The sequence below is a fragment of the Gossypium hirsutum genome, chromosome D12 (genome assembly GCF_007990345.1).
Source record: "Gossypium hirsutum isolate 1008001.06 chromosome D12, Gossypium_hirsutum_v2.1, whole genome shotgun sequence".
NCBI lineage: Eukaryota > Viridiplantae > Streptophyta > Magnoliopsida > Malvales > Malvaceae > Gossypium > Gossypium hirsutum.
Genome location: NC_053448.1, coordinates 13,397,080 through 13,469,168, shown reverse-complemented (window position 1 = coordinate 13,469,168; position 72,089 = coordinate 13,397,080). Strand labels below are relative to the sequence as shown.

General features: G+C 31.8%; 2 protein-coding genes across 2 annotated transcripts; both read left to right on the top strand.

The window, feature by feature from the left end:
• Positions 1 to 18,729: 18,729 nt before the first annotated feature.
• On the top strand, positions 18,730 to 22,536 carry LOC107945305 (serine/threonine-protein kinase SRK2I). The gene is made up of 9 exons (XM_016879263.2): positions 18,730 to 19,291; positions 19,641 to 19,715; positions 19,816 to 19,917; positions 20,003 to 20,056; positions 20,150 to 20,242; positions 20,519 to 20,611; positions 21,384 to 21,488; positions 21,575 to 21,673; positions 21,873 to 22,536. The coding sequence occupies exons 1-9, from the start codon at positions 19,115 to 19,117 to the stop codon at positions 22,158 to 22,160; spliced, it is 1,086 nt and encodes a 361-aa protein (XP_016734752.2). The 5' UTR covers positions 18,730 to 19,114; the 3' UTR covers positions 22,161 to 22,536.
• Positions 22,537 to 43,951: 21,415 nt separating this feature from the next.
• LOC107945306 (pentatricopeptide repeat-containing protein At4g37170) lies at positions 43,952 to 46,762 on the top strand. Its single transcript, XM_016879264.2, has one exon. It carries the CDS (start codon positions 44,054 to 44,056, stop codon positions 46,106 to 46,108), a length of 2,055 nt encoding a protein of 684 aa, XP_016734753.2. The 5' UTR covers positions 43,952 to 44,053; the 3' UTR covers positions 46,109 to 46,762.
• Positions 46,763 to 72,089: the final 25,327 nt, after the last annotated feature.

The window sequence follows — 72,089 nt, the reverse complement described above, 5'->3', positions numbered from 1 at the left end:
GATTCAGATTTTAAATAAGTTTTTAAAATGCGAATACGAACGACCATAGCGCTAATCAAGCGACCAATGCTTACCCTACACCCTTAGTTATTTCAATTACGAAGTGACACGAGGAAGACTCTGTTCTTTTCGATTTTCTGCTGTCCAAAACATAAAATCACAACCTTCAATCGGTAATCGAATGCCAAAACTATAATAACTTAAGCCACTTACCAAACGGGGAAAAATGCAGCGATCAAACAGAATCTCGAACAAGGAGACACGTCTTGGTCAAAACAATAAAAGGAAGAAAAAAAGGATATGCTAACACAAAAGGAGAGAAAAATGACAGAGGAGAATTCAGTAGGGAGAATGGAAGGGAAAACGTGTAGTTTTTATTTTCGAAAAAATAAAAAGAAAAGACTGACAGAATATCCGATAACCACCCTTAATCCCTTATTTTTCTCCTAAAAATAGTCCACCACACTCCCACTATCTCTCAAACTCCCCAAAAATCGTCCACCACATTCCCTCAACAACCGAATTCAAACTCACTCAAACACTTCAGTATTTTATTTCCCTTCAAACTCCCACACGTCACAGATAACAAAAAAATAACTCTCTTGCATGCACAAGGATTCAAACTCAAGACCACCAGCATATTAGCACTCTACCTAACCATCAGACCAACAGGTCCGTTCTATTATATTTTTACAACCAAACAAATACAAGCCTACTGAACAAGAGTGGGGCTTTACTCAGAAAAATTCCAAAATTTCACCAAAGATATGGCTTGAACTTAGGACCTCATACACACACCTAGAACACTTAACCATTGAAGCAGACAGATATTTGTGTTATATTTTTATAAAAATAAAAATATACATTTTTGGGGCATTACAAATTTAGTCATTATCACTATCAACCAGTCTAAATCAAACCAAATCAACTCATTTCATCAAATCAACACTTTATCACACATAACATATCTTATTCTCATTCAATTTAAAGTCAATTCCATCATTATTTCTATTTAATCCTCTATCACACTTTTTATACCGAGTTGTAAACAATTAAAATTCAATTAAACATAATTACAACTATAATTCTAAATGCATAACAATTTAACACAAACATATTGTTTGAACTTACCTCGTCAAGATAGCAAACAAATAACTCTCTAAGGACTATATTCAATTTGGTCCAATTTCTGATAGTGCAAGGTGTCAAATGTTGAAGGTTTCAAAAATGGCTTCCAAAGTTTCTTTCCTATTTTTTGGTTTCAGTTAAGTAAAGAAGATGATGACCACTTACTCTTTTTTCCTTTTATGTTTTAATGTTTAATTTACTATCAATAATAAAAGTTTTAACATATTTTTCACTAATAAAATGTATCAAACGTCCACAACATTTTAGAAGTAAATAATTTCCATTTAAACCCTTGAGGTAATACTATTTAGCCCATTTAACTAATAAAAATCAATAGTGATTAGCTTTTACATTTTTTACAATTTAGTCTTTTTTTCCTTAATTAAACATCAAATCATCAAAATTTTCAGACCAAACTTCAATTCACTAATACAACAACTCAAGAGCATAATTTATGAAAACGAGGTCCCGATACCTCATTTTCCAAAACCACTTGACTTTCAATATGCACCACTTGTACCTTGACTAACTAATCAATTAATAAAATCTATTAAATCACAATTCACTATTATACTATATTTAACTCATAAATATTAATCAAATATATCTACGAACTCAATCGTTGGAATTGTGGTTTCAAAACCACTATTTTTGACACCATTGAAAAACAATTTGTTATAGGTCCGACTTGGATCTAACAACCTTGCGAAGGATCGATCAAGGACACAAATACTTGTCGAATCAATGTCATAACATGTCAAATAAAATTCAACATGCTAACACAAATTTACCTAACTAGGAGTATCCACTAACCATTTTGGGCTAGGTGTGATTAATCACCTATTGAGTCTTTTCAAATTATCATTAACCTAGTTAAAAATTATAGGAAACTCCAAATTGAACAAACCCGATCTTCTACCAGATTTGGGCTTCAAAGTACAATCACGTAAAGAGAATGATTAACAAACCTAAAATGCCTATCCTAAGGACAATACTGATGTGTGCTCCTAATCGTGAATTTGATTACAAGACGTTGAGTTGCCCGATCATCTAATACTGTATCGTTTCAAAATAGACTTTAAGGTGAAAATGGGATTAATGGTTATTGATTCAATGGAAAGGATGGAAATGGTGTTGGATGGATAACTTGCATGAAATGGAGACTTAGAAATGAACCAACGATATGAAAAATCATGACCCGATTTCTATAAAGTGAAATAACAAACAAGACTTTGAAGAAGAAGAAGTAAATTGTGACCTGCTATTTAGCAAAAAAGGAACCAGCAGTATCTTAGAATGCCACACTTCCTAACAAAGAAAGAAAGTAAGTGATAAGTTCAAAAGAAAAAGGTTTGACGCCACAAGGAGCACCTTGATAAGTCCAAGTAATTTCTTTCAAGAACAATGAGATAGAATTCTCGCAATAACCCAAAAAATATTCATTCATCATAGTCTAACCAAAACATTGTCCTCTTACAAACTATTTATAGGCAATATTGTGACTATTCCAATGCCTATGTGAGACCTTTCATCTTTAGCAATTAAGTAAGATTATTACAAGCATTAATTTTGTTTTAAACTCATGTACGGAAGCCAATAGTCATGTCTCTTCACTTGATTCTGGTGTAGATGAAAATGCATGTCTCTTCACTTTATTGATGACTTATTGAACCCTTAATGTGCTATTTGGTGTCCCTTCATCTCTCTTAAATTAAATGTCAAAAGACTTGTGCATTCATCTCTTTAATTGGCTCCTTAACTAGCTTTGAGTGCTTTTAAACTAAACAGACTTGAAGAGCCACTCTTGGATTCAAACAAAAATTATGATGCTTGATTTCTCTCAATAATGATTCAGAATAACAAGCTCCAGGTTTAAACACACGATTTTGATCACTTGTTCCAAAATGCAGTAAAAGTTTCTTTTTTACCAATAATTCACACATGCTAAACAAAGAGGATTTAAGCATACACACATTCAAACAACCAAACCACTAAAATTTCATCCGAACAAGCATGCACTTACATGAAGATTTCGCGCAAAGATTTAAAAAACTCACATATCCATCACAATCAAACAAATTAAGCTTTTTACGTGAAAATTCTTGATCACACATGATCACATTTTGTATATATCGATTTAATCCAACGACATCAACAGACTTACCAATACAATACACATCACAAGAAAAACATTTTAAAATACTATTCAAGATAAAATCAAAAACTTCATTCAACGAATAACAACAAAATAGGTTGTTGTAAAGAGTTCTTTTAAGATAAAAAACATTGGCAGATTTTTCAATGAAATTCAAAGAATACCAATTTGATTGAATCTCAAGAGGTTCCTTACCTTGATTACCTTCCGACACTTGATCTTATAGATTAATTTCATTTTCAATCTTACCTTTCTCGATTAATTGAAATCGTCTCTTATCAGGATGGTATTGAAGTTGGAATTTTTTAAATGAATCTTTAGAGACCTGAAAAGAAGAAAATTACAAGGCAAACTCGCATGTGGGTTAGTTAGGACATTCCTCACTTTTGCTTGATCACTTTTTTCTTTTTCAATTCTACTTTCTTTTTTTCTCTTTTTCACTCTTTTTCAATTTTCTTTTCAAGCTCACATTCTCTTTTTATCTCTTCTTCTTTTTCATTCTCTTTTTCTCACAACTTCTTTTCTCACACACTCACTTTTTATTTCCTTTTCTTTTTCTCTCATTTCTTTTTTTTTCTTCTCTCAATCTCCTTTACTTTTCTTTCTTTTTCTTTCATAAAAAATTCTTCTCTCTTTTCTTAATTTCTTTTTTTTCTCAATTTTCTTCTTCAATTTCTTTTAGTTTTCTCTCATTTTCTCTCATTATCAACACTTGTTTTTCTTTTCTCACAATTTCCTTTTGTCTCATACTTTCTTTACAAAATGAGGTTGAAATAAAAGAATCAAAATAAATAGACTTTCTTTGGTCACAAGTGGAATGTTTTACACATATAACACGATCTCCTCTTCATGTTTGACACTCCATGGATGAATACTTTGGTACACTTGAAGAGCTACTCAAACCTTTGCATTTGTTACCTCGCAAAGCTTCAATCTCGCAATTCTCATTATTTCGACTTGAATTCCTTGGAAAATAGGAATCAAGACATGACTCACCTAAATGAATCTTTTCGTTCTTTTTGCTTAAAGGGCTCTTTCGATGATCTTCCTTCCACACGATCGATTCTTTTATGCAATTGTTCAAATTCAGATTGCATGATTCTACACATTTCTTTCATCAAATCTTGAAGTTCTGAGTCTAAAAGCTCTTCTTGAAACATGATTTATTGAAAATATTGGAAAATAAAAGAATTTAAAATAGAAGATGAATACCTTACCAATACAAACCTCACAAATTTCTCTCACAAAGAAAAATTATTTTTATTCACTCCACTCGTGTTTGCACTCAATTTGACTTTTTCTCGCTCTTTTAATCTCACCACTCATGCCTTTTTCCTCTCAAGTTCTTATCATATTTCTGGATCGAACTAGTTAGGACTTGAACAAGGACCACTTGCAACAGTCGATTAGCAACAAACGATTGATATGTGGTAGGATAGGTTCAAAAAGGAAAGGAAATGTAACAATTTTTTTAATTGAAAGATTTTAGTAGTGTAACAACTTGTCAGAAAATATGAGATATACTCCAGGATATGAATCAAATGTTTTTCAACTTACAAAAATTTCACGAAATTTCACTTCGAATTTTTTTTTAAAATTTCTTTTAATAGTTTGAATTTCTTTCTTTTTTCACTATTTTGAAACTTCTAATACGATACTTGGATTAGATTTCTGTAGCTCTAATATCAAATCATGCGTACTCGTAATAGTGAATTCGATTACAAGACATTGAGTTGCCTGATCGTCTAATGTTGTATCGTTTCGAAATAGACTTTAAGGTGAAAATGGGATTAATGGTTATTAATTCAATGGAAAGGATGGAAATGGTGTTGGATAGATAACTTGCATGAAATGGAGACTTAGAAATGAACCAACGATATGAAAGATTGTGACCCGATTTCTATAAAGTGAAATAACAAACAAGTCTTTGAAGAAAAAGAAGTAAATGATGACCCACTATTTAGCAAAATAGGAACCATCAGTATGTTAGAACTCCACATTACAGAACAAAGGAAGAAAGGAAGTGATAAGTTCAAAAGAAAAAGGTTTGACGCCACAAGGAGTACCTTGATAAGTTCAAGTAAGTTCTTTCAAGAACAATGAGATAGAATTCTCGCAATAACTCAAAAATATTCATTCATCATAGTCTAACCAAAACAATGTCCTCTTATAAACTATTTATAGGAAGTATTGTGACTATTTCAATGCCTATGTGAGACCTTTCATCTTCAGTAATTAAGATTATTACAAGAATTAATTTTGTTTTAAACTCATGTAAGGAAGCCAATAGTCATGTCTCTACACTTGATTCTGGTGTAGATGAAAAGACATGTCTCTTCACTTTATTGATGACTTAATGAACCCTTAATGTGTTGTTTGGTGTCCCTTAATCTCCCTTAAATCGAATGTCAAAAGACTTGTGCATTCATCTATTTAATTGGCTCCTTAACTAGCTTTGAGTGCTTTAAAATTGAATAGATTTGAAGAGCCACTCTTGGACCATTTGAACAGCCACCATGATGATCATTGAAGGATTGAAAAACATCCAAACTTGAAGAGTCAATTATGTTAGAGTATACCCAAAGATCAATCATGAGATGGTTGTAATAACATACTTGATTTATCATGTTTATTAATATAAGGCGTTACCATTATTATTTTAGTTTCTTTTTTATGTGTATAAATAAACTATTTTATGGTAATGTTCTGAGAATAATATGATTATTCTTAAAAGGTCCTTAGTCAAGTATTATTGTTGGCTAGGACAACAATAATGCATTAAGACTAACATGTAGTTGATTGATGATAAAGAGTTGTCATTGATATGGTGTGTCATAAATCAATGAATGAATATGTATGTTAGAGAACAACATATTGGACTGACCCGTTATGAGTATGTTTCTTGGATTATTATGTAATTGTCACAATATTACTCATAGTGATTAATATGTATATGATTCTCAGACTTGAGATCATCATTATCCCAACATCGTGAGTTGTATATTTTGATACAGTCAAACGTACACCGTAACTGGTTGTTCTATAAAGGCTGATGTTGGATATACCACGATCTATGTAGAGGGATATGTTTGATCGGTATAGGATAAGTCCCTCCTACATAATGGGAGTAATATCTTAGGCCACTTGATTGAGTGAGACTAGAAATGCATGGCCATGCTCAAATAAGCTGATATGAGATGTCATACTTATTTGTATATCATAGTCTACTCAAGATATCAAGGAAAATGGGATGGATTATGCAAGTGTGACTATTCCATGACTTGTATCCAACCCAGAGATAAAGGACTTAAGGATTAATGTATAAAAGGTTAATCGCTAAAGGTTATGTCGAATCATGATTTCTTGTAACTTAGGTAGCAATGATGCATTGCTAGATGTCACTCATTGTTTGTAACATTAGAATCATTCTAGTATTACTGCTAACGTTACAAGAACCTACAGGGTCACTGTAGTAGCCCGATTTTAGGTCTAATTGGAACAGTGGTTTCAGAACCACAAATCCGATGAGAAAAAAAAATTATTTTAAAATTATGACATGGGTTGCATTATGATAGAAAGATTGCATGAAAATACTGATATGAAAATTTTATCGATTTAGTGATTAATTAAGGAAAGAACCTATTTGTATAAAATGTAGAATTTGAATTCTAAAAGCTAGAAGGGTTAACTAGCTATGAAATTGTAATATCCCGAAAATTTCTACAGTGAGAAAGTAAGATAATATCCCTGATATGGAAAAATAAGGAAATAAAGTGATAAAAAGGGTAATTGATTTATGTCAACATTGGGAAGTATATTATGACATATTAATTCAAGAAAGGATTAAATTGCAAAAGTGAGAAAAGTTTTGTTACCCAATAGTAAATACTTAAAAGTTTAGGGGTTAAAGTGTAAATATAAAAAAGTTGAAGGACCAATAGTGTAAATATTTTAAGGGTAGAATAATCTAGAAACTAAGGAAAATGGATGAATTGGGACCAAATTGAATAGATGAAGAATTATGAAGGACTAAATTATAATTTTACCAAATTAAGTGATGACTCAAGGATGGAATTTTAAAAGATCTAAAGGGAAAAATGGTCTATTAGAAGAAAGAGAAATCTAGAAAATAATGATGATGTTGGAGATATTTTAGATTAAATAAATAAATTAATATTAGTTTATTAATATTTTAATTAGATTTTTAAATGATATTTTATTATTTTATTATTAATTTATTTAGTATATATATATGGAAGAAAAAATGAAGAATCGTCTTCTTCCCCATGCAACTAACGTATGAAGAGAAAAGAAAGAGAGAAACTTTCTTTTCTTTACAATTTGGTCCTTTTACCAAAAATTCACCATTTTCACTTAGAAATCAAAAGAATTTCCATATCCATCAAGAGAGTAAGATAATAAGGAGACTATGGGCAGCTAGAATATCAAGTTAGATTCAAGAAATAGAAGCTGAAGGAGGGAGAAAATCAAGTTAAAGATTGAAATCAATGGCATAAGGTAAGAACATCAAGATTTTTATATACTTTTGAGTTTGATATTATAGAAAAAGTAGAAAATTAATGTTAAGGAAGAGTTTCATTATATAAGGTTCTATATTATTGTTATGTTATTAAAGGGAAATAAGAGAAAGTGATGGAAAATATTGAAGAGAAAGGAAAGGAAAGTGTTATAAATTTAGTTATCAACATTTTACACTAAAACAGTTTTGAGGCAGCAGCAGTAGTCTGACTTTGAAAATCTACCAAAAATCTTATAAATTTAATTATAGGTGAAAAAAATATGAAATTAAATATTATTGAGTCTAGTTTCTCATACAAGAAACGGTGTAAGCAATGGAATTGTAGATTATAAGATATAATAGATTTTGTGAGACAATGTCAGAATGATTTCGGGTTCCCCTGTACTGACTTTGGAAAATCATCAAAAATTGGAGAAAAATAATTAGAGGCTTAAATTTATATGTTTAAATCCTTAATAATTTTATTTTCAATATAAATAAACGGTAACATCATTCTAATTCTGTACGAGGAGAAAAATAATTTTTAGTAAAGAAGGGTCGAAACTGTCAGACAGTAGAACAGGGATGACTTTAAAGAATAAACTGTACTTATTCGCCAAACCAAAAATTCTGAAAATTTTATGGTAAGAAGATATGTGAGTCTAGTTTCAGATAAAATTAACGTATCTTAATTTTGATTTCTGTAGCTCAATATATAAATAATTTAGTGACTACGACTCAAGTGGACAGCTTTGAATGAATATATAAGTAAATGGTGAAATTATAGATAATGTTACCTATAAGCATGTTATATACATTAAGGATGTGGAATGGAGAGGAGGAGGAGGAAAATATATGATTATTCAACTAGCATGAGTTTTCATTAAAAATGACCAATTTACATGTTTTAGGTTCAGGGACTAAATTGAACAAATGTGAAACTTTAAGGGTAAATTTGTAAAAAAGTCAAAAAGTGACCAAATTACATGAAATGGATTGTTTTATTATTTAAATTAGTACATTGAATGAAATATTAATTTAGATCATGATTGGGTGGAAATTCGAGAAAAATAGAAATTTTTCAAAATATCCCTGAATTTTGGTATTTTTGCAATTTAGCTGGTTAAATTCATATGAACTATATTTTGTATAATTTTAATTGAAGTGAATGCTATTTGGTAATGAATATTATATATGTGTGTGTGTTTTATTATTGGAATTGAATTATTATTGGTAATATGTATAATTATTAGATGTTTTGAAATAATTATCGGAAGCTCGATTGGATTGGAAGCTTGTTGGAGATATATCACATTATCCATTGGTTCTATCTGTAATTTTGGATGATTTGATTCTGGTTATAATGGCATGTACAAGTTAAATTGGTTAACATTAGCTCATTAATGTTTTGATTTTGATGGGTTATAAATATGAATGCTAGATAAAAATGAAATGTCTGAAAATTAATTAGTAAACTCTGGTAATGCCTCGTACCCTATTTCGGTGTCGAATATGGGTAAGGGGTGTTACAGTCACACCCTATGGTTGAAATGAACGAAATAAAACATAGTTGGTATTGTGTTTGGTTGTCACATGAATTAAATTAATTGGGTAATCAAATATCGAACATATTATATGTACATGGTTGTTGTACACATAATGAGAACATAGTTCTATTAATATATGAATTTGGTTCGTATATAAATTCAAATAAATATGGTTTATCGAAATCATTATTATAATTAATGTAATTATAATTTTTGGTTTAAAACATTTTTATATTTATTTAATTTCAATTATGATTATTATGTTCAAATAAACATTTAATGAATTATGATTCATCATATATATGTACCAATTATAAGAGGGTTAAAGTGTGTGTTTTAAAAAAACCCTAATAAATTAAAAATCTCGTTTTTCTTTGCTTAAAAAGTCTAGCAGCCGTCAAGCAAAGTCCTCTCTAAAAATAGTTTTGGGGATTTCTTCTGTTCATTGTCAACTGGGTGGATTACGTAGAGGCCAGAGTCATCAAAGGTTGCGGCTTCGTTCGATAGTAGATCAGAATACTCATTGTCGAAATGTCGCTGTCTACTCAGTTTAAAGATTCGATAATTTCGAAACCTTTATTTCACCCCGATTCGTTCCTCGCACATGGATCCATGGTTTGGATCGTCGGATGTATTAATTTTTGCTGCGCCGTGGGGGTGCCAGCGTTCCAACAAATTAGCCATTTGAATAGTCAACCATAATGATCTTTGAAGGCTTGAAAAACGTCCAAACTTGAAGAGTCAATTAACCATATGAATAGTCATCTACAAGATAGATAATTAAGCATTAAAGACACTTATAAAAATTAGCACACTATAAACACTCGGACACAAATTTATTAATGAACATGAAACTCAAACTCATACTTTATTAACACCTTAGTCATAATGACAATTATCATACTATGCATTAAAAGTAACAGCCAAATTAAACACACTTCACACACTTACTAACTCATACTTTAAACTAAATGAACAAACAAGATGCTTAAAGACTTAATTAACATGTAAACTAAATGAACAAATGAGTTACTTAATACATGACTTAATTTAATGATGCAAGTTTTAACTAACATGAGAGTTACATAAAGCATGTCATAATTTATGATACAAACTTAACTAACATGAGAGTTACATAATGCATAACTTTATTTAATGCAAAACACATAATGTATGTCATAATTAAAAGATGCAAACACTTAATGATCAAGACATAATTAAAAATTGTAGAATTAATTAAACTAAACTAACAGCCACATGCAAAACTTTGTATGGACTTGGAACGTTATTTTGGGTCCAATAAGGGTTGGACATCTCATGTTCAGCCCAAACTTGTTGAATCAGGCCCATCATCGCCTCTTTAAGCTTTTGGATCTAGTACACGTTATAGGCCCGATGGGAATTTCAATTGGATCTTCTCTTAAAACGGATAGCTTGGAGTTTGTTCCACTTGATGAGCTCGAGTGCACCTCAATCGTTTCTATGCATGTATCAAATACCATTTTAGTCTTATGAAGCTTAAATTGGGTTTCAAGTTAATCATTTACTATTATAAAATTAATCTAACATATGACTCTATTATTTACAAATTATTAGTCAAATTACCTAAGTCTAAGGTGTGTCATTTTTTTAAATGCAATGTTAAATCTCTAGAATTTTAGACTAAATTATTTAACATCAATCCAATTAATCAAATTAACAAGTCAACCAACTCATCTATTTTCATAGTGTTCAGATCTTACTTCGTTTATGGTAGAAACATTTATAGCAATCTTTTTTACAATAATCTTAACACCTTTTGTATTAGTTTCACCTCAGAATATTGTTTACCAATAGTAAAAACTCATTAGTGATTTAAGAAATTCTAGCATAAAAAATCAAACATGGTAAGGTTTTCAAACCTTGTTGCGAGCATTTATAGTTTTGACAATTTCACTCTCGATGTACATTCACGAGTTGTTTCGAAAATGTCCCATGCTTTTTTGTAGAAACTCATTTAGAAATTCACTTGAACTTTTTTTCATCTACACCATTAAATATAGTATTAAAGGCTTTAGAATTGTTACAAGTAACCCTTTCTTCCTTAGTAGTTCAAGTTATTTTTGTTTTACTTCTCAAGTTCCATCACATTTCTAATGTAAGGTGGCTCTCATCTAGTTAAAATAGGTCTTCATGCCATTTATTAGCTTGATGAATGTTTTCATTTGAGGTTTTCAACATATATAATTTGATTCATCAAGTAGTAGTTTTTGTACTTTTGAGCTTCATTCTTTCATTAAGACAATGGTTATCAACTAGACACTAGGGTCGCGCAAAGTACAATAGGTGGTAAGCTTTGATACCAATTGAAAAATCCAAAATCATGTAGTGAGGTGTGGCAAGTGAAATGGGCACACCTTTTTTCATATAGTTTGACACACGCACAAATATAAAATGAGAGATCAAGACACAGAGTTTTGTTAACACAATTCAAACTTATCTTATATTAACAAACTTTACCCAAAGAATAATTACACTATTAAATATCACGTTACAAGAAACAGTTTAACATAGATTTTTTATAACAAAATATGTTCACTCCCTAACTTTGATACCTCAAACCCTACCAAATAAGCCGCTTATAAATAACCTACATAGTCTTAGTAAATTTGTAATACCCCATACTCGACCCGATCATCGAATCCAAGCTACAAGGTGCTACACTCCATATCCTGATTTTAACTAACACATTCCACCTAACAGATTAGTTAATGCCAATATCAATTAAAACGCAGTTAAATAATTAACTTCGCCAACTATATGAATTTAATACAAGTATATTTAAAATATATTATTTTACAAAAGTAGCATTAATATGCAAATAATTTTATTTAGTCATAGAAATGTATCCTATTGGAACGACGAAAATGTACAAGTGTACACAGTCATGACAAGTAATAAAGTGATAAGTATCGAGTATCGTCTCCACAGGGACTGTTAAGCGAATCTTTGTGAAAAATTAGAACTTAAGCAAATTGGTGATGGACAAATAATATGGGTTGAAAATATGATGCAATAAAGTGATTTAACTAACTAATCTAATAAACTAAAAATTATCTAAAAAATGAACACAGAAAATTAGGCGAGTCTTAGTAGTTTACCACAATGGCATATAAGTGTTAGAACAATCATCCTTCATAGCTTAGAATTATTCAATTTATTAAAAGATGTTACGGAAATTATGTGGCTAAATTGATCATTTATTAACCCTAATTACACTTAGTAAAATATTTAACTTGATTAAGTAATAAACCTATCTCACATATTTCTATGTTTAATAGATTTAAAATTTCATAAGCAAAACAATTTACAAGGTTATGTAAGGTAATAATAGTTTTGGTATTATTATAAATTTAATCCCTACATGATTAAATATTACACCATACAAGTAGTTTGTCAATTAATTAAAACTTTGTTCAGATTAATTATTAATTCATACATTCCTTCACATTAATCATGCAACAGAAACTTAATCTTGATTTTACTTGTATGAATAAATGGATCAAAAAGCACAAAACATATCTAAACAGAATTAAATAAAACAAACTAAGAAAATCGAATCATTCCAACACAAATAAATTTAAGTAATCATGATATTATTGAAAATAAAATGCTTAATTGAAATCATGTTTATGAACTGAACAAAATGAAAGATTTAAAAAGGAAGAGAAAACTCTAGTCGATTCTAGAAATTCCTAAAGCATAAACTATAAGCTCCTTCTTTCGTTCTTTTAGATTGTCGTCACAACCAAGCAAATTACTCCCAACAAAGCAGACTAAGTCTACTTCCAAGGCTCTTTTTCAAGAGGAGGAAATAGGGAATGGAGAGAAAAGGTGCAAGCAAGTGGAAATAAGAGAGAATGAATAGTAAATGAGATGATGAATGATTATGAAAGGCAATTGAGGGCTCTATTTATACTAGTAGGTGAAGGCTCAAAATAGCAATTAGGAGCCTTAAATCTCTCCCTCAAGTGGCTGGCCATGCTAAGGGGAAGGGAGGTTGGGATAGCTTTGCTATTTTTGGCTTGTGGCTAAAAATTGATAGTATGAAAAAGGGAAACGTTGGAACAACATTGAGAGAAAGGTTAGGGACTATTTTGCAATTATTAAAATCAGCTTCAAATATCTTATTTGGGTAGAAAATTGGATCAGCTTGAGCTGCTCTCTCTCTTATGGATCAGTCCCCTTCAATTTAATTATTTCGGGTCTTTTTCTCTACATCAGCCTAAAAATTAATTCAACCCAATTTTAATTGGATCAAATAAACTTTTTAATGAGTCCAAGAAGCTTGATTTGGGGCATCAATGGCTATTAAATAATCAGCCATCCTCATATGGCAGCTGCTCTAAAAGATGCTTTAGCAATCTAATCTTCTCAAGGTGCCTTTAAGACTAGTTTTTCTTCCATTGCGTAAAACTGTTGAAAATTGGCAAAATTTTGTTAAGTTTAGCATAAAAATACTTAAAAATATAAATTTGTTTCTAGTTTTTCCAATTTATATATTTTGTAATAAAATTAAAAAATATGTTAAAAAGAGGCTGAAATTGGCAAAAATTGTTAGCCAACAAGTGCTAAAAAGGTCTGTAATTTTTTGAGTTTCCACCTACAACCTTATATAATTACAACTCATGTCTGACCTTGAGCCTCCGCCTCTGGGTAACCCCGCTATATGCGTATTACTATAAGAAGCAAAACTACATGAGCACGACGGATTCTAGCATGGTCTCTCCTTGAACTCTCGAATTTCCCTTATTACCTGCAAAACAATATAACACTTATGTAAATTCTAATGAACTTAGTAAGTTTCCATACCTTATCACACATCGCTAGCATGCTTGTCTTTCGTAGCTCAGAATTCACATTTGACTTGTCTATATCAGGATGGTTCACCAATTTTGTTAGCGTAGTATTCACGTCGCATGACATGGCTCTCTTGTACTTGGCACATTATCTTCAATGATATCATTGCTTATTTACTTGCGCATCCTGAAGAACAATTTAACTTTCTTGACTATATCTGATCCACTATTGGTGACTTGATAACCGAAGATTTCATGTCCGGCTAAACAAAGCTTAGCATACATAAAGCTTCTACTGATGATATTTCATAGATGTAATATCGGTATATAGTTTTAATAATGTTCGACCTCTTGGCGGATTATCCCTGTGGATTCTATCTTCACTAGTTGACTTTCCAGACCCTTATGCCTTTAATTCCTTGAGAGAAAGTCCTTGCGAATTCTTACTTGTGGACTTATGAAAGAAAACCCATAGATGATTCCTGTAGTGCATATTGCACCAATAAATACAGATAATCAAATAATATAGATATTGGCAAATAGTTCCTGTTGTGGACTATTATTAGTAACTTGTCTTAATGAACTCAAATACATGGTATAACCCTTGTGGATTTATGTTCAGGCCTAAGTATGCGGATTCATACTTTGCGAAACATATCAGCGGATTCATAAGGGAAAACCCCCACTATTAATTAATAAAGAAATCTACTCATCTCGATCAAGTAGAAATATCTAACGAACTGTCTTATCCTACCTCTATCTTGCAATAACAGATAACTCATTCATAGTGATCTTTTCTTAGAAATAGATAACATCTAGGCGAATTCCTAAGAGCTAATCTCCTATTTGCGGAATCATAACATCTAGGCGAATTTCTAAGAGCTAATCCCCTGTTTGCGGAATCATACATATGAAATAGTCCTGACGGACTGTCATATCTTTTATATACGAACTCATATAGACAAATAGCTCATACTTTTAGTTTCACACATAATAATAGATTACAAGAGAACAACCCAATCTTGGTAGACTTATCAAGTGGATCCCCATATTTACGAAGACATAGATGTGAACATATATATATACATATTCACATAATCGATTCTATCTTGCGAACTTGTACTGAATTATGCCATTTAGGCAAGTCTTGGCAGATTCATGAACACAATATGTTTCGCAAACCTCCCTGTATCTTGCCATGGCCATGGTTTTGTATTCATTCATACGGCTTAAAGCCTCTGACTCTATAAAGTCCTTTGCCACCCATAAGAGCTCTAATATGTCCCATAAAGAGCTTTTATACGTCCTAGAAAGGGTTTTCATATGTCTCATAAAAGGCTCTTATGCATCCCATTAAGGGCTCTCATACGTCCCATAAAGGGCTTTCATATATTGGTGTCCACCTTTCTCCGTACAGTCTGCCCAAACCTCCGCAAAGCCAAAAATCATTAATATTCATTTTATGTATAGTCTGCCTGAACCTCCACAAATTCTCCTTGTTAATTTGAACACATAAGTGTTCCCCCGTAAGGTCGAGGTCATTTTCCAATCTCGGTTTGCATTTACATGCCCTACCGGAGACAAATCACATATCATATTCCCTTCTTCATCTTCCATCTTCCATCTCAATCACACTTCGACAACCCTTTACAACTCTACATAATTCATACACATGCATTCAACAAATACTATTCATGCATGACACATATTACGCCAAAAATTTCAACAATTCAACGTGGTTAAACTTACGACCAATTATGCATTTTCATATCTACACAACATGCATCACGATATAACATCATTCAACCATAGAATAGCTCATCATTTATAACATTCAGTCAAACCTAGTTAGCACACGATACTGAAGGTAAACGAACAACCATTTAAGTTCTGAGTTCTAGAACTCACCTGGAAGTTTACACCAAAACCATCTACTTAGCTTTTTCTTTGCTACCCGAGCCTCCATCTTACAAAACATAACAACCATTTCAAAATTTCCAACGAAGAAAATTCATCATAATTAGAACCATAACTTGTTTGCATGTAGAGGTCATTTATAAGATGATATGTAAACTTTACCTACAACAAAACAAAATCGATGGATAACTGAAATCCTTAACTTTCTTTCCTTTTCTTAAATCCATGAACATAAAAAAGTTAGGAAGATTACTAGCTTGATAAATTATCAGTTTCTTATGCACAAACTTTAACTTCTTTCCTCTATGTAGACCACTCCTTAATCTTTCCTTTTTCTAGAATAGACCAGAGAAAAAGATGAAGGAAGATAAAAAAAATGAAGGAATAGCCAGGAGAGCAACGTATCTTCCTTATATAATATTTCTGCTCTTCATTCACTGATCTCAAATTCAACAGTCAAGTGTACACGTCCATAGTCATCATGTCTTCCACTAAGAAACTTTCTAGTTCAAATGTAACCAAACTATGGTTGAAATCTATCCTTTCCACAACCAATCCACCAATTCCTCTTATTCCCACTAAAACCCACTCAATTTGTAAGCTTTTCAATTTAATACCCAAATTACCATTCCAACTTGAACTTAGCATTTCGGGGTGTGACAAAATTGATCACCATATGCGTAACAAATAAGTAGGAAATGCTTCAAATTAACTCCTTCCTTGTTGATATTCCAACTTTTTCATTACCAACAAAGTAAGCTGATATATTTTCTTCAAATAATTTAGTTGAAATAGCCATACTTTATCAACCGAAGAAGTCTCGTTGGAATAGGACTCTTAGTGACGAGTTCCATTGCCTTGATCGATTATAAGTTTTCGATATATAACTTTCTTTTATATTTGTTTAAGGATAATTATCTTCTGAAGACGACATATAATTTTTCATAATTTTATCACTTAAAAAGATAATATTAAAACACCATACCAAAATTATCAACTTTTCGTAATAGTGCACATGTTGCCTTCATGGTATGAAAAAGAGATGTGCCAACACTTGAAACCACATTGCAAGGCACATCCAAGTTGTGCATCGACATACTATATTTAAAATAAAAACATAACAATACTATTATTTTACTATCCATTAAGATTTTTTTTTATTTCTAGCAGGTGCCGTTATCATTTAAATATGATTCAATATTTTCTTGTTAAAGAATCATTATTTTAATATTTTATTATTTTAAAAGTATGTCTAGCTTACCAATGTCAACAAGCTCCATTTTACATTAATATAAATAATTATTAATTGATAAGCAATAATATTTCAAAAAAAGAAAAAGGAAAAATATTCACAACTGTTATTAAATATCAAATAATAATTTAAGGCAAAAAGAAAATCAAATAAAAATGAAAGTGGGATATATCAACTAATAATAATAATGGAAACTTGTGCGCACCTATAAAAATACTAAAAATTTTTATACTAGATTGAGTGCTAAATCTTAATTTTAATTGATAAACAGTTGTAAATTTAATAAAGTAATAATTAGTCTGGTATATAATTGTAAAATTAATTGATTAAATAATTTTTAGTTGATAAGCATAATATTTCAAGAAAAGTGAAAATATTCACAATTGTGCAAAGTAAGTGGTATTAACTATCAAATAATAAAAATAGATTATTTTTCTTTTTGTGTGTGAACTTGTCCATTAATACTAGAATTATTTTGATACCAATGTATCTAGTTGAAGTGTTAAATCTTAATTTTAATTAATATAAAATTATAAAATCAATTAAATAATAATATGTATACAATTGTAAAATTAATTAAATAATAATTAATATGAAATGATAAGTGTAAATTAATATGAATACAAAGTCTATTTTATTTTACAGTTTAAACTTAATCGTGTTCGGGCGGAAGAAATATTCAGAAAAATCTTTTAAAAATGTTGACTCCAAAATTTGAATTTAGTTCAAATATATGAGGAATAAATCTACTTTCATAAAATATTTTTTAATTTTAATTGGGAATTTAATAATATAATGGAGAGTTTGGTAAATTATAGATTATAAATGAGTTTGACATAGTTATTCATTGTGCGCATGGAATCTATCCTTATCATATGCCAGTTTTCTTTACTTGGAAAAATACTGCTTGGAAGTCAGAAACTTTCCTTTGTTCCCAAGGCCGTTTTGCCCACGAATGGGGACAATCTATTCCACCCGATTTTACCAAAACATCCTTTTCAGGGAATTATCCTATGCGTGTTCTACACGCTAACTCTCATGCTCTCACATGCTTTTCAATTTCATCAATTAAAAACGCAATCTAATTTCAATATTATTATAGATGATATTTTTAAAAAAATTAAAATCTATTTTTAACAAAAAAAAAGAAGAAGAAGAGAGAGCAGTTTCTAGAAAAACAAAAGGCAAAAAGATAATCATAAAAAATGAGATGGTTGCGTGTTAATTTGGACAATGATAAAGCCAAAACCGTCCGATCAGTTTTTACAGATAAAAGACGGCATAAATACCGAATAAAAATTGTCTTAGCATTTTGCAAAATCACGTGACTCACTCTGCTTTAAAATATTATCCAAATAAAGGACATTTAAGTCATTCTATTTTCTTATCCAATAATAAAAACTAATCAACAAATAATAAGACAACCATAAAAAGAAGCCAATCCTATTGGTTACCCACTACGCAACAACCTCGAAACGACGCCGTACTCCTCTTATCCTCCTCTGCCTCTACCAGATATTTCCTTGGCATTATCCCCCCCTTCCTCTTCCCCAAAAGCTCCGCTCCTCCCTGAACCACTCTTATCAATCGCCGATCAACTAATAACCTTTCCTTCCCTTCTTCTTCTTCTTGTTGTTATTATTAACCGACTCGTTTAACTCAGTGATTCGTCCAAGAAGCCACTGAGTCCGGTGATGTGGTCCTGAGTTCTTTCTTTGAAGGGGGTAGAATCAGAAACTGAAAAAAAGAGAGACAAAAATGGATCGAGCAGACTTGACGGTCGGACCGGCTATGGATATGCCGATTATGCACGACAGTGACCGTTACGATTTCGTTAGAGATATCGGATCTGGTAATTTCGGAGTTGCTCGACTTATGAGAGATAAGGTTACCAAGGAGCTCGTCGCTGTCAAGTACATCGAAAGAGGCCGTAAGGTTTAGCTTCTTATTTCAAAAACAACGATCTCTTTCCTTTCTGTGCTTTTGGTCTATTTATGGAAATATACTCATTTCGATTATTACGATATTTATTGAAGATAATGTTTTCTCTCTTCTTTTTTGTTCCTAACTTGTTGCAATTTATTGTCGGGAGTTATATTAATTTTGCTAATTTCGGAAATGTTTTATTTGGTAGTATAATAATTAATTATCAATCCAAAAAATAAAAGAAGATACCGACTTTTCTGTTTTCCCAAAGCTCAATTACTTCACTAACTTCTTCTTCTTTTTTTCCTTTTAATTTGTAATTTTGGCATTAAATTTGTGCTACCTTGTCGTTTTACAGATAGATGAAAATGTTCAAAGAGAAATTATTAATCATAGATCATTGAGGCATCCGAATATTGTTAGATTTAAAGAGGTAACGTTAGTTCTTGACTCAGTTTACTGTTATTTATAATATTTTTTTGTAAAAATTAAGGTAGTGTTTGATGAACTAACTATAGACATTGATACTTTAGGTTATTTTAACACCTACTCATCTTGCCATTGCAATGGAGTATGCCTCCGGAGGTGAGCTTTTCGAGCGGATTTGTGCTGCGGGTCGGTTCAATGAGGACGAGGTTTATTTTCTTATATTTAGCATTCAATTTTATGTCCCCCTTTTGTTTTGTCTTTAACTTGTATATATCCGTTATTTTGGTGCAGGCTCGGTTCTTCTTCCAACAGCTTATATCCGGCGTTAGTTATTGCCATGCGATGGTAGTTACAATTTATCCATTTGTCTATGCCTTGAATTGTATTATGTGTAACCTGATAGGTTATTTTGTTTTTGGTTTGTTTTACTTGGTGAAGCAAGTATGCCATCGTGATTTAAAGTTGGAAAACACTTTGCTAGATGGAAGTCCAGCTCCTCGGCTTAAGATATGTGATTTTGGGTACTCGAAGGTATAGTCCTTTGTTCTTATCTTATCATTCGATGAGGTTACACTTATACTTTGTATAATATGGAACTTTATGAACTATCTTTGGTGATTTGGTATTTATTCTATATTGTTTCATGGATTCATTGTTTTAAAAAAAATCTTGAGCACATTTGATTCTGTCCTGGAAATAGTACCACTTATTATATTTGATGGAATAGATTTTTTTTTTCTGATTATCTTTATGGTTATTGAAGATCATTTTCATGTTTATGTGTTTGATTTTTGTTCTTCTTCTCAGTCTTCAGTTCTTCATTCGCAACCAAAATCCACAGTTGGAACTCCTGCATACATTGCTCCTGAAGTACTCCTAAGGAAAGAATATGATGGCAAGGTATATTTATGAGATGTTCAGATTGGCTTAGAATGTCAGTTTACTATTCACTTGCAATTCCTAGTTAAGACTTAAGTAGTAGATTTTCAATGGGCTGGTCATAGCGTTCTAGTTGTGTGTTTGGGTGAAAATGGCATCAAATTGATGGTTTTTCACCTGTTAGTTGATCTACACTTTAGTTTAATAGCATGTGTGAGATGGTAGTTTTTAGAGATGCTGCCTATGAATGATCCCCTCCTGCCAAGGCAGTCCTTAACTAAGATGCTTGAAATGCTAAATCATTGATCAGCTTATGCATAATATGGGGATTTGTTGCTAGAACTGGTTGAGTCTTGTCGAATGAATGGTTTTAAGCCTTATTGGTTAAGTGCTGATGGTTAGGCGTGGGTTACTTGAACCTTTTTGACTAGTTAGGGATGGCACGAGCATGTGAATATAATATGGCCAGCTGTGACTGGAGAGTTAAGCCTGTGTATGAGTTTATATCTTGATGAATAGGAACAGGCATTTCGGATGCGCTTTTCTTTATAAATGCCTTAATTATTCATATGTCTTATCGGACATCTTAATACAAGGCAGATATTTGCAACTTTTGACACAAGATCTTGAAGAATAGATAAATTACTGGTACTTGAGGATGCATAAAAATCACCAGAGATACCCAACTCTCTGTTATTAGTCTTTTTGCCAAGTGAATTGTACTTTTCTGCACGTTGATGTTAGGAAATGAGCTTTGTAAAATTGAGTTGATGACTTTGTTGTGTGACATCAGATTGCAGATGTTTGGTCATGCGGGGTTACCTTGTATGTCATGCTGGTTGGAGCATACCCTTTTGAGGATCCAGATGAGCCAAGAGACTTTCGGAAAACAATACAAGTACATCATTGGATCTTGTTATTTCATTAGTCTTATTTTTTCCCCAAATAAATGTGTTGGCTGATGTATTTTATTGGTTCATGCAGAGAATTCTTAGTGTCCAGTATGCCATTCCTGATGTCGTCCAAATATCACCTGAGTGTCAACATCTGATTTCAAGGATATTTGTTGCTGATCCTTCAGCTGTGAGTAATTTCTGCTTGCTTCAACTTTGAAATTTTGTTCCTTGATTTTTGAAAGCTAACTTCTGATTTTGGTACACGAACGTCCAGGAAAGGGAAGGAGGAGTGGCCTTTTTTTTTTGCATTTTGTGGTGACTTTTGAAAACTAACATGATTCTGAAGTGATTAAGCCATTCTGATGATGGATTATTTTATGTAACAGAGAATTACAATTCCTGAAATTAGAAACCACGAGTGGTTCTTGAAGAATCTCCCTGCTGACCTGATGGACGAAAACACAATGGGTAGCCACTTCGAGGAGCCCGATCAACCTATGCAGAGCACAGATACAATCATGCAGATAATAGCTGAGGCCACCATTCCAGCTGCTGGAGCCCCTGGCTTAAACCATTACATAGTCGACAACCTTGATGATGAAGACATGGATGACCTTGATTCTGAATCGGAGCTTGATGTTGATAGTAGTGGGGAGATAGTCTATGCAATGTGATATGAAGGAAGAGAGCTTCTCTGCAATGGTGCAGTTGTTCCAGGCAATCAAAAGTGTGAAGACATATAGCTGCAAAGAATTTATGGTAGAGTTGCGCAATTCTGGTCTGAAATTGTCATGGTCCATTGAGTCCATTATGTTCATAGCATGAAGCTTTTATACAAATCTGTGGAAGAAATTGATATTTAATACTACTTTACAAGGGATGATCCACAGGGATAAAAGGTTCAATGTCGGATGATCATCTCCCAAACTTCAACATCCCGGTAACCATCACCGAACCCGGTTCATTTGTATTTTGGCATTGCTCGTGTACTTTTTGCTTGGTTCTGTTTTATGCAGTTGAATATATATAATATATGGCTACTTTCTATTATATGTTAACTTCTCAAGTTTTTACACGGATTTAGCACTATTTTAGATCTATTAAAAGACAGATTTACAATGGGATCATCTGCTTCCACCGACAATGATACGATTCTCATCAAAGTTGCAGACGGAGCTCCCGTGGTCTTTCGCTTAGAAATTGATCTTGTTAGAACAGTAATGGGTCGATAAAAAAAAGGCCATAACGGAGATCTGAGTCCATCCAATTGCAATTTCAATAAGACTAATTGGTCTTTCGCTTAGAAATTGATCTTGTTAGACTATAACGGAGATCTGAGACCATCCAATTGCAATTTCAATAAGACCAGGTTTTTTTGGGCGGGGGTAAGAATCAATGGATTGTCCCCTCAAATGTGTGATAATATAGCTTAACGGGTTGCCCCTAAGAAAGCCACGAAGAGGATTTGTGTTTCTTAGGGGTGAAGACGATGATGGTGTTTACAAGGGGTGGATCAACTATGAGCGACCGAGAAACTAAAGCATAGAATGTTTGATAGCTTAACGGATTGCCCCTAAGAAATAGGTGGTGATAGCTGGTTTTGTTTAGGGGTCTGGTCTAAAAATTTTTAAGGAATATGATTTTAAGAAGTTGTTTTCAATAAAACAAATACAATATTAATAATTTTTTTCATAATTGATGTAGAGAATGAAATTGATTAGTAGTTAAGTAAATTAATAAACAACATGAAAGTCAATTGAGTTTTAACTTGATTAACATCGACATTGTTGAACCTATAATGAAATTAATATTAAAAAAAATAACATGAAAAAATATAGAGATTTAAATGTGAAATATTACTTTGGTGAACCACTTAAGTGTATTCGAGAATGATATTCAACAGAATAAGGGTAGTCTGTCAATGGAGTAATTAGAAGTTTACTTCTATTTCTTTTAACCAAAAGGGGAAAAAGAATTTGGCTTCTTGGTGAAACATAGGAGGTACACATGAAAAAAGAAATTGGCATGGGAAAAATGAAAAAAAAAAGTTACCTTATTTGCTTAGTGACATGAAGCAGGGAGAAGACTTTGAGAAAAACAAATTTGTTTCTTTGTTTTGTCTAAAAAACCCGGGCGAAAGGGTTTTGTAAAATGTTTTACCCTTTATTAAGAAATACGATAATTTTAAGTATAATATTTTACATTGTAAAGTTATTTTTCAAAAATTAACAAAAAAAATAAAATAAAATATTTTCGGTAAAACAAAATTTGATTGCTTCTAATATATGAGTTTCACTGCACGTAAATATCTTGCACAGGGTTTTTAATTCTAGTTAGAATTAGAATTAAAATTCAGACCGTTGCGCCTTTTACCCTACTTCAGTTTATTTGATACACCAAAATGAAATATTAACAATGAAAAGGCTAAAATGTTGAACTAATGTCTTCATCTCGACATAGCTTTTTTCTTTTCTTTTTTATGAAGGCAAACATAAAGAATTAAACTAAATTAACTTGACCACAATTGCCTTCTAATCTATCAAAATTTAAGATTTCTATTATCTCTCTAGGTGGATTATCTAACATCTGCAGATTTTCTTTTTTGTCAAAGACATTTTTACTATGTAGTAGCAACTTGATTTTTTTCTCTAGAAACATGCCTTAAAAGAGAACGATTTTTATGTTGTAAAATCTGTTGAATCTGTCTAACCAGAGATGAATTTGAGTCTATTGATGAACTGTCTTGGATATCCCTTAAGTTGTAATAAAAAATTTATATTTTAAAAAAAATTCGATATTATTTTAAGGAAATTATTTGGTCCATTGCTAGTTGAGTTTAAAAAATTCACAAGTTGTGGTGAAATGCTGAAGAGAATATTAAAAAAAATTTTAAAACAGACACATGTTATGTACTAAATCCTGTATATGGAGTTAAAAAAACTCCATTGGCAGTGAACAGAATACTAACCGATCATTTTAATGGAAATTTATCTTATACATGCTTGTGGAGGTTTTTAGACTCTATAAATAGGTTTAGAATGTGATAAGTGTCTTATAAGGTGTAATAAAAAATTAAATATATAAATAAGTGTGACACTTGTTACACCCTCAACCCACTTATGGAGTCTAAAAAACTCCCTAGGTGGTATATTAAATAATTACCCTATTTCAATTCCATTAACCCCGCTCGTGGGCTTAAAATATTTCATTGCTAAGAATGTATTTGAAAACCCACCTAATAATTAGATTTATGTGTAATTGTTTATCATTACACATGTGGCATGTTTGATTAATCATTGTAATTAATGGGCTCCGCTTATTTGAGAGTAAGTAAAGTACCCCAATTGCACTTTTCAATTTTTAGGGGAGGATGAAAATTAGAGTAATTACACCCAAATTTAATTATCTTATGACTTTTCAAAAATGCCCATTATGGTTTAAGTTTAAGAAATTATTTTTATCCAATAATAATATTTTAATTTTTAGACCTATTTTAATTTTTAAATATAATTATATGTTATATTTTTTGTTGGAAATGATTATATGTTATTTATTAATCTAGTTTAAATAATCTAAAAATTTATTAATGAGAGATAATTTATCATACATTTTGACTTACTAAACATATAACAAAATTAAATAGTATTTAGTATAAAATATTTTTACAAATTTTAAGTAAATTAAGTCATATTTATTATTAAGTAAACTATATTGTTAATCACTGTAAAATAATGTCTTTCTATTTTAATCACTTTAAATTTTTTATTAATTTAATCAGTGTAATTAAAAAAATTATTTAAAATAATCACCCAATCGTTATCGCAATAACAAAAACTTGACTCTGCATGCTACGTAAGCAAATTTTTTCACCTATTTTCCCTTCTTCTTCTTCTTTTTCTCCTCTTCCTCTTTCTCATTCTTAACTCTTTTGTTGTTTTTCGGTTTTCTGTTAAGAATTGGTGAATCAAACTTTCGACTCTTTCTTCTTCTTCTTCTTCTTCTTCTTCTTCTTCTTCTTCATCATCACTATTTTGATGTTATCACCTCAACTCCCAAGCTCTCAACTTTAAAGAAACAAAAACCAGACAACCTTAAAGGCTTGAACCCTTTTAATTTGCTACCCCAAGAGATCATCTTCACCATCCTCGACTTCCTTAACCCCAGTCCTCTCTACATAAGGTCTCTCTCTTTAGCTTGCAAGTCCTTTTACGCTGCTAAATCCAAGTATCGAACCTTCCTCAAGCCCCTCCACTAGGAATGCTTCCTTGCATTCCTTTGCCGCTACACCAACATCACCCATCTGGATCTCACCCATTGTTCACGTGTCTTCGATACCTCTTTCTCCATTGTCTCCTATGCATGCACCTCCACACTTTGCTCCATTGATTTATCCATAACTCATCTTTTTTCGATTTCTAAGTTGTTGGGTTTGGCTTTGTATTGTAAGAACTTGGTTGAGATTGATTTTTCCTACGCCACGGGATTGAAAGAGTTGGTTATAGAAGTCATTGCCCAAGCTAAGAACTTGGAAAAGCTGTGGCTTGCAAGGTGTAAGTCAATTACGAATATAGGAGTGGGATGTGTTGCAGTTGGATGCAAAAAATTGAGGTTCTATGGGGTGTGCCTCACATTTATTGGATGTTTTGCAGGCACTTACCAAAGATAGATGCGCAACGAGGAAATATGTAACATTGCGACAACGCGACGAGGAAGGGACGACGTTACGACGAGGGTTGCCGAGACATCGGGACGAGGTGACGATCTCTTGAGGTAGGAGTAAGAGAGACAATATCTCACTTAATATAGCCACGTTTTAGACTCCAAGCAAGACTTTTTCTCGCAGTTGGACTTTGATTACTTTAGGGTTATTTTAGTATGATTAGACATCTAATCTTAGCTTATTTAAAGGGTCTCTGTAACCCTAATTTAGATATGCCAATCATTAAGGATTTTTCTTGAGGGCGACAAGATTTATTCGCATATGAGTTTTGGTGAGAGTTTTGTAACATCCTCAAAACCCCCTTTGTAGTAAATAATATGAGATAAAATCTTAGCGAAAAATGTATAATATCAAAGAAAACGAAAGTTGCAAGATATCAAAAGAAATTTAAATCTAGAAGCAAGACATAATGTATTAAATTAAGGAATGGACTAAATTGTAAATATGCGAAAAGTTTTGTGGCATAAGTATAAATATGGAAAAGTTGAAGTGAAAAGCCAATAGTGCAAATATCTTAAAGGTAGAAGGATCTAGAAATTAAGGAAAATGGATGAATAAGGACCAAATTGAATAAAAGGAAAAGTATAAGGGACTAAATTACAATTTTACCAAATTAAAGTGATGATTCAAGGATGAAATTTTAAAAGATCATAAAGGGCAAAATGGTCAATTAGAAAAAGAAAACTCTAGAAGGAAATGATGATGTTGGAGATATTTTGATGATATTTTATAATTATTTAATTAGATAAATATTACTTTATTAATATTTTAATGAGATATTTTACTAACATTTTATTATAAATAGCTAGTATAAAAGGAGAGAAAGATGAAGAAAAAAAGGAGGATCCTCTCCATCTTTCCAACGTGGGTGAGGGGGAGAGAAGAAGAAAACTTTGCTTTCTTTACAATTTGGACCTTCCACAAAAAATCCACCATTTTCACTTAGAATTTTAAGGAATTTTCATAACCACCAAGAGAGAAAAGTGATAAGGAGACTACGAAGAACAAGAAAATCACATTGGATTCAAGAAAATGGAAGTTGGAGGAGAGACAAAATCAAGTTAAAGTTTGAAATCAATAGGACAAGGTAACATCAAGATTTCAATATATTTTTAAGTTTGATATTATTGAAAAAGCATGAAAAAAATGTTAAAGTAGAGTTTTCTTATATAAGGTTTTATGTTCTTAATATACTAGTGAAGGGAAATAATAGGAAGTGATGGGAAATTTAGTAGAGAAAAGAAAGGAGAGTGTTATAAACTTGGTTATCAACATTTTGCACTAAAATAGTTTTGGGCAGCAACAGTAGTCTGACTTTGAAAATTCACCCAAAATTGTATAAATTGAATTAGAGGTTAATTAAAGTATTAAATTAAAACCTAATGAGTCTAGTTTTACATATAATAAACGGTGCAAGCAAAAGAATTTCATATTATGAAATATATGATTTTTTGTGAGATAAGGTCAGATTGATTTTAGGTTCCCTTGTTCTGACTTTGAAAAATAATTATAAATTTCAAAAAACTATTTAGGTTATGAAGTTTACGTGAACAAAATCTAAATGATTCTATTTTCAAGGAAAATAAACTGTAACATAATATGAAATTTGTACTAGAAGAAATTTAATTTTTAATGAAGAAGGGTCAGAGTTGTCTAGCAGCAGAATATAGAAAAACTTACAGAATTTACTGTATTAATTGAAATAAGTAAAATTTATGAAATTTTATGTTAAAAATTTCATCAAGTCTAGTTTCAAGAATAAAAAGTAGATCCTAATTTCGAATCCTGTAGGCCTAGATATAAATAATTTAGTGACTAACACTTAAATGGACAGCCTTGATAAGAGTACTGTGCAATTAGAAAAAAAAAACCTTAATTAATGTCACACATATGCATGATATGTTAAGAGGAAAAGATTTATGTATATAAAAAAATATATTAAGGATATGAAATGGAGAGGAGGAGGACGCAAAATAATAGAAGAGTAATAATACTAAGGAATTTTGCAAATAATAGACTTGAAAATACATAAAATAAATTCAAATGCTTTGTTGAGGACTAAGTAAGTGATTTTCATAAAATGATTTGATGAAGTCCTAATTAATAAAATAATAGGTATATATATATATTGACATCAGTAATCGTATGTAGAAAAAAATATATTGTATTTGTAAGTGTGAATCCTCTAATGGACTTATTTGTAAAACTTTGATAATTATGTCAATTTTATAAGTCTTGTTATTTCTGATTGAATATCATGTTATATTATGTGGATTTGAAACTATAAATACTTAAATCTGAATGAATTACTATGTGAAATGAGTCGAGTTAATTGAATTTTGAGCTTTGAAAAGGGACTTGGATGTTAAAAACTTAAAATATGGTAAAACATGAGAATTAGAATTCTTGACACGATGACAAAGGAACCACATCGCGATGACATAAGTCAATTTGTGAAGTCTTAACGAGGAACCCCCAACGTCACAATGTTGCCCCTAAATTTTGAAAGCCTTTTACTCTAGTCCTTGTTTCTCTTTAGACTATTTTAAAGGCTGCAATAAACTCGAATAAGACTCGAAAATGCTAAGGCATATCAAAATCTTAAATTGATTAAGGTGATTATACAAGTATTCAAAATGAAACGAATTTGACTGTCGTTGCTACGACAACAAATGTAGCATTCTGATATCTTGACCTGGCGACTAGGTCAGGTATAGGAGTGTTACAAGTTTCGTGATAACTATGGAGAGAATTTTGTTCTCGAGTTAGGACTTCGTTTTCGAGGTTTGGGTTTGTACGTTTAGTACATTTAGGTTTATTTTTTTCCATATTGTACTTTCGTTTGTTTACTCATTTAGTGAAAATTCGAAACCTCCTTTGCCCATGGTTTTTATCCTCTTCGGAGGAGTTTTCCACGTAAATTATTTTTGTGCCCAAATTTTTTTCTTTTTTCATTCTTATTTCGTTGTTTATATGGTTTGATTCCTAGTAAATTGATAGTAGAGCCTGGTTTAGCTTCAAAAGATCGACTTATTCGGTGACATAATAATAAATTTGGATATTAAGAAGTTCAATAGGATTACAAATTTCCAGTTTCTGGCAGTTTCGAATAATTACGGAGGTAGTTTATATGGTCGGGAACGAGGGTGATAATTCATTGTTCTCCACATATAATCCGATTAAAGGTGGTGACGTGTCAGATATCAAACATGTGTCTGATTTAAAGAAGAATCTCATCCCCTTTTTGGTCTTTAGGACTCAAATAGTTCGCAGAGTGTTTGAGGCAAGGTTGGTCACAGAAGGTTACAGCCAGGTGGAGAGAGTTGGTGCTTTCTCTCTTGTTCAGGTATTACTAGCCCTTGTTGTATTTACAACTTTGAGTTGAAGATTAGGAGTCTTTTAGTTTCCAAGTCTGAGCACAGTTTATACTTGGTTAACATTTTGTAAAATTCGATTTAGGCTCGTGACGAGGTATGAAAAATGAGGCATAATAAATACGAGTCAAGGTGGAGATTTGTGGGGTGTGGCATGCATTTATCAAACTAAAAAAGGGCCAAAACAAGCCCAACGTAGGGACGATGTGAAGATTTTTGGCAAAGGACATGGCGACGACGTCGTGACGAGAAGAGTCAACACGTCATGATGTCACGACGATTCCTGATGTTATGCAGCCACGTTTTGTATAACTCAACAGGACTTCTTCTCTCAGTTGGACTCTGATTACTTCAGGGTTATTTTAATCGTTTTAGCCCTTAGTATTGAACCTATTTAAAGGGCATTTGTAACCCTGATTTAGAGATGCCAATCAGCAAGGACTCTTCTTAAAGGCAACAAGATGTTATCACATATGAGTTTTGGTGAGAGTTTCGTGGTAACTATGAAGAAAATTTTATTACTGATTTAAGGTTTTATTTTCAGGGTTTGGTATTTACGTTTAGTAATTTTAATTTTATTTTCTCTATATTGTACTCTTGTTTGTTTACTCATTTAGTGAAAAGTCGAAGCCCTTTGCCTGTGGTTTTATCCTCTTTGGAGGAGTTTTCCACGTAAAATATTTGTTTTCGACTTTCTCTATTTTATTGTTCGTTGTTTATAAAGGTCGATCCTCAACAAATTGATAGCAAAACCTAGTTCAACTTCTGCAGATCGACTTGTTCGGTGACTCAACGATGAAATTTTGATATCAAGAAGTTCGATGGGATCACAAATTTCTGTTCTGGTAATTTCAGATAATTATAGGGGTAGTTGATATAGCCGAGCACAAGGGTGATGATTCATTAATCTCTACATATAATCCAATTGAAGATAATTCAATAATCTCTACATATAATCCAATTGAAGGTGGAGTCGTGTCAGATATCAGACATGCGCTTGATTTAGAAAAGAATCTCATCCCCTTTTGATCTTTAGGACTCGAATGGTTCGCAAAATGTTTGAGATAAGGTTAGTCGTAGAGGGTTACAGTCAGGTGGAGATAGTTTATGTTTTCTCTCCTATTCGGGTATCACTTGCCCTTGTTGCATTATACAACTTTGATTCGAAGACAAGAAGTCTTTTAGTTTTCAAGTTCGAGCACAATTTGGACTTGGTTAACATTTCGTAAAATTCAAGTTAGGCTCATGACAAGGTATAGAAAAGGAGGCGTGATAAATACAAGTCAATGTAGAGATTTGTGGAGTGTGTATCACATTTATCGGATGTTTTGTAGGCACTTATCGGAGATAGATGCATGCTGTCACGACGAGGAAATATGTGACATTGTGACATCACGATGTCAGGACGGGGCGACGATCTCTTAAGGTAGGAGCAGGGGAGACGTCACAACGAGAAGAGTTGCGACAATATCTCACCTAATGTAGTTGCGTTTTAGACTCTTAGTAGGACTTCTTCTCCTATTTGGACTCTAATTACTTGAAGGTTATTTTAGTATGATTAGACTTCTAATCTTAACCTATTTAAAGGGCATTTGTAACCCTGATTTAGATATGCCAACCAGCAAGGGTTTTTTTAGGGCGACAAGATTTAGTCGCATATGAGTTTTGGTGAGAGTTTCGTGGTAACTATGGAGAGAATTTTGTTCCCGAGTTAGGACTTTGTTTTCAGGGTTTGGGTTTGTATATTTAGTGCATTTAGGTTTATTTTTTCCATATTGTACTCTCGTTTATTTACTCATTTAATGAAAAGCCGAAGCCTCCTTTACCAGTGGTTTTTATCCTCTTTGGAGGAGTTTTCCACATAAATTATTTGTGCGCCTAATTTTCTTCTATTTTTCGTTCTTATTTCATTTTTTATACAGGTCGATCCCCAACAGGTTCATTTACTTGAAGTGGTTCCCAAGAGTTGGTTTGTGTTGGATCTGATGCCTTAAGTGTAGTATTTTTGTCTAAGAACACTTGTAATTTTTTGAACAGATTGGTTAATAAAATTATTCATGAGTTACATTAATTCTTTTTATTATTGTCCTCAAATGGTTTTTGCACTCAAAACAAAATGGAAACAATTATTGCCACTAGTTGTCTACTGTTTAACTAATACTAAGCGGTATTACGTGGTTAGATCGTAATACAAAAAGACAGCTTGTATTAGTAGACGAACCTAAATATGTCCTTAGTCTAATTGGAAATGAGCAAAACAATTGAAAGATTAATATGTTGTTTATCAAGTCCAACTGGGGAGATTGTCTTAGGTATCAGAACGGATGACTCCTAGAAGATAGAGACATAAATGTGACTGACAGTATATCGGATAAGACCCAAGTAGAATAGATCATGAATCCATTTATGGATTTATTTACTTGTGACATTCATAGTGTGGCATATCTAAATCTTGAATGGATGACTGACTATGTATATGTGACTCGTACACTTTGATGTAAGTAAAAGCCCGAGTTCAAATAGATAAGGAACTGAAAGTAGGTGTGTAGGGTGTATGACTTCTGTAGTATATAGCGTCATTCACAACTATGGAATTCATAGCCCGAAACATGTGTAAATGATATCCTCCAATTGGCATTACATGGTTGATGAAAAGTAAAAGTGGTTACGGTCATTCGTCTTTGTGATGAATGACTTGATTACTATTTGATAGTAATTGACTTTTCATGAAGGAATATGTAATACTTACCATGAGATAAAATATGATCATATTAGGAGAACTAATATTATCCCAAAGAGATCAATGATATCCTATGAGGGTAACACACTTATGACTATGTCATTGGACGAGCACTGAGTAATTGCTTTGTAATGGTATGTCGTTAGGAGAGAGCTCAGTCATGATACTATAGTGGAATGACTTTGTGACTAAATGAGTTTATAATTAATAGGAAAAGCCGAAACTTAATTATAAATCATTTGAGCCCTAATTACATGTCTAATTGGTCACTCTGCTAGCTTGTTGAAACCAGAAATGAATTGTGAGTTTGAATAGAAATGAACAAAATGAATAGGAAAAGAGAAATGAAAAAAATTCAAGAAAAATTATGGTTTTTTTCCGAAATGAAAAAATTGAATCATCTGGAAATGAATGTAGGTTTCCAAAAATTGAAATGGAAATAGAAATGATCCATTTGCAATTCTATATGGATTACTTAAAAATAATCGAAAGAACTAGTTAATGTTTTTGAATTGTTTTGAAGCCCAAAAATAAAAATAAACCATTAGTCACAGTGATCATGTTGAGTTATGAAATATTGAACATATTTTCTTGAAATCTTACTATGGGTAAAATCGTCAAAATTTTACTAGGGGTAAAATAGGAATAAAAAATTGTTTAATATAGAATATTAAATTTTATTTTGGGAAATAAAAAAACCAAATTGGATTGGATCACATTACAAAGTATTGGGTCAAGAGGCCCAAGAAGTACTCGTAATTGGACCCGATGTGAGAGAGGCTCGAATCCCCATCATAATACATATGAAGGGAAGCACACCCTATTAGCTCTTCTCTCTTTACTAGTTAGATTAGGAAGTTTTTTTCTATTTGAAATAAACATCTATAATTCAACAAGGGTTCTACATTCTTTTCTTATAAATTAGATGGCATCGGTAGGGCATAACATACAACTTTGAGAAATTGTTACTCTGTTGAAAAATATAGAGAATTTATTCTCAACTAGCAGATATATTTTTCAAGAATAACAATTCTACCGATTTTTATTAAAGAAGAGAGCATTTCTGTTTCACCCCAAATAAAAGAGAGAAAACTTCTTCTAGTTTTGTGTTTCGGTTCAATTGATTCGAGCCCATAGTCGAAGCTGTTCGTGGCACGAGAATAGCGGAGAATACCGTTTGGTTGAAAGTTGCATAACATCAAGGATTCGTTTATCTGAAAACACATGTACGATTTCGGTATAAGGTTTATTGCTATAAATATCATAAACTAGGTTGGTTTTCAAAATTTTAATTTTCTACTGTGTAAGAAAACTGTTTTCAAACCGAATTTTTTCCAACAGATTGCTTGCTATTAAGTGCACCCATATTTTCTACTTGGATATCTCTTTCTTGTAAGTGTTCCCCAAAAATCAAACGAAGAAGGCTAGGAGTAATGAGAAGAGGAGCGGGACCTAGAGGAACCAAAAAACCAAATTCACAAAATTGTTAATAGAAAACCTAATAAAAACAAAAAAGTGAAGACGAAGAAGAAGAGAGTGAAGAAAAAGAATGTAACACCCTCAATTCGATGGGCCGACCGACAAACTGTGGTGTTATCGAAAGGACAACCAAACTTGAGAAAAATAGTATTTTAAGATTTCATTTCAGAGGTTTTGCTAAAAGAAGGGGTAACAATCAAATAACTAAAAGAATGTTAGTCGAGCAACAAATTCAAATTATAACCAAAAGAAATAAAAAAAATTGTAATGACTTTTTCAAGAAGGAAGCTTGAGGTTTTTGGCATTTTTGAGATTAAAAGAAAGAATAACAAACAGTTTAACGATATTGGCGAATACAAGTATTATACTTCTCTTTGTCTTTTGGCGTAATAAAATGAAAAGGCAAGAATTATTCACAAGATAGTTTGAAATATGGCATAATGCCAAATCATATTCATCTTCATAATATTTGAATAAAGGTGCTAATCAAATGAATTCAATTAAACCCAAGATATACATGAAATAAACAAATATGAGAACTGCCCAATATGTACATGTTATAGAAGAAACAAAGGAAAGCTCATAAAAACGGTGACAACTTGGCTAAGTCTCTTTATGAACGCAAATGACCTTAAACCTAAAAAAAACAGAGGAAACAAAGTAAGTTCAAATAAACTTTGTGAGTTCAAAAAAAATAGAAACCTTTCAACCTAAGGGTTCCCAAAGCACAACAGTATAGGTTGTTAAAACAATTTTTTTTACAAAAAGGGTCGACTTTGATTTTACAAATGAAAACGAACATGGGAGTCGCCACCAATCCTTTTTATTAGGTGTGATCGGATCATCTTGTGATTTAATCTTTTTAATAAAAGATTTGATTTACTAAAACAACAATTTTCGGTCTACAAAAATCCAGGAAATGGGTTCGGGAGTTGGTTACCTACGATGAAGCATTAGCACCCTCGTAACGCTCAAAATTGGTACCTAATTGATTAATTAATGTCTTAGTGTCAAAAATTGAAAACTTTGAAAAGATTTAAAATACGATCCTTTGTTAAAATATCGCTTAATTGAAAAAAATTTAGAAAATAGCATATTTCACGTCAATCGAGAAAAAGAATTATATCTCGTGAGTTAGGATACAATGTCTTAAATCCTTGAAACGAGAATAAACACCAAAATTTTTATTTATTTTAAAAGATATTTGATTATCTCAGTTTTAGAAAAGAAATCATATTTCGTAAGTTAGAATACGATCTTTTTTAATTCTCAAGATTATTTAAAAACTTATGTTTAAAAAGGTTCGTGTATTCGAATTTATCGAGAAAATCGAAACCCCGTAAGTTAGGGAACGAATTTTCAAATATCAAAATACGACATATCGCTTATTTAAAAAACTTATGTATTGGGTAATGATTAATGTAACACGAATTGTTAGAAATAAAGTACGGTGTTGATATGCATGGCAGAATAACAATAAATGCGTTAATGTGAGCGATAATATAAAGAACGAAAATAAAATAAAATAAACGAGCCAAAAATAAAAAGACAAATAATAAGGATAACAAACTAAAAATTTGAAGCTAAAGACCTAATATTAAATGAATAAGTAAATATTGTATAAAACAATTTAAGAATAATAATGATGATGATGATGATGATATTAAAAATAATATAATAATAAAAATATAAAGTTTTAAATTATATAAGATGATATAAATAAATGACATGATATAATAAAATAAATGTATTTAAAATATTTAGGTAAATAAATAAATAATATAATAGAAATAATAATGCGAAACTAATTTATTTAATGATATGGTAATGATAAAAAATAAATAAATAAAAAGGAAAATAATAATAGTAATAATAATAGTAAAATAATTAATTTTAATAATAAAATAGCAAAAATAACAAAAAGGGACTAAATTGAATTTTAAAATAGAAATTTGGGGCACATCAGAAAATAATAAAAAGAAAAGGACCAAGTTGAACGAGCGAATAACAAGGAGGGACCAAATGGGCAATAATCCCCACCCTCCAAAACGTGCAGTTTCAGAGTGGACCAATTTGTAAATCAAAATAAATTATAGGGTGCATTAAAAAATGAAAGAAACTTGATTGCAAACCATACAAAAATTAGAAGGGCTAAAAGCGCAAATAGCCCATTAATAAAAAACATGCAGATCCTCCTAGGCGGGTCGGGTCATACGCGGGTTGTCGTCAAAACGACACCGTTTAGCGTCTGGGGGGTAATCCAAACGACGCCATTTTGATAAGTTATCTAAGCCCTATTTTTTTACTAAAAATTTAATTTAACCCTTCATTTTAAAAAAAAAAAACTTTAAAAACCTTTCAAGCTCTCTCCCATCTTTCCAAAATCTGGCCATGGCTCTGGCCGTTGGCCACCGTGGCGGCCGTCGGTCGCCGCGATGGCGCCTCCGTCCACGGTGGCCGGAGAGCACCAAAAAAACCCGTTTAAAGCCCGTCTCACGTGGAGCATGGATCCAAGGCCAAAACCCCCGAAAACCCAGCGTGGCCTTCGACGGCAAGTAGATCGACCGACTTAGGCAAGTTTCCTTTCCTTTCTATGCTTTCGTATGTAAAAAAAAATAAAAAAATAAATACAAGAACTTAAGAGTAAAAAAATAAAAAATAAAAATCACCTTAAATTTTTAATCTGTTTCTTTTTGGATCTTTTTTTTTGTGTTCGAAATCTAGTGTTTTTGTATTGATTGTATGTCCCCCCAAAAAATACATTGATGAATCATGGCTTTTATAGCCGAAAAATACAACGTTTTTTGCTGCTTTTTTTTCTCTGTGTCTGTTGTGCTTTTTGTCCTATCTACAGGTACTAGGCGCGTGGAAGATGGCGTACGGCGGTGGTGGCGTGCGTGGTGGCAGCTAGAGGCGGCGGCTGAAGAGGGTTAGGGGCTAGGGTTTATTTTTTTGCTGAAAATAGTTTATGTTGTTGGGCTTGTAATTTTTGGGCTAGGGTTTCTGATTTAGGCTTGTATTGGGTTAAGGTCTTGGGTTTTAATTTGTAAATGGACTGTTTAATTTTTTTTATTTTTTGTATGGTCTTGGGCCCAAGCGAAATTGGCCTATTACACAGGTTATCAAAAAAGATAGGTACAAATATAAGCCTACAATTAGGTCTGTTGAACATAAACAAACAAGCCTGCACTCACACTACACATTGGTGGAGATATTGAATACATATCCGCACACGCAACAATCAGCGGATAACTGATACTTATACACAATAGGAGAACTGAAGATCATAATCTACGCCAGAGCATTTCATGTGTTCCTTTAGTTTGCATAATCCTTCAAAGCGCACAGACACATAGTCTCACTAATTTACGATTCACCTTGTAAACGGCTCAGTCCACGCCCCAATTCACCTAAAGTGAAAATTCACATTCTGATGCAAGTCACAACAGAAGCATGTTCCACAGCGGATTCATTTTGTTTCAACAAAACATTCTGCAGACAGATGCTATCTCATCTGAGAATAGTTCATTTACTGGTATCCTACCCAAAACTATCTCTTATTACTACCATACATAGTCTCTAACACTTCATTGTCTACTCACATAATGTAGCTCATAGAGAAGGTTTGCACACTAGCACAAATCGCACAAATGTTAATAATACAATATGCCTATGCATTAAAAATATAACCTACAGACAATTATAGCCATGTCTAAGTACATTCACATTCAGGTACATGCCTCCATAAATTATAACCCTTTTGCGGATACTAACTTCAATCTAAATACCATTCAATAAAACAGTTCACTGAAAAACGTTTACACAATTGAGACGGTTACATGCAAGCCTCTTATAGACGTTTGGACATCCTTCCTTGAGTTAGCTTCTGATCCAAAATACGCTCTAAAAAGCCAGTGTTTCATATTCACAATAATTCTCCATTAAGCCAGTATTTCATATCCAACCTAATCTCCTCAAATCCTCTTTGTTAATTCAAACACTTACATGTTCCCTCACAAAGCCAGGGCATTCACTAGTCACAGTTTGCATTAACATGATCTACCAGAGGTAAATCTCATATCATATCATAATCTTCAATCATTTCTCCTATCACATTCACAATTAACAATTTACCTCCACAACCCCCTCTTCCACTAATCCAGATACAGAGCTTGTGCTCCAAGGAAAGAGTTTCCATTCAGTCATTCATGCATATTTGATCTTTATTCTTATTATCGTCATTTCAGTTTGTTAACACCACATGCACATCTTATAATGCCCACACATTCCACATGGATACAACAACAACACTCAAACAATCAATTACGTGAGATGGCAACTCTACTATCTATCAATACAATTAAATCGTGAAGGATGGCTTCACACAACCCTAATAACACACAAACACAATCAGACCTTTTACTTGGACATGCAACAACATTAAAATAGTTCTTTATCTCATCAAGCAAGAGGGGAAAGTAACTCACCTGGTGAATCTTCTTAGGGAGCTCCAGTCCACACATGGTTCTTTCCACAACCACACAGGTTAACATCTCTATCCTCAAACAAATAGAACAAGGAAAAACGGAGAAAGGAAAACTAAGCTCCTCATCCCTTTCCTCCACGATATATATAGGAAACATAACACAAACAAAACAACAATTTTGGCCACCTACCAATCAGAAAACAAACACACAAAAATTTATTAATCACACACGATTCCACTAATCAAGCACCATTAACGAGGTTTTACAGGTTTCATGCACCATGACACATTCCAGTTTAAAACTTGACACGTATCCAATATGTGTCCACCACCGAGAAGGGTTCCTTTAAGAACAGATAGTCCGCCACAAAAGGCTCACCACAAACGTGTCCGCTAATGGAAGAGTTTGCCAAAACAGAATGTGTGACACCCCTAATTTGACCCTAGTCAGAAAGCGGTTTCGGGACCGCTAAACCGAGTAACCAAATTATTTGAACATGATATTTATTGTCTAAAATAAATGTGTGAAAATTTTAAGCTTCGATTTAGTAAATTTCATGTGAATTTAGTCAATAGGACTTATGTGTGACATTTTTGAAATGTGATAGATCAAAACATAAGGACCTATTAGTGCATGTTGAAAAAGGGGGACTTGCATGTCAATTTTCCCCCATCTAGTAGTGGCCGGCCATGACATTAGGATGGACAAAGGGTGATGGGCAAAACATGTCATAGACATGTTGTGTTGGTGCATCATGGGAGGAAACAATAAAATAAAAAGCATGGGCAATAAAATATTAGTGTTAGTAGGATGAGAAACAAAAAAAAGAAAGGATATGTGTGATTGTCCCCCCCCCTTGCCGTGAGTTGAAGGAAAGAAAAACAAAAAAAAGTGTTCATCCTTTGGTTCATCCTTGGCCGAAAATTTTAAGGAGGAAGGAAGAAGAAAGATTGAAGAGGTTCGGCCATGCATGTAACTAGGCTAAGGTATGTTTGATGATGTTCCATGAGATGCATGCATGTTTTAGTTGTTAGCTTGAGTTCTACCTAGCCCATGGTCTAAATCTTGCTATGTGATGGAAATGACACTCGGCCATGGATGCATCATTCTTGCTTGGTGTTGATGTTGTGTTGGTGAGATATCAAGTTATTTTTGTGACCAAGTTGAGATTTGAATTTTTGGAATGAGTAAGGTTTTCGGTTATGTTGTTTTGTATGAGTAATGGATTGTTGAGTTCATGCTATTATGAATAAAATTGATTAAGAGAGGCTTGAGATAATTAAATATGCATGTTGGTGGTAAGATGAGCATTCGGTTTTTATCATGGAAGCATAGGAAGCTTGTTAAAGTTGAATTTTAGAAAAGTTAAATGTGTGTGTGCTTGTGCTAGTGTCGAATGTGCCTAGGGTGATTTAGCATTGAGTTTGGTGTTATATGAATTGAGTTTTATGGTTTTGGATTTTTAAGTGTTGTTAAATACTTTGAATAATATATATATGTGGCTTTGAAATGTGAAACTCGGCCAAGTGGTTATAAGCATGATTTTAGAGATTCAATGATATTCGGCCGATTTGAATAATTCATGGCACCCCAAGCAAATTAGTTTTAGATGTTAATAAATATTGAAATTATTTAAAAGCATATTACCGAATGTGATTTTAGTCAATGATTCGGTTATGAGTGCTGATTTATTTTATAATTAGCCGAATGTGTATATGTATACTATGAGGTGGTTTAGCTTAAAGAAAATTAAGGTGCTCGGAAGGTGATTGTCGTGGATAGTTTAAGTAATGAAATTTAATTTCTGTTATGTAAAGTGATGACATTGCTGTTTGCAAATTTGAAGTTAAAAATTGTTGATTGAGCATCAAGAGCTTATGGAAACAAAGTCGGATCGTGGAAAAGGGAAATTGGTCGAATAGTCGGAATTGACGTACATTAGCGATCGAGGTAAGTTTTAAGTATTAAAGCCTATAATGTGATTGAGTATGATATGTTAAGCACATATTAAAAGAATCATAACTCTATTGTAAATTTTTATGCATATAGCCTAATGGCTATTATGAAGTATAGGTAAGTTATTGATATGATATGTTGCCAAATGGATATGATATTATGAAGTGCTAAAAGGATATGTCAGAAGAGTAAAATTGTGATAAACCTGCTCAGGACAGCAGCAGTAACATGAATTTAGAAAATCACCATAAATTGTTGGAGTTGAATGGGAGGCTGAATAAATTATGAAATTAAAGCTTAATGAGTCTAGTTTCTTATAAAAGAAACCGTGTAAGAAAATTTATTTCCAATAATGAGATATTTAAAGTTGTGTGAGACAGTGCAGAATGACACTGTAATCCTCTGTTCCGTTTTTAGAAAATCATTATAAATTGTACAAAAATGGTTATAAGATAAAATTTATATGCTTAGACTCCTTAATGAGTCTAGTTTCAAATGAAATCAAATACAACACATTTTGAATTCTGTAAAATGAGAAATCTGATTCGTAGTGAAGAGTGGTCAGATTAGTCAAACAGTGAAATAGGGGAAACTTTAAGAAAAATCTGGTATTGATTGGCCAAACCTAAAATTCTGGAAATTTTATGGATGGAAGATATATGAGTCTATATTCAGGAAAAATTAACGGAAAGTGATTTGGAGTTTTGTAGCTCCAGTTATAAATGATTTAGTGACTATTGCTCAGGAAAAACAGCTTGTGCTGAATTTGAGATTGTGTTGTAAACCTTGATAAACTTGTTCTAGTTGCTCATAAGCTATTGATTAAACCCATACGTGAATTCTAAATTGTGATATTGGAAAATGATAGATGTAGATTCAGCCAAGACAGTGTATATATGTGATAAGGCCTAATAGCCGATGTGATGAATGTGAAAGTGTATATATGTGATAAGGCCTAATGGCCGATGTGATGAATGTGAAAGTGTATATATGTGATAAGGCCTAATGTCCGATGTGATGAATGTGAAAGTGTATATATATGTGATAAGGCCTAATGGCCGATGTGATGAATGTGAAAGTGTATATGTGTGATAAGGCCTAATGGCCGATGTGATGAATGTGAAAGTGTATATATGTGATAAGGCCTAATGGCCGATGTGATGAATGTGAAAGTGTATATATGTGATAAGGCCTAATAGCCGATGTGATGAATGTGAAAGTGTATATATGTAATAAGGCCTAATGGCCGATGTGATGAATGTGAACGTGTATATATGTGATAAGGCCTAATGGCCGATGTGATGAATGTGAAAGTGTATATATGTGACAGGGCCGAGTGGCCAACGTGATGGATGTGAAAGTGCATAAATGTGATAAGTCCCGAAGGGCATTTGTGTCAGTACTATATTCGGGTTAAAACCCCGCAGGCTTTATGCGAGAATATTATCCCTGATTAATGTCCGTAAGCTTCGTGCTCGTACTATATCCGAGCTCTAAAGACCCGATGACTACGTGTGGGAATTTTGTCCGGGTAAGACCCGATAACTTCGTGTGGAGATTATGTCCGGGTAAGACTTCGTAATAAGAATTGCTTATAAATATATTCAATGCGAAAGGTTAAACAGGTATGTACTCCAAGTTTATATGTGAGCTTGATTTGCACTAAATCATAAGGTAGTTATGTGATGCATACGAGAGCAATCTATGAGACTATTCCTATGATTATGTGACATCGGATCAGTGTGAGAGGTGATGTGAAATCATACGATATATCTATGTCACATGAGCTCACTTTTATGTGAAAGTTTATCTGCCTATTGTATATGATGAGATGTGCATATTCGGTAAAGGGATGGTATGCCCGAAGGAAGAGTGAAATAAAAATACGAACAACTATGTTATAATTTGATTGTTATCTGTTGACACTGCTTAAAACTTACTAAGCATTGTAATGCTTACTCCGTTTACTCTGTTTCCTCTGTTTTATAGATCTCATTGCGAAGCTACAGGCTCGGGGATCATCAGCAACTAGTCACACTATCACTATCCACTGTTTGGTACTGCTATGTTTTGGATTATCTTATGGCATGTATAAAATAGACTAGTGGCGGAAGAATATTTTGGTTAATGTATATAGCCATGCGAAAATGGCTTATATATGTTTGAGCATAATGTTATAATCATTTGGTATGGAATGGTTAATCACTATCATAATTTGCGCTATTTATGCTAAAAGGGCTAGTTGAATCATGGAAACTATGAAATAGGTAAAGTCTACCTTAAAGGCAGATGCTGGCAGCAGCAGTGATGTAGATTTGGAAAATCACTAAAAATAGTAGGATTGGAATTAAATAATGAATAAATTATGTAAATGAACCTTGATGAATCTATTTTCATAGGAAAGTAACGAAACGATCATATGGACAGTATGTTAAGAGATATTCAGGTTCTCGTGAGACAGGGCCAGAACGGTTTCTGGATTCCGTGTTCCGACTTTGGAAATTCATTATAAATTAACCAGAGATAATTAGGAGTCATGCCATATATTTATAGATTCCTCTCTGAGTTTGGTTTCTATAGAAACAAACGGCATCAGTATTGAAGCTCTGTGCAGGGAGATATCCAAGTCGTAATGCGCAAAGGTCAGTGTAGTCGATCCCTGTAACATGGGAGACTTTGACTAATAAACTGTACTAATTGGCCCGACCAAAAATTCTAGAAAAAAATATGTAGATGGGCATATGAGTCTAGTTTCAGGGAAAAATTACGAAACTGATTTTCGAGTTGTGAAACTCAAGATATGATTTTTAAGGTGACAGTGTCGCAGTTAGCCAACTGCCTGGAAAATTTTAAAATCGACTGCGATAGTAAGCGAATTTAGTCTGTGAACCCCTCGTGTCCGACTCCGGCAACGGTCTCGGGTACGGGGTGTTACAGAATGGGAGTTCGCAAGACGGCGAAACACTACGAAACAATTCGCCCGAGGTGAAGTGACAAAAAAAATCATTCCAACGTGAGAATTAACCTTAGCTCACGGGCAAAAAATCCTTGCCGATCCAACTTGAACAGTCTTTCAAAATACAGGTCCGCCAAACCGAGATGTGACAAAGAAGAAGGTGAAAATTGTTGACGCTCAATCAACTTTTCATTATGGAGATAACCATTTTGAACTTTTTTAATAATAATGATTAAACTGATAAAAATATATTGAGAATTACAAAAATAAAAAACGATATCATTTTAGACTGATTAATAGCTTACCTTTTTTTATTGATTACTTATACTTATTTAAGAACTAACCAATAATAACAAGGAATATTTGTAAAATATTATAGAAGAAATAACCCAAAAAATATGACATGCTAGCTATTAGATAAAATTGTATAGGACATTTATTTTTCTTGTTAATTTTATTAGTAATCATGTTGCGGATACTTTTTGAGACTAATATATCACATACGATAATTTAATTTTAAATATGTTACTTATTTAGAAAAGTTTTTTCTCAAATAATTTTTATGTTTATTAATATTATTTTTTAAATTTAAAAATATATATTTTTGGAGTTACAATTATACTCAGTCACCTAAATACATTCAAAAAGTTATAACAATCATTTGGATTGGGTTTTCTTGGTCAGGCTTGTTGAACCTGCTTTGGCCCAATTTTTTTATTTATTTTTTATTTTTTTGTTCAACTGCTTTGGATGAAATTCAGTGACGTTGACATGATAGCTTTCATCCACATATAAAATTATTGATTTTCAGATTTCATCACCAAATCACATTATACAACCCAATCTTCTGCAACTATGAGATCAATAATTTCCAGAATTTCCCATTGTTCATCTTTGATTCACCAAAACAGAGTAATGATTTCTTCTTCCTTTTCTTCTCAAACCCAGACTCATATACCTGCCCCTCGAAGAACGTCTATCAAACTAAACACCACAGACAATCGCATAACCCAATTACACAATTTATGTAACCAAAAACGCTTAAAAGAAGCCATTCAAATCCTCAATCAAATTGAAAGACCTCCAGCTTCTGTTTACTCAACTCTCATTCAGCTTTGCTGCCAAAACAGAGCTCTTAACGAGGGCAAAACTGTGCACAAACGCATGAGATACTCTGGGTTTTTACCCGGGATAGTTATAAGTAATCGTCTTTTGGATATGTATGCAAAATGCGGGAGTTTGTCTGATGCTCAGAAGGTTTTCGATGAAATGAGTGAAAAGGACTTGTGTTCTTGGAATACTTTGATATCAGGTTATACTAAACTGGGGATGCTTAAGGAAGCAAAGAAGTTGTTTGATGAAATGCCTGAAAGAGATAATTTCTCATGGACTGCGATGATTTCGGGCTATGTTCGTTTTGATAAGCCTAAGGAAGCTTTAGAGCTTTACAGGATGCAGGAAATGAGCTTGCTGTCAAAGTTGAACAAATTTACTGTGTCCAGCGTGTTAGCTGCTTCTGCCGCTATGGGTTGCTTAATTATAGGTAAAGAGATTCATGGTCGTATAACGCGAGCTCGGTTGGATTTTGATGACGTTGTTTGGAGTGCTTTAATGGATATGTATGGGAAATGTGGGAGCATAGATGAAGCAAGGTCAGTTTTCGACAAATTGGTGGATAGAGATATTGTTGCCTGGACTGCGATGATTGATAGGTATTTTAAGGACGGTAGGCGGGAAGAAGGGTTTGAATTGTTTCGGCAGTTAATGAAATCGGGGATATGGCCTAACGAGTTTACCTTTGCTGGTGTTCTGAATGCGTGTGCTGCTGCTGCAGCTGAGGAGATAGGCAAGCAGGTTCATGGATACATGACAAGGGTTTATTTCAATCCTTTGTCTTTCGCTGCTAGTGCTCTTGTTCATATGTACTCCAAGTGTGGAATTGTTGAGAATGGAAAAAGGGTGTTTAATGGGATGCCTCAACCTGATTTAGTTTCATGGACTTCTTTGATCACTGGATATGCTCAGAATGGCCAGCCTGACGAGGCTTTGGAGTACTTCGAGTTGTTACTGAAATCAAATACGAAACCTGATCACATTACTTTTGTCGGGGTTCTTTCTGCTTGTACACATGCTGGATTGGTTGATAAAGGGCTAGAATATTTCCACTCAATAAAGGACATACATGGATTAACTCATACTGCTGATCATTATGCTTGTATAATTGACTTATTAGCTCGATCTGGCCGATTTCTGGAAGCTGAGAATATCATTAGTAAGATGCCCATGAAACCTGATAAGTTTCTGTGGGCTTCCTTACTTGGCGGTTGTAGAATTCATGGTAACCTTGAATTGGCCGAAAAAGCTGCTAAAGCATTGTTTGAGATAGAGCCAGAAAATCCAGCGACCTATGTTACTATGGCCAACATATATGCCACTGCTGGTAGGTGGGATGAGGTCGCCAAAATTAGAAGGTCAATGGATGACAAGGGAGTGGTAAAGAAACCAGGTTTGAGCTGGATTGAGGTGAAGAGAGAGATACATGTTTTCTTAGTGGGAGATACTTCTCACCCAAAATCCAAGGAAATACATGAGTTCTTAGGGAAGCTTTCTAAGCGAATGAGGGAAGAAGGGTATGTCCCTGACACCAATTTTGTGCTGCATGATGTGGAGGAGGAGCAGAAGGAGCAAAACCTCTCATACCACGGTGAGAAGTTAGCTGTTGCATTTGGAATTATTTCTACTCCTCCAGGAACACCACTCAAGGTTTTCAAGAATTTGAGAACATGTGTAGATTGCCATAATGCCATTAAATATATCTCGAAGATTGTTAACAGAAAAATAACAGTAAGGGATTCAAGCCGGTTCCATTGCTTTGAAGATGGAAACTGTTCTTGTAGAGATTATTGGTGATTTTGAAAACTTAATCGAACTTTTTACCAGGCTAAAAATGCTGCTCCACTTAAAATGCAATTATTCACAGTGGAAAGTCCGTTGCATGTACAACAGAATAGAGAATATAAAGTTGTGGCCTACTGAAGCTGGTCAAGTATTCCAGCTTCAAGAAGACAAGATATGTTTGCTAAATACCTAGTTTCATCAAGTGGATATATGGTCCAGCGATAAAGCTTGTGGTGATTCGATAATGCTCGTATTTGACTGACAGAACTCAATCAAATGATTTGCTTTTATCTTTTCTTGGTACTCTGAACTGTTACAAGCCGTTTTCTATACTTAACTGTCTTGTTAACAGACCTATTATTGGGTTGAGCAGTTGAATTGGCTCTTCTAAATGTTCAAGTTCAATCTAACTTTACTTCTTGAGAGGACATTGATCTTTGTACACTTCTCTTGCATCCCAAAGTCTGAAGGATCAATGTCAGCCATTGCGCTGAAAGGGAATTTGAGGTACCTGCTGTCACCACCCTTTACGTTTCTTTATGAGTTTATGGAACCAAAGTTGTTCATACTACCAAATCTTACGATGGCACTGTAGTTTCCATCATTTGCTTGATGACAAATAGATATTTACCTGAGAGATCCCTTGAAGAAAAGGGTTCAGTTTTAGAGTTTCCTTCATATGCTTTATAACTCTTCCATAGTTCTTACTAAGGGACCTCAGCAAAGTAATGAACTTGCTATGTTGCATCGTTCAGCTAGGTCTGATAAAAGATTTAACAGAAGAATATAAAATAAGTTGCAGAAGTAGAAAGGAAATGAATTAAAAAAGAAAAAAGAGAATAACATTCTTATAGACTCGATATAATGCTTGTTTACATTTAACTAGGAAGATTTACTGTTGTGTTTACAATGAAATTAACCTTTGCATAATCATACGCACCACGTCTTACTCATTTATTTTGCTTGAATTTACGCAAAAGTTGTTTGTAAATCTTTGATAACCCCATCTAGGAATCCTCATAACTGATCTCAGATAGAGAAAGCTCCAACAGGGTAGAGACCAGACAATGTTCTTCAATTCACTAGCTGCATCAGAAACCTTATATCGACATTGATAGAAGACCCTGTGACTAGGATTTGTTGCATGAATGTTAAGATGGTTCAACTGAACTTGAACCTGTGTAGTATTCGTATATTGATCAATTGGAAATTTTACGAGGAAGAAGTTCTGAAGAGAAGCATCCACTCTCAACAGCTCTCTCCTGTATTTCCCCTTGTTGCGGCAGTTCCAGCAAACCACCTTGGAACGCTTATCAACAGTATTCATTACTTGTTTCATTTGGTCCAACAACCTGTGAAGTTGTCAGTTTGCAAGTCACTTGACTTCCTCAACTCACATATCTCCTTGATAATGGATTCAAATCTCAAATCTGTCTCACTTTCCGTTTCAATGAATCACCAGTTGTTCAATTGCAATTTCAAAAGCTATCTGTAAAGCAAATGATTCTGCCATTTTTTTTTTTTGAACTGATAGAAGCTGTTTTTATAGTGGGAGTTGGTGGATGGTGTTGAAGCTTACAAATCAACAAATCTAGAAGCCAAAGATGAGAGTGCAAGATTGAATCAACCTTGTGGACTCTGGAGAGGTGGGTTGTATTACTAATAAGTAGATTTATTTGCACACGTACTTAAGCAACAAGGAAGAAGCGATGGTGAGATGACAACCGGACTCCAGCTAAGGTTGGATAGTTGAAGGTTCATTCTTGTTTGGGTTGTTGATTTGTAAGCCTTCAATTCACGCGGTCCAGCAAAGTGATGATGGTGACGAGCGGGGTGAGTCAGTCATGTATTCTTCTCGGCTAGTTCCGTTTCGTATAAGAAACTGGCTTCGCCATTCGGGTTTCCCTGCTGGATTTCTTTTAGGGCCCTAGTGGTGGTTTACACTCTTCAGCAATTTCGGGCTATTACATTTTTTTCCAATAATAATTTACTATAGCCTACATTTCTTAAAATAATATAAAATAAAGATAAAAAAATCTCTCCTGTACTTCCTAATTTCGAAATTGAAAAAATTAGTCCCCACAAAACCAAAGCAATTTGATCTCTGTCAATTTCGAAAGTGAGCAATTAAGAACAATTAATTACAACGTTAATATTTTTCATCAATTGTACATGTTTTTTATTGGTATAATAATAAATTCCGTCTTCAAAGTTTACCTATTCAGTTAATTTGGTCCTAATTTAATAGATTTATCTCGCAACATTTGTGTAAATGTGTAAATGTTGAGGCCAAAATGGCAAAATATATAAACATCAAAGGCTAAATTTGTTATTATACTAATCAAAATCATGTACAATTGACGAAAGACATTAATGTCGCGGTTAATTGTTCTTAGTTCTTTACTTTTGAAATTCATAGAAATTAAATTACTCCAATTTTTTTGAGAGACTGATTTTGTTCAATTTTAAAATTGAGAAGAACTGAAGAGATTTTTTTACTTAACATAAAATAAAACATGATATGAAAATTTTTATATAAGTACATAATATTTTTAAGCATTCCAAAATTCAGGGTTCGAACTCTATGATTGTTATCTCTTTTCATTTGTATTTTGTACCAAATATATACACTAGTTTTATTCCAGTACAATGCATGAATTTATTATATTTTATAATTAAATTATGTTATATTAATTTTTAAAAAATTTTAAAAGGATTTGAGAATAATGTAAGTAAAATTTTGAAAATAATAAGTGAAAAATAACATATTATAAAAAACCAAATGGAAAGTAATATATTAAAAAAATAACTGAAAAGTAATATATCCAAATTAAAAATTAAAGTAATTAAAAAATAACATGTTAATAAATTAGTTATTGTAAGAAATATGTTGTTTATTTTTTATTTTAAAAAATAGAGTTTAAAAGGAATTTCAAATATTAAAGAATTAAAAGAAAATAACTTTCTACAATTCCTATGTGGTATATCTAAAATTTTGTCTACATCAGATGTAATTATTAGTTATATTAAAAAAAATAATTCAAGAATTTTGAATTTTATTATATAGTAGTCAAATATCATTAATTTACAATGCATACCAAAATATTATTGCACAAAATAACTAAGCATTAATTATCACAAGAAAAAAATTCTTTTTATAATGCTATAAGATTACTATAATATATTTTTTATTTATAATATTAGTTTGTGAATTCTATCTAAAATACTAACCTTAATATTTGGAATAAAAAAAATAATGCTAATACTTAAAAGATAACTTAGTTTTAACTTACAATAAATATAATTTGAATGCAACTAATTACATTTATAACCTAGGAAATGAATACAAATCTTATAGCAATATTCAAATAAGATTTGTATATTTTTAAATATATTATTTTAGTCAATTGAGTCTTAACTTGATTGGTATGGGCATTGTTGTCAATACAAGAGGACGTGGATTTAAGTGCGCTGAAGCGCATTATCCGCCTATTTATGAGTTATAGAGAGACTTTGGATAGTTTTAGATATTGTGTACAAAAAATATTATTTTATATTTGTTATATACTGTTAGCTTTAAAAAATATTTTATGTTCTCAATTAATGATATTTAACTACTATATTTTATACAAATGGAACATCTTTATATTATAGTATTTATATTATACCAATATATGTTCAAAGTAAATTAATGATATAATATGTTTATATAAAATAAAAAATATTTTACTTCAATATTCATGCCCATAATAGTATTTAAAAATCTTTAAATACAATATTATAGTAACGTTTTCTTGCGATTTTGACCATGATGAATAATCTATCAGAGTAATTACGGTAACAACTAAATTATTTTTTTTTTAAAAATACAATCATTCATTACATAAAAAAGTTAATTTTTTGTCGATTAAGTTTTAGTTCGACTGGTATGGGTATTGTTGTTGATGTAGGAAGACGTTGATTTGAGTGTGTTGAAACGCATTATCTTCCTATTTATAGGTTAGGGAGGGGTTATGAATAGTTCTAAGTATTATATAAAAAAGAGTAGATATGATCAAAACTTATCAAAATAATTACAGAAACAATGATTAATAGTTATTAAAAACTACAATATAATAACTAAGTTTACGTGAAAAAGTAAAAATTACGTGGATTCCTTTTTTATAGTTGTATTTATATATGTATAAAATTATCACTATTTCCTTCTATATATACATTGTTTTATATATTATATGAATTACAATAATTAAAAAAATTAACATTAAAAAGTTCAGAACATATTGATTTTTAAATATTTTAATTACTTAATTATAAATAAATATAAATGTACAATATTGATTTTCGAGTTGTTAAAATCCATTTTTAATAACATTATTCAAATAATAAATAAAAAAACATATAGAGACATAATGATGGATTAACATCCCATAGCTGATGAGGTGGAAAGTTTGTAGAAATTTATGAAAATTAAGATTAAAAAGTGTTGAAATTTGATTAGGCGATGGAATAAATGGACTAAATTGAAAAACAAAAAGGAAAAGTGTAGAATTTTCTACATGATTGGGAGGCTGTACCGCAGCAGCTTGGGAAGAAAAAATAAAAGGGAAAGAAAGAAAGGGAGAAAAAAATAAAAGGGAAAAGAAAAAAAGGGGAAACCTCTCATACATTTTTCTTAAATTTTTCCTTAAAACCATAGTTTAGTTTCATATCCTAGAGTGCTATGTAAATACTGTCAATCACGGAAGCAACTTAAATGAAGATGAAAGTGAAGAGAAAGCTTGGGAAAGTGAGGAGAAATGTTAATTTCAAGTGAAGAAATAGGTAAGTACTTAATTGAATTCAAGTTAGTTTATTTTAATTTGAATATTTGAGTATTTAAATTTTAATATGAAATAATTAAATAAGATATGATTAAGATTATTGAATATGTATATTAAATTTAGTAGTGGATATGTAATTAAAGGTATGTTAGTAATGTAAGAAATGGTAAAGTGATAATTTAATGATTAGTGAATTTTATGAAACTAAGGATTAAATTATAAGGAGTGAAAAGTTATTTATTTGTCATTGATTGATAAGTGTATAGATGTAGGATAGTGAAATTACCATAGAGAAGACCAAATTATAAAGAGTGTAAAATTTGATATGTGAAATAAATATTGTGATTAAAGGTTTAAATGAAGTGAATAGTAATATTAATTTGTTATAAAAGTAAATGTTGGATTTTCATGAATTTAGGGATTAAATTGTAAAATGTTTAAAAATTACTAAGTGTGTTAAAATAGTGAAATAAAATATTTAAGTGAAGTGCTATAAGAAAGTAAAGTGCTTAATGATAATGAATTGAAATCTAAAGTGCTAAGTGTTGTGAATATATGTTATGTTTGTATTTCTATGGATTGTGAATAAAGTGAATATGTGAAATAAAAATGTAGTGAATGTGTTTATATGATTCAACGTGAATAAGTAATATGATACAAAGTGATACATGTGTGATATATCAAGTATATTATATGAAAGTGATATGTGAATAAATGCCTTAGTGAACTCAGAGGAAATATGATATATGACAATGGAATGATTTTGGAGTTGAGAGGGGCTCGGGGTTCGGATGGGAACTAGGTTGGTGATACAGGGGTTTAGAGGGGATTAAGAGAGGAGTATTGGGTTCTGTGATGTGTTCACTGGAGTTCCCCTATATTTTTCTGGAGTTCTTGTTATCAGAGTTTCGTTATAGGTCGGGAGTTCGTGTTTGGCCTGGATCTCTGCAATGTATCAAAATTATTGAACTCTTTTGAGATTCATTGAGGACTACAAAAGTGATATGTGAAAGTAAAAGTGTTATGATATATGTGTTTCAGTAATACATGTGAATTAAGTGTTTATGTTATGTTTGTGATATGAGAAAAAGATTTTGATATGTGAATGTGAAAGTTGATTAGTGACTATATGTGTTAAAGTAAAAACTATAAGTTATAAAGTTAATTTAAATGATTTTATGTTTTGGAAATGAATTAAAAGTTTTAGTATATCAGTGAAAGAAACTGCGTGAATAAATATTACTAAAATTAACTATATATAAAAAAAGGTAAGATTGAATTCAGTTGAGTACTTTAAGCTATTCACATAGCTTAACACGTTTGTTTAAATGCGTAGGTGAAAAAAGATAGATTAAAGGTACGCGGATTACTTCTTTACGAGGATTGTTACTTCAACTTGGACCAGGTCACTTGTCCAAGCTACAAGACCAAGTTCTTTTTTGGTATATATATAAATTCTGGAGTTTACAAATGGCATGTACTTAGGTTTGGTAGTGTAAATATGAACTACAAATGTATAATAGAAATGTTATAAAGCAAGTATATGAATGTGATTTTAAAAAATGATTATGTGCTTAAATTTAATATCTCTTGTTCGAATCTATTATTGGATCGAGAGAAAAGTATTATACATATAAGTAAGTATATGTCAAATACACTCACCATCAACATTAATTTTTTTTATAAGAAAATGTCCAACTCCAAAAAAATCTTATGCTTAACCATAAATAATGCAAAATTAATGCCCTTGAAATTATTAGTTTTTCATATAATAACTTTCTTTTCAATTCTTAAACATAATAACATAACATTCAATTTTGTTGATTTATTGTAACCTAATGGCCATTGCAGTAATATTTATGGGTTTCATATAACTTTTGTAACTATATAATTGACAACAACAACAAAAACCCGGGCAATTTACCAAAAAAAGCCTTTTTTTAAAAATTATCGAAATGGGCTCGGTATTTTATTATTTACCGGAATGGGCCTTTTCCGGCAAATTGCGTCCACGTTAGCGTGATGTCAGGGGACGTGCCAGGAAATCGCGACCACGTCAGCGCGCTTTGCTGACGTGGAAACAAATCGCGTCCTTGAGGGGGCGATTTGTTGCCACGTCAGCACGCGACTTGCCCATCTAATGAAATTTCATGTATATAGTTGCACTAAATTATTTAAATTATTTATAATACCTAAATTATCCCTATTTATTTGTTATGTTACATAAAATACTCCTTTGAAAATACAAAACATTATGATAGCTAATTTAAAATCTATTCTCCACAACTAATGAAAATCATTTAAAATGCTAAAACTAGATTTGTCTGAACAAACTATAAGAAAATCCCTGGAATGCTGTGATTTCTTCGTCTTCAACGAAAGATCTCGAGAAAGATCACGGTGAGGAAAGCTTGTGCTTAATGAGGAAGCAAATTTGGACACTCGGAATCATCTAACAATTATGCAAAACAGCAGCCGTCTTTCTTCACAGCTGAAACATCATCCCGAGAGCCGACATTGATGGTTTGTTCCTTGGGCAATGTTGTTTGATCATTCCCTCCTTTGAGTGCTTTTCGACTGATCACATGATGTACTTGAGTTAGTATTTCAGTGAATGCATGCTCAACATTTGTAGATTCAAGGGCAGATGTTTCCATAAAGAAGCACGTACACGTGGGCGCGACTTATCTGTTTACTTTTTTTCTCCAAAACCCTAAACCCTAAAATCCAAAAACCTACAAGTCAGGAAATCGCGGCCACGTCAACAAAGCGCGCTGATGTGGCCGTGATTTCCTGGCACGTCCCCGGACATCGTGCTGACGTGGACGCAATTTGCAGGAAAATGGTCCATTCCGGTAAATAATAAAATACCGGGCCCATTTCGATAAATTTATAAAAAAATTAAGCTTTTATTGGTAAATAGCCCCAAAAACCCATCTATTTCACCTATGATATCAAGTTCTTGTTTAGCAATTTGCAAATGGCCATTATCTCATAAGAAACAAAAACAATCTCCATTCTCATAATTAGATGATGGTAAACTTGGTCAAATAATCTATTTTTAATTTGATTGGTTTTAATCTATTCATTATTAATTTTTTTATAATTTAAGGAAAATAAAAAATTTAAAAAATATATATCTAAAAGATTATAAACACTTTTTTTTAAAATAAAAATTATAAACACATTTAAATAACAATAATACTTTGAATATATATTTTTGGATTTGAGCGAGTTTAGGGTTAGGGTTTTTTTTAATTTGGGCTCGGTTTTGGTAAATTGGTTAGTGAATTTAGGGTTAAGCTTTTTTCTCCTGATTTGGGGGCAATATACCAATAAAAGCCCTTTTTTTTCCAAAAATTACTGAAATAGGCCCGGTATTTTATTATTTACCGGAATGGGCCATTTTCCCCGAAATCGCGTCCACGTCAGCGCTATGTCAGGGTACGCGTCAGCATCTCGCACTGACGTGGACGCGATTTCGGCCCGCGCGTGAACAGTACCCAACGGTCAAAAATAAAATACCGGGCCCATTTCGATAAATTTAAAAATATAAGGCTTTTTGGTATTTTGAAAAAATAAATTTTGAATCTTTTGTACTTGTATTTAGTTTTTAATCAATTAACTCTTCAATATTACATCAATAGCAACAAGTACAAAAAAGATTCAAAATTTTACCAACAAGATTTGAACCAAGGTACTAAGAGAAAAAGCAAGAATCTTAACCAACTAAGCTAAACTAATTAATTGACATATTATAGAAATACTGTTATTATCTTAATTATATTACTTACGTTCTAACGATTTATCGGACCTATTCCATACACGTGTCAAATTAGAAAAAATAATACCACAATTCTATAAAAAAAATCCGGTGTTTACTTCAAATAAATAAGGAAAATAATGATTTGAATGTTTCAAAATTCAATTTTAAACCGAAAAAATCAAAATTTAGGGGCAAAAAAGGATCTTTTTCGACGAAAACTGCAGTTTGTCATCGCGTAGATCTCGAAAAGTTATTTGAAATAAAAAAATCGTCTCAATCGGACAACCGAGCCAAAAGTTATGGCCTTTCAAAGTTTTCCAAGCTAAAAAACATAAACTGTTCATGCCACGTCAGCAAATCGCGTCCTCGTAGACGCGATTTGTGTCCATGTAAGCAAAGCGCGCTGACGTGGACGCGATGTTCTGACACGTCCCTTGACATCGCGCTGATGTGGACGTGATTTCGGGGAAAATGGCCCATTTCGGTAAATAATAAAATACCGGGCCCATTTTGATAAATTTTTAAAAAATAGGGCTTTTTTTTGTAATTTGCCCCTGATTTGGACCAATAATTTGGCCTTAAAAACATAAAATCCAACTTTTTATTGGTTCCTGTCCATTGTTCAACCATGGTTCAAAATGGTTTATGATTCAGTCAGTCTAATCTTTTTCTTTGGATCAGTGCCCTAATTTAATGTTTTAAAAATTAGATCGCTGATCGAATCGGTTAGATTGTTGGTTTCCAGTCCAATTAGTTTGTCCAGTTTAATTGAATAAAAATAATTTAAAATCATAATTTTAAAAAAATAGAAAAAACCGATTCAACCATTGATTCAAACAATTTTTTAATCCGATTCAACCGTTTTATGGATCAACCAATCCAACCCCTTATTTCAGGTCAATATTGCAACTAATTCTCGGTCCAACCAATTTAAGTGGTCAATCTGGTTCCAAATTAAAATGGTTGATTCTTAATCCAATCAGCCCAATTTAAAGTATGAACTAGCGAAACTATTGCATCGATTTTAATGGAATTTTCAAATTTATAAATTAATAAATGGAATTCCAAATTAAATGAAATAAAGTTCATGCAACGAAGTGAAACAACAAATTGACTTACTTGTATTAGCAAGCGAAGATTGGATAACACTTGTAATTTGTAATCACAAAATAATTTTAGCTTTGACCTTAAACCTTATGGTGATAACTCCACCAATTGAAACCTCATATGAAAATTTTATTAAAGCTTTAAGATGATTAGGAAATATAATTAAAAGAAGTAAAAATGATGATGGTTTTATGCAAAGCTTTATATAAAAAAATAAACAAAGATATCGTTCCATATGTTTGTGTAGATAATTTTATATAAAAATTATGTGGTTGTAAAATAGTTTTACCTATAACCATAAATAATTATAATTTTTAAAAAAAATATAATGACCTGCAGTTGAGTATGTTTCAATTAAAGTTTCCAAAGAAATGAGTAAGAACAAGATTTTCATCTCATAAATAACCCAATTCTCAACAACAAAGAAAATAGCCCTCGTAGAATTGGAAAATTATAAAATTAAATAATAAAAGAAAGAAAAAGGAAGAAGCCACTTTTGGAGATTTACAAAATATAAAATTCAAATTTCTTCATCACCGAAAGGAATGTACTGAGATTGGCCATGGATTCATGAGGCAAATCACATGTACAGAATTCAATTTTCTTTTTATATATAAGTTTATATTGCTAGATCTGTCATTGGGATCCATTTTTCATGTCTGAATTAATTTTGATTCTCAAAACTCAATGAGGTGACTTCACTTTGCAGCCAAATAATAATAATAAAGAGATCTACATTAATCATTCACTAACAACTATTTTAATTTAGTTTATTATAGATTTTGTTTTGTGGTACTCATAATTTCTCCTATTTTAGCCTAATTCCATTCAAGTCTAAAATTTTAAAGAAAAGCTTATGAAGAAAAAATATATAACACAAATGGGGATTTGAGAGTTGAGATTTATGGTAATTACTCAAGTATTTGTGAAGGCTGCATGTGGGATATTCCAAATGAAATTTTATTAGGCATGTGATGGTGACGTGTTCTACCTTAGATTCATAACTTGCACTATACTTATTTACAAGTCATTTCGTAATGGACTATAGAGGTATAAGTTTAAATAATAATATGGTTTTATTTTATCTGTGTCATGTTGTGGATCAATAACTCGATTCAGTTTGGATAGAATAGGAAGTATTATGTTTTAAAAAATAATTTATATAGTAATAATTATGAAAAAGTATAAAATGATTATTAACGTTGTAACTTGTTTATTAATTTAATAGTTAATAATAAATTGCTAATTAAGTATTAATTTTATTAGCATCAACATTGTTATCAGTGTAAGAGAATATAACTTTGAGCCCACTCAAACACGTTTATCCTCTTATTTAAGAGTTAAGTGAGGGTTATAAGTAGTTTTAAGTATTGTATATAAAAAAAGATTAATAATAGAGTAATGACGTGACTCGTTAACTCACTACCATTTAGCCTAATATTTAACTTGGTCTTTGAACTATAGTTAAAATATCATTTCGATACTTGTAAAATTTATTTATAATTATAACTCTAAAAAACTTCTAAAAATATAAAAAATATAAAAAATAATATATATTTTTTAAAATCATAAAAAAATATTGTTTAAATTTATAATTATGTGAAAATTTATAAAAGAAGCTTAAAATAAAGAATCTAAAAAAATTTAAGTATGGGGAAATATGAACATCACATATATAATAAAGGTAATTTCATGTTATTATTTACTATCATGATAGGTTAATTTATTGAGATTTAATTATTAAATAAAGTATGGGCCAAACATGTGTAGATACTCTAATAATTAATAAGTATGGGTCTAACATGTATAGATACTCTAATAATTAATTTCTAATTGATGATGAGCTGATTAGAAATTATGGCTAATGTGCCAAAGTTATATATATTAGGGTTATGATTCTCAAATAACATACAAGATAACTTTTCTAATATCACATCCTTAGGAAATAGAGCAAATATTCTCTAAATTTCTTGTATGCTAATTTGGAAGATCAAAACCCAAATATCTGAAAATTTTCAAGGAATCCATGGATTTAGGTACGATTTCGCATCTAGTTTTGTTCTTAATTATTTGACACGATATATCTTGATTTATGATTGATTAAGTTTTATAGCATATCTTGACTTACGATTCTAACAAGTGGTTTTAGAGCCTCGCCATGTCGAATAATTGGGAATTGATTAAGATTTTTTCTTTGAATGATTGATTCATAAACTTTTATGGGTTTTATATTTCAGATATTAATGTTGATCTTTCAAAATTTATATTAAAGTATTTTTTTAGATCTTAATTATCTTGAATTCATATTAAAATTTTAGGGTTTTGATGTTTCACCTAATTGAGATTTATGATAAATAATTGAGTTTTCTGTTCTTTATCGACCAATAAGTCGTTTATATTTTGCTGCTCTTCATCGACCAATAAATCATTTATTGCTTCAAATAATAGTTAGATTTCTCGTCAGAGTAATTGCTTCAAATGATCAAGTTGAATTCAAGAATTTTAGGTTGAAATTGGTTCCTGTGTTTCAATTTCTATACGGTAATTTAAAATAAAATAAAATAAAATAAAAAGGAGTTGACAGTATAATGATTGATTCAATGTATAAGATGGGTGCTTACACTACAGCAAAACAGGTTTTTAGCGGCGTTTTTTGGGCCTTTAGCGGCGCTTTTTTCCGCCACTAAAGATATTTGCGGCGCTTCCGAAAGCGCCGCAAAAAAGGCCGCTAATGAAAACGTCGCTAACGTTTGCAGCATTTACAACTAAAAATGCCGTTAAAGAACATGATCTTTAGCGGTGCTTAACGAAAAACGCCGCTAAGGAACATGATCTTTAGTGGCGTTTTTCCTTAAGCGCCGCTAAAGAACATGTTCTTTAGCGGCGTTTTTTTTAAGCGCCTCTAAAGAACATGTTCATTAGCGGCGTTTTTTTCTAAGCGCCTCTAAAGAACATGTTCTTTAGCGGCGCTTTTTTACAAAAATGCCACTATTTTTGGGATTTTTTTATATTAAAATTTTCATTTCTTCTGCCTTCCTGTAGCAAAAAATAAAAAACAACCAAATCTAAACCAGCCAAAAGCAATAAATTTATATAATATTTCAAATTAAACGAATAAAATAATATTAATATCAATTAATAAAAGTGAATTCATATTATTTTTGCAAAAATGTTAAAAGTTAAAATGATAAAAATATTAATGCAATACATTATGACGGCGGAAGATGCGACTGAAACATCTTCATCATACTCTGAAGCTGCTGCTGGAGTTCGTCGTACTTTCTGCTCTAGTCTGCTTCTCTCACTGCAGCCTTTGCTTTAAGTTTTAGCTGCAGTTCTTCATATTTCTTTTGAACCTCTGCTTCTCTCGCTGCAGCCTCTACTTCCCTCGCTGCCGCATCTGCTTTAAGTTGTAGCTGAAGTTCTTCATATTTCCTTTGAACCTCAGCTGTGGTCGCTTGCATCTGAGTCATCTGGTCTTTTAACCTCTGAACTTCAGCTTGAGCTTGACTCCCCGAAGCCATGTATTGCTGCGAACTGGATCCAAAATATTGGGTTGGGCTAACAAAAGATCCTTGAAATCGAACCCGACCATACCTTTCAGGACCCAAAACTTCAGTAATAATCCGGTTATCAATGTCTTCAAGATGAACAGAACTATCACTAGAAGCAATCGTTTCGTACTCCGCCTTTTTATCCTTTAGTTTTTCCTAATAAATAAATCGCATAGTTAGGAACGCAATATATATTAAAAAACATATGCAACATAACAATAGTCGCATTACAAGCAATGAATTAAACCATTAGAAAATAAACACTATAAATAACTAAAACAAGTCAAATCGTACTAAGTAAACGTACCATTGTTTCACCGGCTTCAGGAGTCATGGGAGATCCATCTTTCTTCTTATGTGTAATTTCAAAAAGTTGAAGGCGTCCAACTTTTTGACCGGACGATAGTTCCTACAATATAGTAGTAAAAATATTATTTAATGGAAAGTTATATATATTTGACAATATTAAAAAATTAAAAATACCTCCGCCTCAGCTACACATGCAAAACTTCTCGACCTGGCTGTGTGAGTGAATTTTTGTTTCTGCCTGCTGCTTTTTCCAACTTGTTCACGATCCTACGTTATGAAATTTTTAGCACGTAAATAGTAAATACTATAAACCAAAATAATTACAATAGTTTGGAAGTACGTCATACCTCGCCTTTCTTCAAATGCCAAAATCTAACCGCATCTTCCCATTGGTACCTCAACATACCCGGCGGGACATTTTGCAATTTCTCATCGAGGGTTGTTTTTGTCTTATAATAATTTTTCTTCAAAGTACTTTTATTGTCTCTCCATCTTTTTCCCAATGCCTTCTTTACATAAGCATCCGAGACCTCTAAAGCAAACCTCGCCTACAAAAAACACAAGTTAATAAAGTAAATATAAATGAAACTATTTCCCAAGCATTACAGATGACATTAACATTTTGTTACCTTAATATTATCGAGGGCTTGGTTTTTGTTGCTATCGGGCATTTGATGCCATAACTCGTAGTTGATAGGCAACATATTTGCATTTCGTGCTAAAATGCCCATGTATCCTGCTAAAAGTCGAGCTTCTGATCCAACAGGCTGACCAAAACTATTTCGTACAACTTTGACACGCTCGACTGGATCTAACTCGTATAACTCTCTAAGTAGCGTACGTCCTCGACCTCTGCGCGTCCCACCATTTTCAGCTACAAATGGTATATTATAATATAAGAATTTGAAAAATGAATCAATTGTAAGTCAACACGCATGTAAATTAAATGTAAAATTACTTTGAACTTCTGTAGGATCCTCAGGTGTAATCGGAACATTCGAAGATCCAATTGCTGTCTGTTGTTCAGTACTATTTGTTTCTGTCGAGTTTGGATCATTTTGAACAATGCTTCCCCTTAGAATTTTTCTTCTAGGCATTTTATCTGCAATACACATAAAATAGTTGAAAACTTAATAACTAATTACAACAATAACAACACATATAAAATAGTTGAAATATATAATAAGACCAAGATTTAAATTATGATATTACATATAATTAAACAATCGTAAAATCTTACTACATCATTATTCGTAGATATCTTCATCCGTATCCTGACGAACCCATTGAAATTGTGCACTAGTACTAGGGATATTATCGTTTAAGTTTTGTTCTGGAAAGGGCAAAGTTTCTGATCTGTCGTCGATGTTATCTCTACTTCCACTGCCCATGTCAAACAAGTCTCTAGGGATGTTACGGAGTACAACGTACCAACCCTCATCAGTTGGATCTTTTGAGTAAAAAATTTGTTTGACTTGAGATGAGAATACATACGGCTCATCTATCCACTGGGAACGACTAGACACCATGATTGTGCATATTAAATGCATCCCGCAACATACCTTCCATGTCATCCCCTCTATCAGACTGATGGTAAGCAGTACCAGAATAAGATACATCCATCGTTGAAGAGGAAGCACTAGGCGGGCATTCTCCATGAGATAACCATTGTTTATAACCCCGAACAAACCCATCAACAATTAGATGCTCGTATACAACCTCACGATAATGCCAGTTTATGTTGACACACTTCTTACAGGGGCAAAGAATCATGTTCTCTTGGCTTGCATATTGAAATGCAAAATTTAGAAAATACTGTACTCCATTTCGATAACCGTTGCTAACCCTTGACAAATTCATCCAAGACCGGTCCATTTCTTAATTCTTGAAGTCTGACGTTGACAATAATTTACACGGGTAAGTTATTTAATTTATGTAAGTTAAGTAAGTTATGTAAGTTATTTAATTTATGTAGGTTATGTAAGTCCACGGAATTTATGTAAGTTATTTAATTTATGTAAGTTATGTAAGTTATTTAATTTATGTAGGTTATGTAAGTTATTTAATTTATGCAAGTTTATGTAAGTTATGTAAGTTATTTAATTTATGTAAGTTATGTAAGTTATTTAATTTATGTAGGTTATGTAAGTTATGTAAGTTATTTAATTTATGCAAGTTTATGTAAGTTATGTAAGTTATTTAATTTATGTAAGTTATGTAAGTTATTTAATTTATGTAAGTTTCTATATATATTGTATGTTAGTTATTATGTTATTATGTTATTATATAAGTTATGTAAATTATTATGTAAGTTATGCAAGCTTAAATATAAGTTATGCAAGCTTATATACAAGTTATGTATTATAACATAAAGTATTATGTAATTTATTATGTTATTATATATAAGTTATGTAAATTATTATGTAAGTTATGCAAGCTTAAATATAAGTTATGTATTATATAAGTTTTGTAAGATATGTAAGTGGTGTATTATGTAACTTATGTAGAAAACTTATAAAATTAATACACATAAATTTTATTTCTCCCAAATTTAGAACACTTATTTAGAAAACGAAGTAAATTTAATACTAATAAATTTTAATACAAATAAATTTAGAAAACTTATTTAGAAAACTTATAAATTTAGAAAACTTATATAGATATTAAAACAATATTTACAATTATTTAGAAAACTTACAAATTTTATAGTAATAAGTTTTAAATATAGGTTATATACCCATACCATATATGGGCTGATATATTAAAAATATTGGTTTTAATAGATATTAAATTATCATTTACAAATCTTTTTTAATTTTAAAATGTTATTATTACAAACAATGAAATATAGGTTAAAATGCCCATATTAATATATGTAATATATAAAAAGAATATAAATTTAAATATTTACGATATAATATTTCTGTCCTATATTTTAATATTTACGATATAGTTTATTAATTTAGAAGTGAAATTGATAACTTAGTTACATACTTTGCCAAAATCAATAATTTTTTCACATTAAACCGAATAAACTAATCGCCCATAATTTATTCAAATACTCTTTACGTAAGTCCTTTAAGAATTGGGATAATCCGAAATTTAGTAAACTCTGACAATTGTTTTTGTTTGCGTAAACAGTTCGTCGACATATATCAAATCATAATTTAAACATCGCAATTATGTAATCAGGTAGCTGCAAAGTTATAAGTAAACAGATGCATATAGGTTGAAAACCAAAAACCTTAATTAAAACTCCCTTTTAAAACTAAAAATAATAAGTAATCTATTAAGCTAAAATATATCCAGGTCAGAAATTTAAACATTTGGATGTGTTTTTGTAAGAAAAGTATATAGTGAAACATAGGAATAAATACCTCAAATTTCCTCAAAGTTGGATAAACTTCTGCAAAAATAACAAAACACAACTAACTAAGTACCAAAAAAATAGGAAAGAAGTAAACAGAAGATTATTTAAGTACATTTAGATTCAAATCAACTTAATATAAATTAAATCAAAATCTTAAATTGATAAACTAACTTAGTACCTAAAAACAGGAAAAAAAATAGAACAGAAGTAAGCAGAAGATTATTTAACTACATTTATATTCAAATTAATGTATCAATTTTAATTATCACAACAATAAACTTAATAATAATTGATAAGGTAACAATCAACTTAATATAAATTAAATCAGAAACTTAAATTAAACAAATATGGTAAAGTAACAGTTACAGGAAGCACAGTTACAGGAATTTTATAGAGAAAATAATCAAATTTCATTTGAAGCCACTAAATATTCCAGAGAAAAAGGAATTTTACAGAGGTTTAAAATTTAACGTATGAATATTTCTTCAAACCTATTAAAGAAATGAATGCTTACCCATGGCAATATTTGCATTTTGTGATGAAGGACTATAAATAACTAGTGTCTTATCCATGATGATATTATCAAAATATCATACTAAACTTGGAACATGCTACATGAAACTCTGTAGACTTCACTTGATTAAAATCAAACAACAGTCAGATTAAGTCAACCAAACTCAACCCAATCTAATTTGATTATGAAAAGCCAAAAACCCGAAAATAACTCAAATCCAAAATGGCCAAAACTCAAAATAACTTAAAACCCGAAATGAGCTAAACAACTAATCCAAAATGACCTAAACTTGAGACGACCTAATCTGAAAAAACCAACTAGCAGAACTAAATAATCCGAGCAGAAAATGACCCAAACCGAAATAACCTACACTTAATTTAAATATAAGACCCAAATATAATACTTTTCAAATAGACCCAAAATTTAAAATTTAACATATGTAATAACTCTTAATTTGTTTCAGTAATACTCCATTTCCCCTGAAATGAATGCATATAAAATTAACATATGTAATAAACAAATTAAGAGTTATTACATTTGTATGATAATATCATCATTTAAAATTAACAAAGTGCTAAATGGTTAAATCAAATTTATATTTGTTTATAGTACTAAACTTGAAATTTAACATATGTAATAACTCTTAATTTGTTTCAGTAATACTCCATTTCCCCTGAAATGAGATAAATGCATATAATACCCAAATATAATACTTTTCAAATAGACCCAAATTTTAAAATTTAACATATGTAATAACTCTTAATTTGTTTCAGTAATACTCCATTTCCCCTGAAATGAATGCTCGAAAAACTCCATCGGCAATGAAATTAACGAAATTAAATTGGATGCTTGCATAATATTTTCTGCAAATAGCAACTCCCAAGATAAATTTCTTTTAACTCAGGCTTTCTATCCATATATAACCATTGAAAGAATTAACAGAATTGATTTCATGGTAAATACTAGCGAAATAAACAAATAATTCACACCATAGTTACATATATAATCGAAACCCTAAAAACCTAATATTTCTTCCCACAACTGAATAAAATCAGCAATGCAGGGTATGGATCTCTCTACGACTGAACAACTTCATAAAACCAAATAAACCTATATAACCCGAAGCCTAAAGACGCAAAAACAGTAACTGGAAGCAACGGGTAAAACCTTACCCAAAAAACTGAATGTCCTCGACGCTGTCTTTGGAGTAAATGTTACGAAGCCTCCAAATGAAATGATCCGGGTAAGGTAACCGATGAAATGATGAATCGAAAGAACAATACCAATGCAGGAGATTAGGGATTGGGAAAAAAGTTGAAGGGGATTTAGGGATTTCGATGGAGGGCAAAGAATTTTTCAGAAATTAGGGGCTGGATGCGGGAAAAGAAAGGGGAAAACTGCTAACCTAAGCAAAACGACGTCGTCTTTGTTAAGAATTTTTAAGTCCCCGAAATGAAACGGCGACGTTCAAGGGAATTTCTAATATGCTATTGCGTCGATTTTAGCCAAAACGCTGCTAAATCTAATAAAATTGCGGCGATTCTGAGAAAAACGCCACTCAAAATTTAATATCAATTAAGAAAACGACGCCGCTTTCGTTCAAGTTTTGATAAAGCTATTTCATGCCTTCTACGGCGTTTTCGATAGAAACGCCACTAAAAACAAATTCCCTCTAACCAAACGGCGCCGTTTTCTATAATTTCTAGTACATTGTTGCGGCGTTTTTGCTGCAAACGCCACTATTCTTAAAATTTTTCAATTACTTAATAATTTTATAAAATTTACATTTGATACATTAATATGCCATTATTTTAATTGTTAAATTTTTACAAATTGAAATATTGTTCGATTTTAAATTTGAATTATGATGGAAGGCATTTTATCTGCTATTAAAAATTAATTTAATTTCGGTATCTAAAAATTTATATAATTCTATTATTTAGCAAATTTAAATTTTAAATAATTCTATTTAAATTTTGTTACTTAAAATTTCAGTATCTAAATCCTATAAACCATTATAACCCTTATATCCTACAAAACCATATACAGTAGACGTACGACCCTAGATCACATACACTAAACATTAAACCGTAGACCCCTAAACCCTAGGCCCCAACCCTTAAACCGTAAACCACAAATTAACTATAATGCCTAAACCCTTAACCCATATCCCCTAAACATATTGAATCGTAAAACATTAACTATAAACCCCTAAACCCATAACCCCTAACCCTTAAATCCAAAACTTATAAATCATAAACCCCTAACTCGTAACCTTTAACCCATATCCCCTAAACATATTGAATCATAAAACATTAACTATAAACCCCTAAACCCCTAACCCCAGCCTTTAATCCTTAACCCCTAACCCCTAAACCCTTAACCCCAATCCTTAAACCATATCTATAAACCCCTAACACATATCCCTTAAACCCTAAATTAAAGAACATATATAAATTATAAACCCTAAACCCTGATCATAGCATATATATATAAACTATAAAGTGTAAACCCCATCCATTAAAAAATAAACAATAAACATAACCCCTAAACCGATAATGCCTCTAAAGTTCAAAAACAAAAGACTAAAACTTTTTGCGGCGTTTTAAACAAAAGCGCTAGTATTGGTTGACTATTCTGGCGTTTCTATAAAAGCGCCACCAATTTTTGAGAAGCTGAACATGGAAACGGCGTCGTCTCACTTAACTCTTTTGCGGTGCTTTCCGAGAAAACGCCACTAATTCCTGACTATTACGGCGTTTACTATTAAGCGCCACTAAAGTCTCTAAAAGCTATATAAAAAGACATCATTTCCTTAACAGTTTACGGCATTTTTAAACTAGCGCCACTAAAGGCCCTAAATGCTAAATAATAAATGACATCGTTTGCTTAATAGTCTTGCGGCGCTTATGTTAAAGCACCGCTAATTCTTCACAGTTTGCGGCGTTTCTACAAAAGCGCCACCAATGTCACAAAAGCTCAACAAGCAAACGGCGTCGTTTGGCTTAACTCCTTTGCGGCGCTTTTCAGAAATCGCCACTAAAATGACATCGTTTTCTTAACAGTTTTGCGGCACTTCTGATAAAGTGCCACTAAAGCTTCGTTACTACAGCGTTTTCTGAAAATTGCCACTAACGTCTCGAAAAGATAAATGAAAAACGGCAACGTTTTCTTAACAGTCTTGCGGCGCTTATGATAAAGCGCCGCTAATTCTTGACTATAGCGGCATTTTTCATTAAGCGCCACTAAAGTCCCCAAAACCTAAATTGAAAACGGCAGCATTTTTCTTAATAGTTTTTGCGGCGTTTATGACCAAACGCCGGTAATTCTTGCATATTGCGGTGTTTCTAAGAAAGGGCCACAAATGTTTAAAAGCTTAACAGGAAAACGACATCGTTGAACTGAACTCATTAGCGGTGCTTCCTAGAAGCACCGTTAATTCCTGTCTTCTGTGGCGTTTTTTTTAAATCGCCACTAATATCTCTGAATCCAAACAAAAAACGGCATCGTTCGTTTAGCTCTTTTGCGGCGCTTTTAGGAAAGCGTCGCTATTGATGACATTTTGCGGCGTTTATTTTAGTTCGCCGCTAATGCTATATTTTTTGTAGTGTTTTTTGATTAAACGCCGCTATAAACGCCGCTAATAACCGGTTTTGGTGTAGTGTTAATTCATATATATGTTTCTATTATATAAATATATAATATATGCATGTTTTGATTGATTTAATGTATGAGATGCATGTTTAATTCATAAATATGTTTGAATTATATATATACGATTATCATTCAATTTAATTGAAATTAAGATAAATTTATTATGAAAGGAATAAATTCAAATTTTGGCTTTAAAAATTTAATTAAGGATGTCTAATATTTTAAACATATTAGTTGAAATAAAATGACGCCAAAGTGACCTCTTTTACGTAGATTAGTTTATTTAAAATATCAAGATGATTATATATTTTTGTGATTCATACGTTTATTAATTGAACCAAAGGTAAGTTAATATTTGGCAGAATTTCAACGACATTTATGGTGATAAATGTGTGACAATTATAAGGTATTTTATGTGAACAATAAGTTAGTCCAAAGGTTAATTAATTGTTTGACATAATTTATTGTCAATGTTTGATTGATACAACAAGAGTATCGCTTACTGTTGATATTATTGTCCAAAGACTTGATATTAATGTTGTGTTTGATATCTTGAGATGGGATTAGCAATTATCTTGAATTTATTATTTACTTATGAATATTGATGTGAGCTTGTTTTTATTTGTTCTCTATTCAACTAGTTTATCTTCTGTTGCCACAATATCTGCTAATATAAATTCTATACCCATGCTTAATGAGACTAATTTTAAGGAATGAAAAAGGCACTTACTTATAGTGCTTGGTTGTATGGACATAGACCTTGCACTAAGGGAAGAACAACCTGCATCTCTCACTACAAAAAGCACTCATAATGTTAAGAGGGATTTTGAGAGGTGGGATCGTTCAAATAGCATGAGTCTAATGATCATGAAACAAAGCATTTCAGAAGCCTTTAGGGCCACAAAATCTGAAGAGATTACTTAGGCCAAGGGTTTCCTTGATGAAATTGAGAAATGTTTTGCTAAAAATGATAAGGTTGAGATGGCATCACTTCTGACTTTTTTGATGTCTATGAAGTATAAGAGTCAAGGAAATGTAAGGAAGTACATTATGGAGATGTTTCATGTTGCTTCAAGACTTAAGGCACTTAAGATCGAGCTTTTTGAGGAATTGCTTATTCTTATAGTTTCTAATCCATCAAAAAGAGTAAAAAAATGATAATTCCATATAGAGTTTCTATAACACCCTTAGCTCAACTCGATCGTCGGATCCGAGCTATAGGATGCTACATTTGTTGTCGGAGCAACTACAGTCAATTTATAGTAAAATATTCACATGCATGTGTAGTTCAATGTCAAACATATTCATTTATGGTTAAACAATCAAAATCAAGTCTTAATTGAGCTCACAAAAAATCTTTCGTTGACCAAAGCACGAAATAGGACCAAGTTGCAAAGTTTCAAAATTTTATGGATAATGCCGTGATGTCATCACTTCCACATTGTGATGTCTCCAAATAGTTTGTCACATCACGACATTAGGCCACTCAACTTCATGATGTCACTTACTGTCAGTCGACATAGCGACGAGGAAGAATAGTCATCGAGACTAGAACTCTGTTTTTGGTAAAATTTAACCATTTGATACCTATTTCAAAGCTCCCAACCAAACCTATCATTTTTGTATACCAAATACCAAACTCCATAGCATCAAAACATACCAAAACAAGTCATTTGATCATTTATAATCAAACCAATTCAACGTGGACTCAACTTAACTCAAAACATTCCAAAACAATACACCTAATCATATCCCAAACCAAATCAATCAAATAACCAAAGTTTACCTATGTTAGGGAACCTTAAAACTTACCAGTTCACTTCCATTTAATCAGTTGTGTACACATTTACACATATAGAATTTATAAGAATTAAGTACAAGCATCATCTATCAAGATTAGGTCTCATTATTCAACCATGTACAAGTTATATATATATATATATTCAAATCCATTTCACCTTAATCACAAACCAAGCAAGTTACCAATTTCATCTCATTTCATACCATTCCATTTATAAACTTATTGAATTTCAAATATTTAGCATGAAATACCTATACATTCAACTCCATATGTGAATCAAAATACCAAACCATCATAAGATATCAATCATCAAGACATTTATACGTTAAAGTATGTACCAAAAACACTTATATACATGCCATAATTCCTTGACTCGAGATAATCAAAATAGATACTGAAATAATGATAGTGTGAGCTTCGAGTCGATCTAGCTTGACGTGTTCCGCAAAGTGATGATCTACAAGGGAAACGAAAAACAAATGGGGTAAACATATATATTGCTTAGTAAGTTCATAGCCATTAAACAAAAATTTACCTTATCTTTCAATTAAACATAGTAATCAACTAAGCTTGGAATAAATTGGCTAGACATGACAATTCAAAACATTAATAAGGTGAGTTTAAACATATAATAAAACCATGTAATATCACAAGTGTTTAACATTCCATTTCATGTCATAATAAGTAATAAACTCAAATATCATTCATTCCCATAATAGTGTAATCGCACATATATATATCAAGGCTTTATACTCAAATCATTCAATAATATTTCATTTGAGCATCGAGTTTAATTCATCTCATTTCAATTTCTTGTTTCATATAGCATGTTTCACTCGATGAACCCTAGTAAATAGACTTGGATACACAAGTATCTTCGATGCACCAGTTGCTCATTCGAGCTAAGTATACTCGTGTCAGGTTACGAGTCCAAGCTAAAATTTATAATGACATGTCTGTTTGTGTGTCCAACCTGAAAATATACATGTCAAGTTACCCATCTATGCTAAACCTTTAAAACGACATTAAGTTACCAGCCTAAGCTAAACTTGTGTCACATGTATCTTTGAGTCCGCAACAAATGTTGGATCTTAATAATCATCTATAATCAATCTATACAAGTGTGTATCAGACATTGTTGGCATGCCAATCGTATCCTAACCTTTACTAAGTTCACATGAGCCTCATTTTCAATTATAACCATTATTTTACAATTTAGTCCAATTCTCACCTTTCATACCAAATTACCACAAATCAACCCACAATATAACATATATACACAAATAAATTGCATAAAAACTTAAACACATTTATACCATATGAACTTACCTGGTCAAAATAACAAACTAATTGAATCTTCAATGACTATTCGACTGAATAAGGAAGATGAAGATGAAAACCATCTCTTTCCATCCACTGAGATTTGTTTTTATACCTTAATTAAGAATTTTATTAACTTTAATAAAACTAATTTTGTTTTAATTAGCTTAATCACCATCAGCCACTAACACACATTCCAAAATGGCTAAATTACCATTTTGGTCCTTTGGTTAATTGTAATTTAAGTCTTTAAGCCTTTGGCCAATTAAAAACCTATAGCGACAATTTTTTACAATTTAGTCTTTGTACCTTAATTAAGCAATTAATAGACAAAATTGAAGGACTAAACATTAACAAAATTTTATACCAACCCCATAAATATTTTAATTTAATATTTAAGAACTCGATTTATGGAAAAGGGGTTTTGAAACTGCCTTTTTCGACACCACTAAAAATAGGGCTATTATAGTTTCAATTATCATCAAGTCCCAAGAAATATTGTATAAAGGACTTAGTATGTAATTAGATAAGCCACAAAACAACCATAAAATCAAATGAAGTTTACTCCCTTTAATAATAGCAGTAATGCAAGTACGTTGTAACACTTATTACACAAGTTGTGGTACCAACTATCCCAATGCAGTCTGCAACAAGTCAACTATGCTATTACTCCCCTTACTCCATTCTCCCCCAATCAACATGCATCAGATTCGTTAAAGGGGATGAGATAGGGGCGCGACATCTTAAATAATCCTGTACATATGAGTTGTAACTCACAGAACAACATAGATCGCTTCTATGAAACCTTGATGGAGTATTTATAATGGTTGACATATCTTCAATCTGATCAATATAGGCAACAAGTTCACATTTAACTAGAGCATCAATTTTTTATTGATCTTCATAACTAACACAATGTTGTTGTTGTTTTCACCCAAAGTTCTTTGTGAGTTCTTTTGCTTGTGGTTTGTCTTGTTGGAAAATCTCATGTAACATCTAAATTTTGCTCTATTCTAAAATCATTGAGAAACTTATAACATAGAGGTCAAATGTGACTTGTAACATCATAATAACATATATGTTTGACTTTCTTCCTATTCCATACTTGTTGTCAAGAGTATCGAATGTTGAAGGAAGTTCAAACAAGTAATATGTTGTGAGATAATAATTTAAAGCAAAGACTAAATTGTAAAGAAGTGAAAAGTAATAGGGCTAAGTCATAAATACTCAGCTTGAGGGTTAAAAATGGAAAAAGTTTTGGAACTAAAGTTGCAATTTTTCCAAAGGTGTGAATTGAGAAATTGTAAATATTAAAAAGTGTCAAAGGCAAAATGGTCATTTTGCAAGAAAAATTGTTTTGGAAAAATTACTAAAATGCCATTGGGTGTATTGGTGAATCATGGCCATTAGATTTACTTGGAGATTAAGGAGAGGAATATGGGCCCTTGGATTATAATTATGATGTTGATGATATTTTATTATTATTTTAGATAATATTTTATTAAGATATGTTATTATTTTAATTAATATATATATGTGATTATTATAAAAAGAAGTATTAAGAAAACTCTTCATACTTTCAAAAAGCTCACAACATCCATGAAAAGGAGAATAAAGAAAATTTTCTCTTTATGCAATTTAGTCATTTTATTGAATCCACCATTTTCACCCAAAATTCATGAAAATTCTCATAGCCACCAAAAAGAGAAAGTGAAGTAGAGATCTTAGAGAGTTTGATTATCATTTTGGAAGCAAGAAATGAGAGTTGGAAGTGAAGT

What these genes read in the sequence shown, in the direction of transcription:
- LOC107945305 (XM_016879263.2), top strand. Translation starts at nt 19,115, where the DNA reads ATGGATCGAGCAGACTTGACGGTCGGACCGGCTATGGATATGCCGATT. An exon ending in ATATTGTTAGATTTAAAGAG is followed by an intron (nt 19,716 to 19,815) that starts GTAACGTTAGTT and finishes TTGATACTTTAG; the next exon opens with GTTATTTTAACACCTACTCA. An exon ending in GTGATTTTGGGTACTCGAAG is followed by an intron (nt 20,243 to 20,518) that starts GTATAGTCCTTT and finishes TCTTCTTCTCAG; the next exon opens with TCTTCAGTTCTTCATTCGCA.
- LOC107945306 (XM_016879264.2), top strand. Translation starts at nt 44,054, where the DNA reads ATGAGATCAATAATTTCCAGAATTTCCCATTGTTCATCTTTGATTCAC.